The sequence below is a fragment of the Trichosurus vulpecula genome, chromosome 1 (assembly GCF_011100635.1).
Source record: "Trichosurus vulpecula isolate mTriVul1 chromosome 1, mTriVul1.pri, whole genome shotgun sequence".
NCBI lineage: Eukaryota > Metazoa > Chordata > Mammalia > Diprotodontia > Phalangeridae > Trichosurus > Trichosurus vulpecula.
This window is the reverse complement of record NC_050573.1, coordinates 6,327,306-6,382,224: the sequence shown is the minus strand read 5'-3', so window position 1 is coordinate 6,382,224 and position 54,919 is coordinate 6,327,306. Positions and strand designations below refer to the sequence as shown.

Here is a 54,919-nt window from a genome sequence, read left to right as displayed (position 1 = left end):
GCTGAAAAACTCAAGGGTCAAGTTAGTTGGTTGGGAATATGGCCAGGCAGCGAAAACACACCCAGATTCAGTCTCAGACTTTGGGATTCTTTCTTTGGTGACAAGGAAGACCAAAACATGCAGCCTAAAGAAGTCAACGAAGTGCAAGAGCCTGCACCAAAAACCTCCAAGAATAACATGAACTGGTCCCAGGCCATGGAAGAGCTCAAAAAGGATTTGGAAAAGCAAGTTAGAGACGTAGAGGAAAAATTGGGAACAGAAATGAGAAGGATGCCAGAAAACCATGAAAAACAAGTCAATGACTTGCTAAAAGAGACCCCCAAAAATACTGAAAAATACACTGAAGAAAACAACACCTTAAAAAATAGACTAACTCAAATGTCAAAAGAGCTGCAAAAAGCCAATGAGGAGAAGAATGCCTTGAAAGGCAGAATTAGCCAAATGGAAAAGGAGGTCCAAAAGACCACTGCAGAAAATAGTACTTTAAAAATCAGACTGGAGCAAGTGGAAGCTAGTGACCTAATGAGAAATCAAGATATTATAAAACAGAACCAAAGGAATGAAAAAATGGAAGACAATGTGAAATATCTCCTTGGAAAAACCACTGACCTGGAAGATAGATCCAGGGGAGGTAATTTAAAAATTATTGGACTACCTGAAAGCCATGATCAAAAAAAGAGCCTAGATATCATCTTTCGAGAAATTATCAAGGAGAACTGCCCTGATATTCTAGAGCCACAGGGCAAAATAGAAATTGAAAGAATCCATCGATCGCCTCCTCAAATAGATCCCAAAAAGAAATCTCCTAGGAATATTGTCGCTGAATTCCAGAGCTCCCAGATCAAGGAGAAAATACTGCAAGCAGCCAGAAAGAAACAATTTGAGTGTTGTGGAAACCCAATCAGAATAACCCAAGATCTGGCAGCTTCTACATTAAGAGATCGAAGGGCTTGGAATACGATATTCCGGAGGTCAATGGAGCTAGGATTAGAACCCAGAATCACCTACCCAGCAAAACTGAGTATCATGCTCCAAGGCAAAATATGGATTTTTAATAAAATAGACGACTTTCAAGCTTTCTCAGTGAAAAGACCAGAACTGAATAGAAAATTTGACTTTCAAACACAAGAATCAAGAGAAGCATGAAAAGGTAACCAAGAAAATAGAACAATAAAAACAAATTGCAAGGGACTTACTAAAGTTGAACTGTTTTGTTTACATTCCTACATGGAAAGATGATGTGTATGGTTCATGATACATCAGTATTAGGGCAGCTGAAGGGAATATGCATACATGTGTATATGTTTATGTATATATACATATATATGAATGTCTATGTATGTATATATCTATGTGTGTGTGTGTATATATATATATATGTACAGAGAGAGAGAGAGAGAGAGAGAGAGACAGAGGGAGAGAGAGGGAGAGAGAGGACACAGGGTGAGTTGAAGATGAAGGGAAGATATCTAAAAGAAATAAAATCGAATTAAGGGATGAGAGGGGAACATGTTGACAGAGGGAGATAGGATGAGACAGAATGGGGTGGATTATCTCGCATAAAGGTGGCAAGAAGAAGCAGTTCTTCGGGAGGAGGGGAGAGGGCAGGTGAGGGGGGAAATGAATGAATCTTGCTCTCATCAGATTGGGCCTGAGGAGAGAATACCATACATACCCAATTGGGTATCTTACCCCACAGGAAAGAAGAGGGAAGAAGATAAAAAAGGAGGGGATGATGGAGGGGAGGGCAGATGGGGATGGAGGTAATCAAAAACAAACCCTTTCAAAAGGGGACAGGGTCAAGGGAGAAAATTCAATAAAGGGGGATGGGTTGGGAAGGTGCAAATATAGTTAGTCTTTCACAACATGAGTATTGTGGAAGGGTTACACATAATGATACACACGTGGCCTATGTTGAATTGCTTGACTTCTTGGGGAGGGTGGGTGGGAAGGGAGGAGGGGGGGAGAATTTGGAACTCAACGTTTTGAAAAACAGACGTTCAAAAACCAAAAAAAAGAGGTTTTTGCATGCAACTAGAAAATAAGATACAGAGGCAATGGGGAGTAGAAATTTAGCTTACCCTACAAGAGGGGAAGGGCAAAGGGGATGGGAGGGGAGTGGGTTGACAGAAGGGAGGGCGGACTGAGGAGCAGGGCAACCAGAATATATGCCATCTTGGAGTGGGGGGGGGGGAGGGTAGAAATGGGGAGAAAATTTGTAATTCAAATTCTTGTGAAAACCAATGCTGAAAACTAAATATGGTAAATACATAAATTAAATTAAAAAAAAATCTTAAGCCCTAGAAGAAGGGCTGCTGTGAAGTGTGTCTCGCGATCGGTCCTTTTGTGGGATCCCTGTGTCAGGGAGGGCCAGTCGTGGTGTTGCCGGATGCCGGGGTACGCAGAGTTGGATAGGGCTTTGGGCAGAGTTCCATGCTTCTCTCCTGCACGTTTGGAGCAGTTGGGCAGTCGAGCGAGAGCCGGTGCGGCATTCTTTGTGGCCTCCGGGGCCCCGGATGCCTTTCTGGCTACTCCTTCAGCAGTCGTAGGTCTATGGAGCCTGGGGCAGTTCTCGAAGACATGCCTTGTGTCAGGTGGTGCAGCGGCTGTGGGTCGGCCCCCTGCTCTCCCTCCAGCAAGTGAGCAAACCACTTGTTGTACTTCTTCCTCTCGTTTCGGAACCAGTTTTGCACCTGGGTAGTGGTGAGGTCCAGCTGAGCCGCCAGGGCTTCCATGTCCTCGGCGTCGGGGCTTCTATTGGCCTTGAAACGGGCGGTCAAGGCCTGACGTTGGTAAGGCGAGAAGCGGACCCACGCCCTCCGCTTGTTCTTGGCAGGGCCAACGGCGTCGCATCTCCCTTGGTCGTGTTCAGCGTCTGCGCTCGGGGCAGCAGGCAACGCAGCTGGCGCCGCAGTGTCGCCGGCAGGCAGTGCCTCTGCACAAGTCTGCATCTCGGTGGGCGCCAAGCTTGGGACTTGCTCCAGTGGGGCGCAAGGGCCACTGGGGCACGGCTCGTCCTCTGCGGCTCGCTCCTCTCCCAAGCCTTCCAGCAGATCGTTGAGCAGTGAAAGATACTCTTCAGAAGTTAGAGGACAATGGCCTTGGCCCTCTGGGAGGCAAGAGTCAAAGGATGAGAAGCCATGGAGAGACCGCAAACTTTACCCATAGAAGAACTGTCCTCATTCAAATCTAGAGAGAGGCCCAAACAAGGGGAGGAGGTCCCTTTGGAGACTTTAGGGAGGAGATAAAGTCAAGAGTCACAGCCATAGAAGTCATAACAAAATTGAAATTGTTACCCCTGGAAGCAGTAGTCATATCCAGGAGGTCACTAAAGCATCAAATTATCAAAAAGATAACATGAACTTGGGTACACACTGAGAAAGGGCTAGGATGGAGGGAATCCATGACACGCTAGAAAGAGGATAGAACCACAGAACATCAGAGAGGAAACCATTCCTCTAATTATTGCTTTTTTCTTTAGTATTTTATTTTTGCCCAATTATGTGTAAAGACATTTTAACATTGGATTTCACAACTTTGAGTTCCAAATTCTCTCTCTTCCTCTCTCCGTACCATCCTCATTGAGAAGGTAAGCAGTGCAGTATAGGTTATAAGTGTGTGGTCATGCAAAACATATTTCTATATTCATCATGCTGTGAAAGAAAGTATATAGCAAAAAATTTGAGAAAAAAGAGAGTAGAAAAGCATGCTTCAATCTGTATTCAGAAATCATCAGGTTTTTCTCTTGGTATGGGTAGTATTTTTCATTATAAGTCCTTCCAAGTTGTCTTCTATCATTGTATTGCTGAGAATAGCTAAGTCATTCACAGCTGATCACCTTATAATATTGCTGTTACTTTGTAAACAGTGCATTGCACTTGGCAGCAGCTCATGTAAGACTTTCCAGGTTTTTGTAACAGGATCCTGCTCATCATTTCTTATAACATTATAGTATTCCATCATAATTGCATAGCACAATTTGTTCTGCCATTCCCTAGTTGATGGGATTCCCTTCCATGTCCAATTTTGGCCACCACAAAAAGAGCTTCAATAAATATTTTTTTTTATACATGTGAGTTGTTTTCCCATTTTTATGATCTCTTTGGGATACAGGCCTACACGTGTATTATTGGGTCATAAGGAATGAAGAGTTTTATAGCCTTTTGAGCATAGTTCCAAATTGCTCTCCAGAATGGTTGGATCAGTTCATTTATTGGAAAGAGAATCTTTAGAGAATGGTAATTAAATTGTCCCTCTGGGAAGATCGTTACCTGCCATGGTAGAAGCAAGACTGAAGGAAGTAGAAAGAGGATGAAGAGAACCTCTTTCCTGAGAGAACTCTTAATTCATCTTGTGAAGAAGCATTATAAAGGGAATTCTTGAGAGACTAGTTGCTGAGAGATGAATGGTGGAACTGCTTGTCCAGAACTGAGAACTCAACAGTCGCAGTGATGGCAAAGCAGACAATGGCACATTGGAGTCTCCAAAGATGGTGGCAGAAATTGGGAAAGGTTTCAGACATTGACAGGACACCACGACAGGTCACTTGTGACTCTTAGAACAAAACCCTGATGTGTGGTGGGAATGTAGGGTCAGAGTGCTTTTTAGTTCTCTGTGGTAGGAATTTGGTGTCAGGAGAACAGTGACTATGTCCATGTCTAAGGCATTCCTGGGGTGTTGCCAGACTTTGGCCTTCATGCTGGGGTCTTTCCCAATGGTTCATTTGAAGACCTTGACTTAGTTTAACTATGTGAGGAAGTCTCTGGATCAAAACAACCCAGACAGGCTCGGTAGTAGCTACAGCTCGGTGTGGACATAGGAGGTGGTTGGGGGGTCTAGCCAACTGAAGAATGAATGGCATTGTGAAACTGTTTTCTAGACTTGGGGTGGGGCAGGGAGGAATGCTGTTCATGAACAGTCTCAATGACTCAGCTGGGAGGGAAAGGTCTTTAGGTGGGAGCACATGGGTGAGAGGCAACGTACTACAGTGGATAGGCTTCTAGGCTTAGAGTCAGGATGAGCTGGATTCAAATACTGCCTAAAATGCTTATTACCTGTGTGACCCTTATCTGGGACAAGTTTGGACTCAGGAGCTTCAAAGACCCTTCCAGCTCTAGATCCATGATTCTGTGATCTAGCTGGGTAACCACAGGCAGATCTCTTAACTAAGATTCAGTTTTCTCATCTGTAAAATAGGGAAATAGTTGCACCTACCTTCCAGGGATGTAGAAAGGATCAAATAGGACAATGTAGGCAAAGTGATTTGCAAAACTTAAAATACTCTAAGAATGATAGCTATCATCACCATTATTATTCATTCATTTAATAAACATCTATTAAGCACCTACTATGTACCAGTTAAACAAATTAAATGAGACAGTTCATTGGAAGGTCAAATACTGAAGCCGAAGCTTGGCTACTTTGGCCACATACTGAGAAGATGGGGACTCACTGGAAAAAAACTCTGATGCTGGGAAAGTTTGAAGACAAAAGGAGAAGGGGACAGCAGAGGACAAGATGGATAGAGTCATGGAAGCAACCAACATGAGCTCTGATAGACTAGAGGACATAGTGGAGGATAGGGTGCTATGGTCCATCCTGGGCTCAAAGAGAATCGGACATCACTGAATGACTGGAAACAACATTAAAGATTATTCCAGGCATTGTCCTAAGCACTGCTATACAAAAAGAGGCAAAAGACAATCCTTACCCTCAAGGAGCTTACAGTCTAATGGGAAGATAACATGCAAACCAACATTCTATACGCAAAATAAGCTATCTACAGGATAAATAAGAAAGAATGAACAGGAGGAAGGCACTGGAATTATGGGGGGCTGGGGAGGGCTTCCTACAAAAGGTAGGATTTTAGTTGGGACTTAAAGGAAGCCAGAGAGGTTGGTAGTCAGAGCGCAGGAGGGAGAGCATTCCAGGAATGGGGGGAGAAAAATTGACAGAAAAAGCTTGGAGTAGAAAGATGGAAGGTCCTGGTGGAGCAGCCAGGAAGCAGGTGTCACTGTATCGAAGAGGAGTGTTGAAAAGTAAGGTGCAAGAAGACTGGAAAAGGAGGAGGGGAGTCAGGTTATGAAGGGCTTTGAATGTCAGCACAGGATTTTGTATTTGGTCCTGGAGGTGATAGGGAGCCACTGGAGTTTATTGAGTAGGCGGTGACATGTCAAACTTGAACTTTAGGAAACTCCCTTTGGTGATTGCAAGGAGGAACTGGAGTGGGGAGAGACTTGAGGCATCATCACTATTCCAGTGATTCTCACTGACATGGATTCAAAGCCCTTCACCTTCCCAGAAGGAAACATGACCCTCCAGCTGTGGGTTGAGAGAGACAATAACTTCCCTGGGCCTAGACTTCATGCCTTTCCTGATGCAGCCTGAGACAGAATCTCTTCTCTTGGCGGTCCTATCACACTGTTCATTTTCATCCTATCAGATTCAGTCCAAAGTCCTGGAGTGAGGTCTTCAACACACCTTCAGTCTATCACTGGGTTCCAGGCTTTCCAGCTTGGCAGAGCCTGCCCAGGCCTTTGAGAACTCAGGACCACCTCCAGCCTCATGGGTTGAAGCCCCGGGTGAGTGGGGTGTTTATTGGGAGACTTTTTTTTTCCAATTAGCAAGACAACTGCCCTTGGGAATCTAAGCCTCTCTGCATTCGCAAGCAAAAAGCCTGTGCTGGGTGGCACAGTGGATAGAGAATCTGTTCTGGAGTCAAAAGGACCTGAGTTCAAATCTGGATTCAGACACTGGGCAAAGCACTTTACCCTGTTTGCCTCAGTTTACTCACCTGTAAAATAAGCTAGAGAAAGACATGGCAAACCACTCCAGGGTTTTTGCCAAGAAAACCCCAAAATAGGGTCATAAAGACTTGGACACAACTGAAATGACAAAACAATAAGACTTCCATAAGGAAAAGGAAGAATTGGATGTTCAGTCAATTTCTCCCAGATCTCAGACTTAATCGCATCATCCTGGATGGCAAAGTGAGTCACCTATTTGGAGACGGTATTAGAAAGATCCTTCTGAAGGTGATAGAATGCATGTTATCTTAAGGGGAAGGTGCGGGCATGCAAGGATGATTGTAGCTTGTACGTACCAGAAAGTACGATGATGTATGGACATTCCTTTGTTTCTGACACAAAGGGAGAGCACTGTCCAGTAGTCGAGTATGAGGCCACTGAGGAAGGTGCCCTCTAAGCATAAAGGTGACACTGAAATGTGGTCTGTGATTATTTGTATAAAAAATCAGAGGCTTGAGGCACAAAAATTAGTTATTCAAGGTCATAGGACCAGGAAGTGGGGAAGCCAGGATCGCTGTTTTACAGATGAGGAAACTGTGATCTCCAATATCCTAGCTTTCTTCAAACATGGAAGAAGGATCTGGCTTGTTCTCTTTGTTGTCAGAAGGGCATGCTAGGAAGAAGAGGTGGGAGCTTCAAAGACACAGCTTTGGTAGCTTGAGATTGGGAAAGCCTCCTGGCAGTAACTGGAAGTGGAGTGGACATTCTCAGCAGGTTGTGAACTCCTTGTGGGAGGCCTTCAGTCAAAAGCTGGATGACCACTTGTGATGATGTTGTAGATCATAGGTTGGACCAGAGGGCCTCTAAGGTGGTCTTTGAATTCTGGACATTCTATGATGGTCTAAGGTCCATTTGGATTTCATCATCTAATGTGTTATTTCTACAGCTTTGTGGAATCTTAAATTTGATAAGCATGACATCTGTGCCTTTATCTAAGTAACTGATAAAACTGTTAAGCAGTACAGATTCCTGGAGCATTCCACTGGAGTCCTCCTTCCAAGCTGACATCAACCCATTAGCTGCTATTTTTTTGGGACTGGGCATTCAATCACTTACAAGTTTACTTAACTATGATCTAAACCACCTCTCTTGATTTTATCTAAAAGGACAAAATGGTAGACTGTCAAAAGCTCTGCCCAAATTTACACTTGATCTAGTCTTTAATAGGCTGAAAAGCAATCTTGGGTCATAGCTGTGCTCTAGTTTACTGAGACATGTTCCCTGTCCAATTAGGTCAGCCTGAAAAGACCAATTCTACTCTCTGCTGTTTCCCTCGTGGTTATTCATATTTGTTTAGTCATTCAGTCATGGCTCTTTGTGACCCTCTGGACCATAGCACACCAGGCATTTCTGTCCTCTACTATCTCCTGAAGTCTGTCCAAGCTCATCTTGGTTGTCTCCATGACACTGTCTGTCCATCTCATTCCCTGTAGCCTGTCAAAGGATTTGAGGTGGCCCACCAAAAATGTAGAAGTAAACATCCTCTACATTTTTACATGGGCCACCCAAAATCCCTTGGTGTGCTTCAAGTGGCCTGAAAGCCACAGGTTGTGCAGGCCTGCCTTATCCTTTTGCCTTCAAATTTTCCCAGCACCAGGGGCTTTTCCAATGAGTCCTGTCTTTTCATTATGTGGCCAAAATATTTAAGCTTCAGCTTTAGCATTTGGCCTTTCAGGGAATTTTTGTCGCTCAGTCATTTTCAGTGATGTATGACTTTCATGACCCCCTTTGGGATTTTCTTGGCAAGGATAATGAAGTGGTTTGCCATTTCCTTTTCCAGATTATTTTGCAGATGAGGAGCTGAGGCAAATAGGGTTAACGACTTGCCCAGGGTCACACAGCTAGTAAGTGTCTGAAGCTGGATTTAAACTCAGGAAGATGAGTCTTTCTGACTCTAGGCCCAGCACTCTATTCACTGCAACACCTAGCTGCCCATGCTTTCTTGTTAATAGGCTGAATTAATTTCTCTAAATATTGACTGATTTGATCTCCTTCTGTCCAAGGGACTCTCAAAACTCTTTTCCAGCACCACAGTTCCAAAGCATTGATTCTGCAGTGGTCAGCTTTCCTAATAGTCCAACTCTCATAGCCATATATTGCTATTGAAAAAACCCTAGCTTTGACTATATGGATCTTTGTTGGCCTGGTGATGTCTGCTTTTCAGTAATTTTGCCATAATATTTGCCATAGCTTTCCTTCCAAGGAGATAGCATCTTTTAATTTCATGGTTGCAGTCATTGTCTGCAGTGATCTTTGAGCCCAAGAATATAGAATCTGACACATCTTCCATTTCTCCTCCCTTTATTTGTCAAGAAGTGATGAGGCCAGTTGTGAAGATCTTAGGCTTTTTTTATGTTAAACTTCAAGCCAACTTTTGCAGTTTCCTCTTTTACTCTTTTCAAGAGGCTTCTTAATTCTTCTTCAGTTTTTGCCATCAGAGTGGTATCAACCGCATATCTGAGATTACTAATGTTTCTCCTGGAAACCTCAATTCCAGCTTTTGATTCATCCATCCTGGCATTTTGCATGATGTATTCTGCATAAAAGTTAAATAAATAAGATGACAATACACAGCCTTGATATACTCCTTTTCCAATCTTAAACCAATTAGTTGTTCCATGTTAGATTCTAACTGTTGCTTCTTGACCCTCATACAAGTTCCTTAGATGACAAGTCAGATGATTTGGTACTCCCATCTCTTTAAGGACTTGCCACATTTTGTTGTGATCCACACAGTCAAAGTTGCTTTAGTGTAGTCAGTGAAGCAAAAACAGATGTTTTTCCAGAGCTCCCTTGCTTTCTCCATAATTCAGTGAATGTTGGCAATTTGGTCTCTAGTTCCTCTGCCTCTTTGAAAATCAGTCTGCTCTTCTGGTAATTCTTGGTTCACATATTGCTGAAGCTGAACTTGTAGAATCTTAAGCATAATCTTGCTGGTGTGTGAAATGAGTGTAACTGTTTAGTAATTTGAACATTCCTTGGCCCTTCTTTAGGACTGGACCAAACTGATCTTTTCTAATCCAGTGGCCACTGTTGTGTTTTCCTAATTTACTGGCACATTGAGTGCAACACCTTACCAGCATCATCTTTTAGGATTTTAGCTCACCTGGAACTTTATCACCTCTGCTAGCCTTATTTTTAGCAAAGCTTCCTAAGGCCCACTTAACTTCATTCACCAGGACATCAGTTCTTTGACGCTACAGTGGTCCATGGCTCACAGTCACATGGCATCACTGAAATGTGAAATGACTCTGAATAAATTACACTTTTAATTGCCAATATATTAAACATGGTCATCTTATGGCAAACCAAATTCTGCTTGGTTCTTTTTATGCTTGTAACATGGTGTCTTTAATCAAGCCTTTCCCATCTGATCTTTCTCTCCCAGATTTGTTTTTAGTTCTTTTTAAGGACTCCTCTGCCTATCCCCACCAAATTTCAGCCTCTCAGAGCTGCAAGAGGTGCCGGTAGTCATTTACTTATACTCAAGACAAACTCTCCTCTATGACATAATAATGATAGCAGCTAACATTTACATAGCAATTACTATGTGTCAGGCACTGTGCTAAGCACTTTACAATTATTACTTCATTTGAGCCTCATGGCATCCTGGGGAAGTAGGTGCTATTATTACGCCCATTTTTACAGGTGAGGAAACTGAGGCAGAGAGAGGGTAAGTGACTTGCCCAGGATCACACAGCTAGGAAGTGTCTGTGGCTGGATTTAAAATCGAGTCTTCCTGACCCCAGGTCCAGGATTCTAACCACTGCACCACCTAGCTGCCCCATCAATATGCTTGACAGTTATTACTCATCAGTAAAGAGCCTTGGGTGTGGAGTTGGGAGACCTAGGTTCCTATCTCACCTCTGGTGCTTATTATCTGTGTGGCCTCAGGCAAGCCCCTTAACCAATCTGGAACTGGGTTTCCTCCTCTGTGCAATGAGGCCTCCAAGGGGCTTCTGTGGCAGCATCTTCTCCCTCCCGAAGCTCCAACTCTTGGCTGCTATTTTCCTTCCATCAACCCTGAGGCTTCTCCTCATTTGCTCTTAGTTCTGAACTCTGGGTCCAACTTGTCCCTGTGACTTCATAACATCTGGAAGTTTGATAACTCTAGGGAGGGGTGGGCTTCACAACAATGTCTCTTCCTATTCTGAGTGACTTTCCTGAGAAGCAGCTCCTACTTTGTCCTTGGCCTCAGATTTGCCCGCTGGCCACCCTGTTCCATGATGCCTTGCCTGAAGGCTCCCAGTGATTGCTGGGGATCTCTGGGGCACCTGCTAACCAGCTGAGCCTGGAAGATGCTTGGCGAGGCTTCCCTGCACGGAGCCTCTGCTGGGTCACCTCCAGCTTCTGGATTCCCAACCCCTCTCAGCAGGCATTTCTGGTCCCCCCCACCCCAGCCCTCTCTCATCACCTGCATCATCTCCACGGCAGCCATCAGATCGGCCACACAAATGATCGCCCCTGTTATAAATGGCTTATCCTTCAAGAAGTGGTCGCAAAACAACTGGATGTTGGTCTGTACTTGCTTCAGTATATCATCCATCCTCTCCTTTGGCACTTCCTGCCCCGTAATCATTGGGATCAGCAACTGCCAGCAGGAGGGTTAAGGGTCAGGAACAAGAGAAAGAAAAGGAGGAGCAGAGATAGGAGGAAGGGGTAGGGGAAGCCCCCCCCCCCAACATTCCTGCCCACCCACATCTGAAGGACTTCTCTAAGAATCACAAAGTGCCTTCCATCAGCACCGGCCTAGCCTATGGCCAGGGTCTCACCTGCCATCCTCTCCACATGACCCCAGAGCCATTCCTCCCTCTCTCCTCCTTCCCCCCCCTCCCTTCCTTCCTTCCCCCCCTCCCTTCCTTCCTTCTTTCATTCCTTCCTTCTTTCCTTCTTTCCTTCCTTCCTTCCTTCCTTCCTTCCTTCCTTCCTTCCTTCCTCCTTTCCTTCATTCCATCCTTCCTTCCATCTATCTCATGGCTATTGACTGGCTACAAGGAGCAACCCATGAGGGTCAGATTTTCCCATTCCTGCACTTTGGGGGGAGCAGGGAGAGGAACCTCCTTACCTTTGTCCATAGAATCTTTTCCATGATAATATGCATGCCTTCATGCTGCCAGGCCATGTATTCATCAATGGAGGCCCGAATATGCATATCAGGTGGGTACCAGTAGATGGAGGTGCTATATTTGCGGGTCAGGTATAACAGGATGGCCACACTGCAAGGGAAGGGCCAGGAGAGGGGGAGAGAGAGGCTGGATGTTGGAGGTGGGGTGGAATAGAAGGACAAGTAAGGATGCCCTCTTCTCCCACCCCAAACATGTATGAAGTGCCCACTGGAGGGGGTAACCCCCTCTCCCCAACTCATCACTTGGGCTACCATGCTAACCCCAAGAGCTGGCCTCGATGGGGCACTTTAGAGATTGCACAGTGCATATGTAGGTATTATCTTATTTGATTCTCACAGCAACCTTGGGAGGTAGGGGCTGTTGTTATCTTCATTTCATAGGTGAAGAAACTGAAGGTCACAGAGGATTATGATGTACTTGTCAGTGTCTAAGGTAGGATTTGAACTCTGCTCTTCTTCAGTCCAGGTCCAGCATTCTAGCCAGGGATTTGCCTGGGCAGCTAGGTAATGCGGTGGATAGAGTGCTGGGCCTGGAGTCAGGAAGAGGAGATCCAATCTGACCACAGACACTTACTGGCTGTGTGATTCTGGGCGGGTCACTCAACCCTGCTCGCCTCAGTTTCCTCATCTGTAGAATGAGCTGGAGAAAGAAAAGGCAAAAGTACTCCAGTATTTCTGCCAACAAAATGCCAAATGGGGTTGTGAAGAGTCTGACAAAACCAATCAAACAGTCGTCCTGCCCCGCCTCCCCCACCCCCACCCCCCTCCCTGCCCCACCGCCAAAAAAAGCTATTTGATTGGTGTATATAGTAAAACTTTCATTTCTGCTCAGGGCGGCACCTTTTCTGCAGCTTAGTTTGGGGAGCTGCCTGAAGCCCTCAGAGGTGACTTGTCCAGGGTCACACAGCCAGGCTGGGCAAAGAGCATTCTCATGTATCAGCTTCAGGCTGATTTTCTAACACCCAAGGTTGTTTTGAAGGGTTTGCCTGAGGTCCCAGGGGCTTCATGGATGGCTGCTGACGAGTGAGAGTTAATATGGGGCAGGGTTGGGGCGCAGGAGGAGGGCCTGAGAGCCCACCGCCCTTGTCTGCCCAGCAAGGTGGCCCTGGCCAAGGGCTCTGAGGCCCCCCAGCACTGGTGTGAGGGACCTTCAAGCCCCAGGCTCTGCACCACCCTCCAAGGCCCCCCAACACTGGTCTGGGGGACCTTCATGCCCCAGATTCTGCAGCCACTTTCTGGCATGGCCAGCATCACCTCTTGTTCAAGATGAAGCTTCCCTCTCGGAGCATAGGAACTTTCCTCAGGACACTGATAGCTTAAAATTCTTTACTGTGCTGTTGACCTGTGCCGGGGGAAGGTCCGACATTGAACACTGAGCAGGGCTCAGGGAAGCCACAGAGCCTTTCACCCCCAGGGCCCCGACTCCCCTCACAGAATCCCAGAAACTCTGTCAGCTTGGACCTTACGGACCATCTGCTCCCATCCCTTCAGGCCACAGATGAGGACCCCGGGGCCCAGAGAGAGGAGGGAGACTTGACCAAGGTCACAAAGAAAGTTAGCAGTAGCTCTAGGATTAGAACCCAGTCCTGCACAGTTCTAGCTGCTGGTCCATGCCATCTCCCAATCCGTGCTCCCACAGGAGCTAGGTGGCAGCTTGGTGGCCCAGTGGAGAGGGCCGGGCCGGGAGTCAGGAGGGCCCAAGTTCAAATCCTGCCTCAGACACTTACTAGCTCTGTGACCCAGGGCAAGCCATTTGCCCTCTTTGCCTCTATAAAATGGGGATGATAATAGCACCTACTTCCCAAAGCTGTCAGACAAGCTACCATATGGAGCTTAACGAATGCTAAAGCATTCTATAAATGCCAGCTGTTACTGGTGTCCCCCTCAGCATGTGTTTCTGTAAGTGTTCACCTGAGGTCAAACAGGATCACCAGATCTAGAGTTGGAAGGGGCTCCAAAGATGATCTAGTTCAACCCCCTCTTTTGACAGATGAGGAAACTGAGGCCAAGGGAAAGGATTTCCCCAAAGTCACCAAGGTGGTTCTTCCCTCCTGGGGAACTGGAGAGAGACCCTTCAAAAACATATACAGGCCCCTGAGGACCTGGAGTGGAGAAAGGCAGAACTGACCTGGCAGAAAAGAGTCAAAGAAGGAGAAGACTGGACTCTGGAGCAAGGCAGGAGATGGTGGGGGTGCTTACTCTGGGCCAGAAGTCATTCAGTGAGTGAATCAGCAGCCCCCACTCCCCCTACCTTTGGCTCCTGGGCCCTGCTGGCTCCTGCCTTCATCACTTAGCTCAGGCTAGCTTCTAGGACTGGGAGGGGCTGCTCCTCTGACCTCCTACTCCAGGCAACTGGGACTAAGACTGGGCCTGTGTCCCTTCCCCTGACATTTCTGACCCTCCTGGGGGATTCTTCTTAGGTCAGGGTGGGGTTCAGTAGCTTTGGGGGGCCCCAACTGCTTGGAGATTTTGTGATGCCCACAGCCATGGCTCAGCACCCTGGGGAGGGGGGCCCCTTCTTGACCTTGCAGCAGATCCACGGCAAAGTAGTTGAAGTGGATATTGTTCATCTTGGCAAAGATATAAATGGCCCTGCAAGGTGGAGAAATGAGGTCCAAGTACAGTTCCAGGCTCATGGTGACCGGAAGGGAATAGATGGAAAGCACCGGGGCCTCAAGCCACCTTTGAGACAAGATGTGCCCGCTGTCTGTCTGGAGCTAGGCTCTGGATCTACCGTCGGCTATGTGCCCGGGATCGCCACGGTCCTCGCATGGCCTTGGTTCTAGAACCTCTGCTTTCTGTGTACACTGTCATGGAGACAGCCAGGCACCTTCATTCACTTGTCATAGGGTTCTGTCCTTGAGAGGGAAGAGTCATGGAGTCACAGAATTTGAGATCTGCAAGGGAGCTTAGAGGTCCTGTGCTCCAATCAATCCAATCCAGTCACCCAACTCTTACCTATGGCTCCAAGAAGCTTCAGCATGTGCAGTGGCCACACCCTGGTGAACTGTTTTGGCAGATGGCTAAACCAGGTTGAGGGTAACCAAGAGACCTCAAATCTGTTGGTGAGTTGCTGAGGCTGCTCTCAGTATGTGAAGACTTCTCCTTGCAGAATGTGCGGATGAGAACAATTTGTTGCAATGCATGGAGGCAGCTGAAGCTGGCATCGTGGAGCACTTAGAACTTGGTCAGACATCAAAGACGCCAAGGTCATCCACCACTTCAAGTGCCATCACCGGTCATCTTCACTTTTGTCTTTCCACTAGATTTTGATGCCTCTGGAAGAGGGAGTGAGGCCGACAACTTCACACCACACTGCCTCACACCACCCATACCATTTCGCCATTTTTACCTACCTCAAAGTCCTCGGTTACACATAACTGATGAAGCAGCAGGTGTGGATACACTGGGAGCTGTAGTCACAATCCTGAACATGGGCAGTGGGGCTTGGCAGCCTCCCGGGTTTCTGAGCAGTCTTTTAAGGATCACATTGCTCACCTCCTGGTATGAGGAAGGGGCTAGAAAAGGTGCCCTAAAAATTGTCTGCTTCACTTAGCCTAACCCTGGCCTGCTTATCATGGCATGTAGGGATTCTACCTTGTGGTCAAAACATAAAAAATGAAAACTTTTGCAAAGATGATCCTACTCACCATCGGCACGTGAAATGTGTGCACAAAATCCAGTAGACTCGAAAGACGGACACCTCTTGTTGCAAGAGAATTCAGCAGGCATTGCATCCAAATGGCAACCCTGAAGGAAACAAGGCAGGCAAATGAAGGCGGATATACATTTTTCTGAAGGGGCCACAGCGAATTGGGGAGCACCATGAAGCTACCCTAGGTTTTCTAATCAAAACTAACCTAGTCAACAAGCCTGTATGCCTGCCAAAACTCATGACAATGCGATTGCCACTGGCAGGAAAATGTCATGCCACCATCACCAGTGCCTGTGTTCCCACCATGATGAGCCCTGAGGAGCTCAAAGAAAAGTGTTATGAAGACCTGGAGGCCCTCATCGTCAATGTGCCAAAAGAGGACACACTTGTAATCCTGGGTGACCTTAATGCCAAAGTAGGCTCAGACCACCAGACATGGCAGGGAATCCTTGAGAGGAATGGAGTCAGAAACAGCCATAGCGACAGTCACTTACTACTAAAGACTTGTACATCTCATGACCTCATCACCAACACTTCCATTTGCCTAAACCCATTTGTTTTCCTTCTTCATTCTCCAAGAGGACCGTGACATCAGGAAGGTGATGCCATAACTTGCAAGTGAATTGGATTGCAGTGAGGGAGGGATGTGCACTCACCAACCTCACTCTCTCCTCCAGAGCCATCTGGGTCCAGTGGCGAGATATAGATCTGGATGACTGGAGATGGCCTTGAATGCAGTGGGAGACCTTGGCCTTTGTAAGCGAAGGTCTTTCCCAGATCTATCTGTCTGAGGCAAGGCTCATTCAGTGATTCAGGCTAGGTAAGAAATGAGGCAAAGAATGACCTTTCTTAGCTAAATAAAAACAATAATCTGAGAGGGAAAGACCCTCAGGGTCTCTGTCCAAAACAAAAACAATTTCTATTTGCACTCACTCTAAGCCACCAAAATCCAAACAGTGACCAAGTGAGGCTGGGGCTGGGACCTAGTGCTGGCTCCCAATGAGCTCAGGCAGTACTGGCTGACCCTCTTCACTCCCAGCCTCATCTTCCCCTTCCCCAGTTTATATCTCTCTCAGTTAGCTCTAACGTATGCATTACCACTTCTCTCCTCAGGGCCCAGTAGACCAGTTCATATGCCTCTTCCCCATGGCATCATTCAAATGGCACCGCAGTCATGCCCACCCTGCTGCCAAGCCTTCTCTTTGCCAAGATTTGCAACCCCTGCTCTTCTGACCAACCACCCCAGGCCTGCTGCCCTCCTCTGGACTGTCTCCAGTTCATCCATATTCTTCTGCCACCCATCCCCTCAATTGTAGGACTCCCAACTGAACACACCTTAAAATAAACAAAACAGGGCCTGGTGAGGGGGAAAGATGGCCTGACTCTGAATCCAGAGAGTTAGATCCATTGTTCACTAGCTGTGTGGCCCTGGGCTAGTGTCTTCTCCTCTGAGTCTCTCTCTCCTCACCTGCAAAATGGGAATAAGTGTATGAGTGGGCTGCCGTGAGGCCCAAATGAAGGAAAAAGAGTGTTCCCTCAAATGCCCTACAAACAGACGCTAAAGCGCTGCCTTGGCACCAGTTACTGCTTCAGTTCACCACTTCTGACAGGCTCTTGTTGTGGGCAGGGCAATGTGCTAGGGACCCGGGCCACAAAGACCTAAATGCAACAGGTCTCAGCCCTCAGACATCTTCCGTCTTTGCTGGAGGCTAGAGTAGAGAAAAGCCAGGCCCATGCCTGGGCTGCACATTCTTTCACATCGGCCTCCAGAGCCAGCGCCACACTGAGGAGGAGTCGACCCTGGCCCAGGCTGTGTGGGAGGGAATGTGGAGCCCACAGCTCGGAGGCCTCAGATCACAGGGCTAGGCCATGCAGAGAGGAGGCTCAGGGCTTCAGAGCAGGCGGGGCTCACAGACCCTGCAGGAAATTCCCAAGAGGTCTGCTGGGAATTGAGAGGGCCCTGGGCTAGGGGTGGGCTCCAAGTCCAAGGTCGCTTTTCCTCCCTCCTCTGGAGAGTCCCTCCACTACTGCCATCTCTCTTCTAAAGTCAGGCCCTCCATCAGTCCCTGCTCCCTTGATCAGACAGCTGCCTGCTGCAATGGCTCCTCAGCCCCAAAGGAATGGAAGGGGAAAGGGGTGGAGCTGTGGGCAGAGGGGAGTGGAGAACTGGAGGAGAGTGCCAGAGAATGGAGTAGGGGCTGTAGGACCAGAGCTGGGGCCCAGGGCGGACACTCAGCCCACAGCAGCTCCCGGGGCTGCACCTCCAGGGACATGCCATGGCCTTGGTGACGATGTAGACGGCCTGGCAGTGCCTACCACACAGTGGGTGGAGGTGGAGCTCCTGGCCCACTCCTCACTGGGGGCTAGGAGCTGTTGACCCTCTACCCCAAACAGGGTCAGAGCACTCCGCTGGCCCGTGAGAAGAGTGGAAAGCCTGAGACGGGGTCAAATTTGAAAAGCACTTTAGTCCTTCACCCAGTTAAAAACAGTGCTTAATATAGGGTAAGAATAATGAGTTAAAATAGGAAGCTTCCAGACACCGACCAGGTGAGCTCCTGCCCACAAGACCCACCTGATTTCTCTTCCTTCCTCCTACCCTGGGTCTGGCCTGCCGAACCATTCCCGGTGTCCCCAAGGTGCAGTTTAGGACACTTTGCTGAAGTCTTCTTTTTTTTTAAAGTACCAAAAAGTACCTCCCAAGTACCAGCCCCCTCCCCCCAACCCTCGCCCATGAGAAAGCAAGAAAATCGTGGTCGAACAAAGCAACATCTCTGATCATGTTGAAAAAAAGAAACCTCAGTCTGCATTGAATCCACCAGGAGGTGGGTCCCAATTTTCAGCATGAGCTGTCTGGAATTCTGGCTGGTCATTGTGTTGATCAGGGTTCCTAAGACTGTCAAAATTGATTGTCTTTACTAGACTGTTATTGTATAAACTGTTTTCCTGGTTGAGTTCACTTCACCTTCCATCAGTTCATCTAAGTCTTCCCAGATTTTTCTGAAACCATCCTACTCATCATTTCTTATAGCACCAGAGAATTCCATCACATTCACATACCATAACCAGATTTTTTCTCGTGGGTGCCTTGTTTCCAATTCTTTGTTAGCACCGAAAGAGCTGCTATAAATATCATTGTACATATGGGTCCTTTTCCTCTTTATTTGATCTCTTTGGGGTATAGACCTATGATGAGTATTGCTAGGTCAAAGGTTATGCACAGGTCAGTAGCCCCATCTGAACCCCGTTCAGTCCGGTCTATCGCCAAGGCAAGTAACAAGATAAAGCTGCTCCTTCTGGTCTCTCACAGTCACACTCTTAATGGGATTCCCATGTCCTCCTATCTACCTCTTACCTGACAATCCTTCCCATGCCTTCTCTTTTCAGGTCGCTGCCCACAACAGCCACAAAGGGATGGAGAAGTTTTAAATAAGATGATTCATGCTCCGTGATCTGTTTGGATCAATAAGCAATTGCTGATTGGCTGACCAAAGGGGCTGCCTGCACATTTGGGGGCTTTAAATAGCAGGAGGAATTTCAGAAGTTAGTTCATCTGTCAAGCAGTTGAGCAGTAAGGGATTTCAGAACCAGGAAAGGTTTGCCTTGGAAAGGCACAAACTTTCGCCCATACTAGAGGGCAAAAATGGGGACAGATGAGCCCAGAGGGAGCATTACATCCCCTCTCTTATTAATCATAGTATTGGAAAGATTAGGTCAGTAGCTGATGACATATCCATAGGAAACACTGAGAACTAACACTGACACAGATGGATACAGAAAAATAGCCACCCAATGCAGGAAAAAAGTTCAACAACTGCAGTGTCCCCATACCAGAGAAGAATACTGGCTAGGGTCTTAAGTTTGTTCAATCATTTTTCAGTTGTGTCTTACTCTTGAGGACCCCATCTGGGGTTGGGTTTTTTTTTTTTTTTGGCAAAGACATTGGAGTGGTTCGCCATTTCCTTCTCCAGCTCATTTTACAGATGAGGAAAGTGAGGCAAACAGGGTTATATGACTTGCCCAGGGTCACACAGTTAGTATCTGAGGCCAGATCTGAACTCATGAAAATGAGTCTTCCTGACTCTAAGCCTCCTGCTCTATCCACTGCATCCCCTAGCTGCACCTTATGGTCTTAAGAGAAGCCTTTTAATAACCAGAAGCTATGACTTAGCCCTTTGCCCTGTCTGCTGGTCACTTGTACACTTCACCATCACTGTAAGCAACAGTTAGAGCCCACTATCCCAAGGAGGTTTACTCATGTTAGAGTGTGGTCCAGACTATTGGAGGGTCACAGGGTGGGGAGAATTTCAGTATTCTTAATATACCACCATAGTAAATCCTTTTCCAAAAGTTAATGGAAATCTGGCTGGTTTTCCACAGGAAGCACACTAGTGGGGGCTCATAAGCAACAGTATTAAAAACCAGCCCCTTGAAATTACCCCCAAAAACCATGAGGGGAGAAACAGTCAACTGCCTCCTGGGACCCAGCCCTACAACATACATTGGAGTTGGGGAAGTAGTCCAGAGGTGCTACCCTGAACGTAGCATGGTCCCGAGAACTTTCACCATTCTAGTGGCCAGGAGGAGTGGTGGGCAAGCTTCTACCTCTTCACTGTCACTTAGGGATCATTGCCTTTTTTCTCTAGAACTTGGGCACCCGTGTTGTTCTGTTTGGTGACCGCCTCACCTGGTTCACTACTGCAAGTAAGTCCTGTCCTACTCCTTGGCCAACAGCTGACTTTCTGCCAGACACTGCCCTCCCCCTGGCTCTGGAACTACCATCAAATCAACTCCGGCATTGTTCCTGGAAGGAGTGTATCTGTCTACTCTTCCAGAATCCAATCATTACCCCAGGAGCCAAAGTCTGGAATCAGGAAGACCTGAGTTCAAATCCAGCCTTAGACACTTACTTGCTGTGTGACCCTGGGTAAGTCACTTCACTTGTTTGCCTTGGGTTCCTACACCATAAAAAGGAGATAGTAAGAGGAACTACTTCACAGTGTGTTGTTGAGGACCAAATGAGATGATAATTATAATGTGCTCAGCACAGTGCCTGGCACTTAGTGAGCGCTCTATAGGTGTTAACTACTATTAGTTATCATTATCGATCCTTACAATGCCCTGGGAAGTAGGTGGTGTTACTGTTCAAGTCTTACAGATGAGTTACTAGGAAACCGTAAAAGCCTGTGACATGATGTTTATTTGAGTCTCAGAGGCTAGTTTGTTTGACATGGGCAGAGAATGGAAAAAGCTAATGCGGAAAGGGGTTTCTCTGGTTTGCTTCGAAAACCAGAATAGAGAATGAAAGCTGATTGATTAGTCCATGACATTGTGCGTTTCTGCAAATTACAGAGGGGAAAGAATGAGGGAACAGACGAATAAACAAATGAGTGAAAAAGCATTTATTCAGTTCTTACTCTGTATCAGGCACTATGCCAAATTCTTGGAATACAAAAATAAGCAAACAAGACTGTCCCAGTCATCACAGAGCTTACATCCCAATGGGGTGGGGGAGACAACAGAAAGGGGGGCTAGGCCATGAGGAAGGGGTGGAGGACATGGGCATATGGTTTGGAAAGAGTTGGGAAGTGGAATGGAGTGCTGGAGAGAGTTCATCTGTCAGAGTCCAGTGTCCCACAGGCAGAGTCCAGGATCTGGAGTGAGGAGGAGGAGGAGGAAGGCAGATGACCGGATTACAGACAGCATTGTTTGGAAATGTCTGGGAAAATATCAGAACACAGCCTTTGGCTGGATTATTGTGAAATTAGTCTGGTATATCCAGTTCCTCCATAGTGGGTACTAATAATGTTGGATTATTCTTCATTAATTGATCTTCAAATATTTCAGAGTCTGTCATGTGGAAGAGCAAATAAACATGTTCTCCTCAGCCTCAGAGGGCAGAGAAGAGCAATGGGGAGATGTTTCAAAGATTCATATTTGGCATCAACATAATGAAAAAGCACCTGGCTCTTGGAGCTATCTGAAACTTTGGATAGGCTGTGTCCAAAGGGAATGAGTTCCCCACCACTCACCATCCAGAATTTTAAACTGGATGAACATCCCTTTGGGATGGTAGAGAGAGTATTCCAGTTTGGCGCACATTAGACCAGGTGGGCTCTGGGGTCCTTTGGCCTCCAAAGGCAGCCCTCTCCCCACTCCTCCGGGTGTGTCTCTGTCACTGTTGAGCTCTTTGGAGCTCTTAGTTCATTTAAAGCCCTAGGATCTTTTGTCCTTGAATTGCCATCAAGACAAGCAATTTCCTATTCAGTTTTAGTGTTGGATTTTTAAAAAATATGATTTCACATTTTTGTAAAATCTATAAATTCCTGAGTATTCCAGACAACTGGGATCATTCTCCTCAAACACTGTTGGTTGGTTCATTGATCTCTCCCTATGTGTGGATATGAGCTTGTCAGTGTGTATAAGTGGGGAATTATTTGGGGTATCCAGATGTGTGCTGGTGTGCACATGCATGGAGGTTTGTGGATGGTGGTCATGAATTTAGGTAGAAGGAGGCAATATCTATGGATGCATCTATCTGCACTGAGCTTTTTATCACTGGGGCTCATTCCTTTGAGGATTCTGACCTAGGGAGAAATTCTAGAAGAGAAGCAGATTCTGCTTATCAGGACCTTATTTACTTTAGTCCTCACTGACTGGGGGAGGGCCTGGACCCTGGTTTTTCTTTCTGCCCATCAGCTTCTGGGAAGGTCTGAGGCTGTTGTATTGGCAACCAAAAATGGGCTCCTTAGCACTTAGTCAACAAGTGCCCTTGACTAGTTTGGCTTTTTCCTCTGAACTGAATGCTGTTTGTATGTTGGACTGGAGTAAGCTTGTCGGCCACTTCACCTTGCTTCCCTTGCTTAAGCTGATGGAAAGAACCTGTGCTTTCCCGGTCAACCCCTTCACCTTGCTTAAGCAGATTGAAAGAATCTGTGCTTTCCCCGGCGTACCTTACACCCCCGCAGAAGCTGGATGGTTAAAAGCAGCTCCCGTTGGAGCCAGAGGCTGCTACAGCCACAGTCACAGCCACAGCTGAAGCAGGAGCTGCCAGTAGCAGAGCTGACCTACGGGAGGAAGCTGAACAAAGACTTCAGGCCAGTGGGTAATCTTTTTACCATAGAGGGGGAAGCATGATTTTGCTTTATGCAATCATGCTTCTCTGTAGCCTCCTGATTACTCTTTCAAGGCGTACTTATTGGGCCTGGAAGCTTTTGATTAATATATCAAAATGGGGTTGCTGGTTCATGGGTTGGTTACTGTGGAGCCTAAATATATGTTTTGATTCTTCTGCCTTCTACTTTGAGAGTTTCTTATATCCGGCGGTTCCGAACCTTTCAGACATGTTTATGATCCTCTTTGAGATTATAAACTCTGCCCTCCTAATACAGCTGTCTAAGGAAGTAGGAGCTGTAGGCTCTGTCCCTGAAGGGTTCCCAGGTGCTACAGTCTGGGAACACCTGGGGAGTGGGGACTACAGAGGAGCTGGCTGGTCCTCAATGCACATGAGAATGGGATGTGAAGTTGAGGAGAAGCCAACCTCAGCTCCTGAACCAAGAAGCAATTATAGAAGATGGGTGTTCTGTGAACCCGGCTTGGGAGGCTGTTGCTGAAGATAGGAATTACATTTCTAGGGAAAAGAGACAAGGTGCCAGAAACTCTTCCTTCTTTTCCTCTTCTCTTCACATCCAGATGGCTTCCCCCTCACTTGGCCCTAATTTCCTCATCCCACAGCCCTCCATCTCACCTTGTATTAGGGGATCTTTGAAAGACGTAATCTCATCCAATCCAGAGTGGCAGAGGGGATATCCTTCAAGGACTTGGGCTCTGCGCAAAGTTTACGGATGGCTTCCCGGGTCTCTTGGCATAGCTTCTCTCCCAAGGTGGCTTCCACCCTCCCACGCCAAGCTGCCAGCTTGGGCCGTCCCTCGAAGACATCAAAACCAGCATAGAAGGTCTGCAGGAAAACACCTCCAACTCAGTATTTCCCAAACTCCCCACTAATTCTCCCTGGGGAAGGGCAGAGTGGTAACCACTGGGAAGCTGAAGAAAGACTTGATGGAGAAGGAGGTGCCTGAGCTCAGACTTGGAGCAGGGAAGCTGAGGATTCCAGGGGTGGGGATGTGGGCAGGGTGGAAAAGAAGGAAAGGATTCCAGGCATGGGAGAGTTTGTTTATGTATGGAGATTGGAAATCTCCTCACTAATCCTACCCCTTCCATCCAATCTTTCTGTTCCACCTTCCTTCCAATCACCTTGATTTGCAAACTTGGGGTTATCCTTGATATCTCCTCCATAACCATTTCTAGCCAATCAATTGCCATGCTTCATTCATTTCTTCATCTCCATTTTGTATGGCCATCACCCACTAGGGACTCATCATCTCCTGCTTGGAAAATATGTGCTTAATTCATCTCTTTCTAATCTATCTGTCTTATAGCTCCCCAAATCTTCTTCCTAAAATACAAGTTAACCCCCTACCCATAGCACTCTCTTGCTCAACATTCATCAAAGGTTCCCTATTGCCTTGCTCAAAGAACACAATGTGAATAGACTAGACTTGAACATCTGCTGTCTTGGTCTTCATAGTCTGATTTCACATTACTCCCTTCTATGGAGTCTGTGTCTCAGGAAACCTGGCCATTAAGCTTGTCTTTGAACTTGGCATCCCATTTTCAATCTTTGCTACACTTTAACACACCAACTCTCCCATGCCTGGATTCTTCTTTACCACTCTTCCCTCCCACCTGCCCCGCTAACCGCCCCACCTCTCCTGCTCCCCAACCCCCCCGGAATCCTCAGCTCACTCTCCAAGCTGAGCTCAGGCAACTCCTTCTCTATCAAGTCTTTCCTGAGCTCCCCAGTGGTTAGCACTCTGCCTTTCCTCAAGTGACCTTAAACTTTATTTCTTTATTTGTATCCACATTATATCTTCCAGTAAAACAATATGTCCTTGAGGGCAGAGGTAGGCTTTCTCTCCACCCCAATTTGTGCCCTCATCCTAGGGCACTTTAACCTACATATTCCTTCTCCCTCAAACACTCAGACTTCCCAGGTCCTCCATGTACTCATTTTCCATAACCTGTACCATTGCACCTCAGCTACACACAAAGATGGTCAAACCCTTGACCTCACCATCACCCACAAGTCTTCTACTTCCATAAACATGAGCTCAGAAATTCCTTTATCTGATCAAACTCTTCTATGGTTCCAGCTTTCCTTCTGCCTCACACTCCCTTAAGGTTTTCTTGGTCTTCACCATGATGTCCAATTCTTCTATTCTTTCTCAGGCCATCTCTGCTGCACTGACTATACTGTCCTCACCTCACCATCTCAGCCCTTGGGGAAGCATATCAACTCCACAGGACCATCTACACCCAAGCTCCTTGCCCTGTTGTCCTCTTAATCCTGAGGGCCTCTCTAAGCCCAACCCTGGATTGCACTCGCCATCCACTGCCTCTGCTCCTATGCTCGTGCTATTGAATGTAGCTGGAAGAAACCGCAAAACCAAGCTGACTGCGATCCACTACAGCCTTACCTTCCATACTCTCACCTGGGCCCTTGCTGAAACAAGGCTATCCTTGCACATTTTCCTAATGTACTCAGCAGAGCCACGAGTCCAAACCTATCCATCCCTCATCAGGCTTCTTATGGGAGACTGCCTTCCACATCCACACTTGAGAAAACCTTACCCCACAAAAACTTACATTATTTCAATAAAAAATGTGACCCTCACATTTGTCGCCATTGCCATTGCCAAATGCCACTTCTCCCCTCCTCCTCACCCACATCACTCAGACGTCTTTCTCCACTGTTTCCACTTTTGCTTGTTTCTCTTGTGATGAGGTGACCATTCTGCTTGCCAAGGCAACCCCTCTGCGTTCATATCATTCCATCCTGTTACACTTCACCTCTTCCAGGAGACTGTGCCCTCTATCATCCCCACACTCTCACTGAACTTCAGTCTCTCTCTACTTAACCTCATCTTTATCATCAACAAACATACCCACATCTCTCCCACTGTTAATCAATCCTCACTTCATCCAAGCCTCACTGCTGACTATCATCCTACATCTCTCCTCTTCTTTGTGGCTCAACTTCTTGAGAAAGAGATCTCCATCAGTGCATCCATTCCTTCTCCTCTCTTTCTGAAACCCTCTACAGCCCAGCTTCTGATCTCATTAGTCAACTGAAAGGGCTCTCTCCAAAGGTCCCCATGATCTATCTCATAGTTGGTAAATCAAATGGCTTTGCTCAGCCTTCATCTTTCCTGCACTCTCAGCCTTTCCTCCTCTTCTTTCTCCTTTCTAGGTTTCCAGGACACCATCTCTTCTGGGTTTCCTCCTACCTTCTCAGTCTTCTTTAGTGGATTTCACCCAGGTCATGCACACTGACCATCAGAGTGCCCCAAGTCTCTGGCCTGGGCCTTTTTCTCTTCTCTCTCAAGGCTAGTTCACTTGGTGATCCCATCACCTCCAATGGATCCAGCTATGAGCTCTATGCTAATTATTCTCAGATCTATTTATTCGGCATTAAATTCTTTCCTGACCTCCAGTCTGACTGCCTCTTGTACATCTTCAAGCATCTCAAACTCAACTTTTCCAAAACAGAACTCATTAGCTCTTCCCCCACTTCACATCCTTCCCCTTTCCTTACTTCCCTCTTCTGTGTGAGGTTAACATCATCCTTCCAGTTACCCAGTCTCACAGCCTCGATGTCACTCTCTACTCCTTATTCCTGTCATTTGATTGCTGTCTGCCTCAGTTTCCTCAACTGTTAATTAGGGATAATATCAGCATCTCCCTCCCAGGGCTGTGGGGAGGATCCAGTGAGATATTTATAAAGTCCTTTGCCAACCTTTAAGCACTATGTAGATGAAAGATATTAGCTGTTATTCTAGGTGCAGAAAGTGGATTCTCCATCCACAGGAGAGTGAGCCACAGGAATCTGGGAGCCAGAATCCCAGCCAAGTGTTTCAATTAGCCCAGCATCAATGCCCCAAGGATCAAGAAGCAATCCTCCAAGGGGCCCTGAAGGTCTCCAAATCTGAGGTAGTCTCAATGGATTGGAACATGAATTTGGTTAAACCAATGGTGTGTGGAAACTAAACAAAGTGAGCCTACACTCCAAGAGTCTGAGATTGCACAGGGGAGAGTATGTCCCAAAGGTAGTGGGGGGAAATGTTTGTGTGTTCATGCCTATCTTTGAATTGAAAATCCCTTGATGTTCTAGGGTTAAATGGAATTAGAGTGCTGGTCACTGACCCCTAATAATGTGGGGTAACACAGCCACTGAGAGCTTGAGCCAACTGCAAAGACCTAGCACCACTTATGGGGACCCTAGGACCCTAAGGGGAAGAAGAGCTTGGCGTGGGCATAGGGAGCCAGAGCATACCTCATGACACTCCCTTCTACTCCTATCCTTTGCTCCCCTCTGCAGACTCTGAGATCAGCATCTCAGCTTCTGGCTGTTCTCCCACACAACATTGCACTTGCCAACTCTGTGCCTTTCCCCTGGCTGCCCCTCATTCCTGGAATGCTGTACCTCCTCATCTCTCCTTTCTGGCTTTCTCTGATACTCAGCTCAAATCTTCCCCTCAGAAGAAGCCTGTCCTGGTGTTCTCCCTGCCTTCCCCCCCCCCCCGCCACCCCCAACTAGTGCCTTCCGCCTGGCACTGCCTCTCATCTACTCTGGAGAGGCTGTACATAGAATTTGTTATCTCTGTGCTGACTCCCCCATTCAATTTTTTATTTCCTAGAGAACAAGACTGTGGTTTTTGCCTTTTTTTCCCTTGGTTTTCCTTGTATTTGGCACAGGGCCTGGCACACAATAGCTGCTTAGTAAGTACTTGTTGGTGTTGATGACGACCACACATCCCTGGGTCCCAGTTCCCTCAGCTGTCTAATGGAGATATTAATTCTGTCCGCCCAGCTCCCAGTGTGACATGATCCCATGAAAAAATGCCAAAAATAATGCACAGGACAGCCAAAGGGCTGTGCTTGGGTCTCTCCCAGGCCCCAGGAAGGGAGTGACCAAGGAGCTGGGAGGCTAGGCTGAGGGGGCTCAGGGCAGGGACAAGCAGGGGTGGGTATCATCTGGGAAGATGTTCACTTCTGACTCTGGACAAGTCCCCTTAGCTTCCCACCTGTCCCTCATACCTGCATCAGCTCCTCCAGTGCCACCAGATCAGCCACAGAGATCTGCTCACCAGTGAGGAAGGGTTTGTCCTGCAGGAACTTCTGCTCCAGATGTTGTAGGGATTGCATCATGAAGGCTATGTTCCTGTCCACTTTCTCCTTGGGGATGTGGACATCAATGAGAGGGCCCAGCACCTGTCAGAGTGGGGGAAGAGGGTTCAGTCTCAGCTCTGCACGAAAGGTCACTTCCTCAAGTCCATCTGGGTTCATCTCTCCACCTGAAGGCTTTAGGGACTCTGATCAAGGCTAAAGTTCAGGGCAGGTTGTAAGGACTCCCTATCCCTCCCTATACCTCACCCGCAGCTCAGGCCCATTATCTTACCCGAATCCATAGCACTGAGCCAAATGTGCCTCGAATGGAGTCAGCATGCCAGTACAGATATTCTTCAAGCCGTGCCCGGGCCTGCAGGTCTGGAGGATACCAGTGAGCTGGGGTGTTGTATTTCTGACTCAGGTAGTGCAGGATGGCTACACTGAGTGGGGAGAAAGGACAGCCTTGGTCACCTCCCTCCCACTGGCCCTTCCCAGGATTCTCTCCCTTGTGCCTTCTCAGGACACATTTGGTTTATAGGGGCAGGATTGTCATGCATTTCCATAAATAGACTCCTTCCTTCAAAAGATTAAAGATTTCCTTTGGCCATCTCACCCTGCTATTCTTGTGTAATTCTTTCCAGGAAATTGTGCCTGTGGGCCCCCCCCACCCCATCTCTTCTCTCTCTCTCATCTCTCCTCTCTCTCTCTTCTCTGTCTGTCTCTGTCTCTCTTTTTCTGTGGCTAAGAGTGAGTTTGTTGAGGGGTGACTGTGGAGGACAGAAGACTGTGTGATCTCCCCCCAAGACCAGCATCCTGGCCCTTGATTTTCAGTCCTTGTCAGAGCCAAAAGAGCCTTCGAGACAAGCCATCCAAATGCCCTTGAATTACACCAGGAGGATAAAAGAAGGAAAAAACAAAGAAAAAAAAGAGGACACTTGGCCAACTTCTCATAGTAATTTAGAGACAAAGCCAGGACTAGAACCCAGGACCCAAATGTCCTCTCTTCTCCACCTCCAAGTTCTGTCCACTACACATTTCTCTCTCTTTCTCCTTGTGCCATGGACATTGTTCTGGTCTCCAAGAAAGCTGAGACTATGTAGCCAAGGTGAAATGCAACACAGTGTGTGTCTTTAGGCCTGATGTTGGCTGAATCATGACGGTTAACCCATTCAAAGGCAGAAGGCCCCATTATCTCTCCCTCCCTCTCTCTATCCTTCCTTTCCTTTCCCTCTCCCTCTCTGTCACTCCCTCTCTGTCTCCCTTTCACCCCTGTACTAACTTCACAACCTTAGCCAAACTTTACAAAAATAACAAGGGTTCATCTCACTCCAAAAGTCTTTCAAAGACAGATAGTGAAGGAAAATTTAGGAAGACAATGAGGGTGTGAGTGTGGGAGGGCACAAGGGCAGTAGGGGAGCTGGGCCCAGGGCCAGGAAAGGTACCTCTCTGCCAAGGTGAAATCTCCATCTTTCATGGCCGGCAGTCTCTTCAGGCTGTTCACTTTGGCAAAGTCATCAGTCATGTGCTGCCCTAAAGGGAGAGCAGATGTGCCAAAGGAGGCAAGAAGGCCCCTGTCCCCTCCCTCGAACCTGTAGCCCTCAGGGAGCTGGCCACTGCTTCTCGGTGCTTGGGCATCCATGAAGGGTGGTGACACACTGGTTGCCCAGGTTCTCATTCTGGGGCAGTTGGCCAGGATGTGTTGGTGAGCATATTAGGGCTGTCACTATTATCCTCACTCTTTGTGACTCCTCCTTCCTGGGGAAAGGGCTTGTCCAAGGAGGTAACCAAGGTCATGAAAATGGCCAGCTCAAGGTCTAGGTAGGGAGAACTGCACAGGACACAGCCCTGAAGGCCTCTTCCAGTCAGCCTAGTCCAAACCGTTTGTTCCAGAAGAGATCAAGCAGGTGAAAGGAGCAACTATAGGGTGTGCCTGATTCTGACCAAAAGGGAGAGAAACACCAGTTGCTAATGTGGAAATGATGGGACCCTTGGGGAGAGGTGGCCATTCCACCTGAGAGCTTGTGATTTTGTTGTTGTTCAGTCATTTTCAGTCTTGTCTGACTCTCAGTGACCCCATTTCAGGTTTTCTTGGCAAAGATACTGGAGGGGTTTGCCATTTCCTTCTCCAACCCATTTTATAGAAGAGGAAACTGAGGTAAACAGGGTAAAATGACTCGTTCAGGGTCACACAGCTAGTAAGTGTCTGAGGCCATATCTTAATTCAGAAAGATGAGTCTTCCTGACTCCAGGCCCAGTACTCTATCCACTGTGCCACATAGCTGCCCTAGGGTTTTCAATAAAACACTGTGAAGTGGGCGTGGTCTCCTGTGCACCCCGAATTTTTGAAGAACAGATCCCCAAGGGTTCAGGGAAAGTTTAGGTTCCATCTCATGGACCAACAGTCTGTAAGGAAAGTTACCCCAAACCAATGGGTGGCTCTCAGCAATGAAATTAATCTCTGAAGGTGCAAAGAAATGATTCCATGAGGTATGGAAACATTGGAGGTATCTAAAGAGATGGATGTGAGGCCACTCAGGCTTTTTGAACAATCAGGTCATCACACTGTAGATGGGATAATGTAGAAGCCCTAGTGCAGCAAGTAATTTGACAAAGCAAGTGACTCATTTTATCCATGTGTAAAAGATGGAGAGAGGTGGGCTATATGATAATACAGGTAGGTGGGATAGAAGCAAACATCATGGTAGATTCAGATCTGGCTGAATGATCAGACCCTTACAGCAGATATAAACTGTTTGAAGGGGGCTTGGAAAATGTTCTCTCATGAGGTGTCCTTGGCCAGTCAATATTTTTATCAGTGATTTAGATGAAGGCATCGATAGTGCAAAGTGCCATATTTCCAGGTGCTATGGAGAGTTAGTATGTTAGATGACTTAACCTCCCACCTGGCTGAAGTCTTTGGGACTTGGCCATCCTCTCCTAGAATCTCTTCCTCTTGCAAGATCCCATCAACTCTGACACGTACACCTCCTCAGAATGTTTACTCCTGGGACCTCTTCCTCCCTCTGCTTGGGTAGTGGAGATCCTCTATTTAAGGAGGGCACCCATCTCATCCTTTCCTGCCTAGCTACACCCTTCTCCATCAGGCCTTCAGGCCAGGTGCCGTTCTTCCCTTGGCAGTTTTTTTTTTAAATGTGCTGTCTTTTCCATGATATTGTGAGCTCCTCAAGGGTGGGGACTGTCTTTTCCCTTTTTGGTGTGTCTCTTAGCATTTGTATAGCACTTCAAATGTTTGGAAGGAGCTTTGAATGCATTAACTCATTTATCTTTACAACAACTTTGTAAGGTGGGCACTACCTTTATTCCCATTTTTCAGAGGAGGCTGTTAAAGGTTAAGTGGCTTACCCATGGTCACAAAACTAGTAACTAAGGAAGGAGTTGAACTCAGTTCTTCCATGTACTTCAAGGCCAATACTCTATCCACAGTACCACCTAGCTGCCCAGGATTGATTTAACTCCTGAGACACTGAGGGATTTAACAGAGAGAAATGTTTGGTACAATTGGAAAAGGTGGCTTTCTCCAGTTCATTTAATAAATACTGAATGAAGTGGGCTGAGGACCCTGAGATAAGTTGATTAAAATTATGTGTGTGCAAATTGTATTGATTAATGGGAAATATACAAACATGATCCCTGGATGTGGCTTGTCCTTCGTTCTCAAAGAGGACCATGACATCAGGAAGATGATGCCATGACTTGCAAGTGAATTGGAGTCCAGGGAGGGAGGGCTGTGCAAAGTCACCAGCCTCACTTCTCCTCCACAGCCATCTGAATCCAGTGGCCATATACAGATCAGGACAACTGGAGATGGCCCCACCCCTGGAAGACTCTGGAGTTTGAGGTATTAAGATGAAAGATGAGGCTGAGTCAAGTAGCTGGCTCTAGAGGCCAGCCAGTTTCCAGGGTAGCCCTCAGCTCAACCCATTCATTGGTCCTCTTTGAGAAAGAAGGAGGAACACCAAGGCAGCAGCACTTCCTCTTCCAATCCACTTTTCTCCCTCCAGTTTGTCAGTCAATCCCTTAGCTTCCTGTTCCTCCCCTCATTGTCTTTCCCCCCACTACTTTAGCCAGATTGGAGAGTTTTGATTTCCGAATATAATCCAATTATTTTTAGACTACCTAATTTTTTTTCAAAAGAGTAACCAGTTGGCCAGCAAAGGCAAGCCGTTTAATGTGTTCGTGGAATTTAAGAGTGCCAAAAAGAAATTAGGGTTGTTTCCCTTGCAAGGACGGGAGGTTATATTATTATGTAGAGAAGCTGGGAAGGAAAGAAAAAAGGAAGAGAAGGAGGAAGGAAGAGGGAGGGGGAGAAAAAGGAAGGAAAGAGGGAGACAGGAGCATAGAGAAGAGGAAGGGGAAGGTTGAGGGAGAAAAAGAGGGAGAGAAAGAAGACAGCGAGAGCAAAGGAGATGGAAACAGGGAGTCAGAGGAGGAAAGAGAGAAAGTTATTTTCCATAAGTTTTAAGCAAAAAAAAAAAAGTAGCATTACCAATAGAGATAGATGAGAAAAGCAACCTGGTAGAACTACTGGTCCCCTAAGTCTGTCTAGAGAAAAATCTGCAGGATGGGGGATGAGGAAGCACATGGTACCTTTGTCACTGGTTTGCGCTGGAGGGTTGCAGTTGATCTCAACACTAGTACTGGGAGCTAGTTGGCCTTATGGCTAGAGGACTTGGAGTCGGGAGGGTCTGGGTTCAAGGAATACCTCAGACACATACTGGCTGCATGGCCCTGTATAAGCTCCAGAAACTCTGCCCCTTCCCAGGCAACACTCCAAGACTGAGCATCAGAGGTAGTGGCAGGAATCTTTTTATGGGTGTTTACTAAGTCAAGTCAAGAAGCACCTATTAAGTGCCAGCCACTCCACTAAGGGGGGTGGGGTGGGGAGGATACAACATCAAAGAGTTCTGCTTTGTTTCCTGTCGTTTATTTATTTATTTTTAAAATCATGCCTCTGTACCCGGGGAGGGCTAATTTCCAAAGCACCCAAGAGGGTGCAGGTGGCCCAGGCTGCTCTCAGGACTGGGAGCCTTGGACTGTGGGCCACAGTATTCACAGCGTGACTGACTCAGACACAGCTGGGCCACCCCAAGATCTGAGGTCCAGCTTGGGCTTCCAGAAGAAAAAAAGGTATTTTTTTTTTCACAATAAAGGGAAAGAGGGAGGGAAAGAGAGTCAAGATGGGGACAAGAAAACTTCCCAGGGAGAGCACTAGGGAAAGGGAAGGAGAAAGTATGGTCTGTGACTGGGAAAAGTGAAGGTGGGGGGGGGGAGGGAGGAGGCAGGTGGTTTTCCCTTCCCCTCCTCCCCTCATAAAGCGGCACATTGCGTTCTTTATAGAGAAGAGGCTGCTTTACCAAGCTCACATCCCTCCTCAGCCACTACGCTTACCTCCCTGGCTTATCTTGGTCATTAGATAGCATCAAGCAGGGCATGCAGTGACTGGCGGGACACCCGTCTTTGCCTCCTTCAAACCCCAGCCAAAGGGTTCCCTAAATGTCAGGGAGCTGGAGGAGGAAGGTCCACGGCCATCTTGAGCTCCTCCCTCCGATCCCATTTTGGTTCCCCGCCCCACAATACCTACGATTATAGAGTCAGGGCGGGGGGAGCTGTCCTCTCTTCCCTGAGGAGCCCGGGGCCCATCCGCAGCATCCCCCATACCCCGATACGTCTCCCTCACCCCCACTTTCAGTCTGAAGGGGGAAGGGGGCTTGGCTGGGATGGAGGCGGGGGATGGAGTCCAGGACGTTTGGAATCCTCTGGACTCGAGCTGAGCTCAGGGTGAATGGGGGTAGGGTTTGTTCAAGGATGGAGCAGAGATTGTTTGGGATTGGGGGCAGCCTGGTCTGGGCGCTCAACCTGGAATATCTGCACGCTCTGCACCTCGAAGGGGATGCGATTAACCTTGGCGAAGAGGTAGACCGCACGGCAGGGCTGGGAGATAAAGTCCAGGTAGAGCTTCAAGGCCATGGCTGCAAAGAGCTGCGGGATCCGATCGGTGGGGATCTAAGGATCCAAGTGTCCCTGCCTAAATAGGGTCCGGGCAGTCCTCCGCCCTCCGAGAAGGCCAATGCAAAGGCCCGGGGGTGGGGGGTGGGTGGGAGAGGGCGTGACTAGTTCCTAGAGATGTAGTGAGACAATCCCTTTTGCTCCCCCCACGCCCCTCTGGGCGTCAGGCCAAAACGGGGCGGAGCGAAAAGAACTGGGCTCTGGGGACTGGCCTCCCCCCACCCCGCCTTCCTCTTCCCTTTCCCCTCCCCCTCCCAGCTCCTCCTTCTCTCCTTCCCCCTCCCCCGTCCCCCGTCCCCCCTCCCGCAGGCTCACTGCCAGGGATCTGACCTTGGGGGAGGCAAGTCTCCAAGTCTCTGGGCCGCCTTCCTCCTCTGTAAACCAGAGGTCGTTGCTGGGTCCTTTGCCCCGGCCGCCCTGCCCTGACTGTTGGAAAGCTAGCCTGGCTGGATATGTAGAGGGAGAAATGAACCCAGGGATGTAGAAATCCCAAACCAAAATTCCCAAGGCAAGGCCGCCTGGAATGAATTCGCCTACCCAAGCATTCTTTAAGTCAAGGAGGCAAAGATTTTGGTTCCCTGAAGGGTCCAAGCACAAGCACCCCATCAGATAAACTTTGGAAGGGCCATTGCCCCTGGAGTGAGTCCTATCTGGGGCAGAATGGGATGAACTAGGCCCCTTTCATGATCCCATTCTTGCCCATATGCTTCCCCAGGGGCCCAACCACTACCTGACCCCCTCCTCCCAACCAGCTGTGCTCCTCACCTCCTCCTCCTTCCTCCCCCCCCACGCCCCCCACCCTATCCCCGCCCCACCCCCAACCCTGCCACCCTTCCAGCAGGATACAAGGGGATGGAGGCACAGGCCTTTGTTTACGTCTCTGCCTTTCCATTTACTACCTGTGAGACCTGGGCTACTAGTTCTGGTGCCTCTCCGGGCCCCAGTTTCCTAATTTCTAAATCTATGATCCCAGGTTGGGGGTGGGGGAGGGAGAGAGAGAGACAGATAGAGGAGAGATAGAGACAGAGACACAGAGAGGGAGAGAAAAAGAGAGAGAGAGAGAGAGAGAGAGAGAGAGAGAGAGAGAGAGAGAGAGAGAGAGAGAGAGAGAGACTCGTTAACGGAAAATGAAATCAAATCTTTTTTTTTCCCAAGTTGTCATCCTTTGAGTGGTTTCTGGACATTAGAACCCTCTCCTCACTTCCCACCCCCTCCCCCTTTTTGGAGCTACAGAACCTAGAAAGATCCCTTCCTTGCTGGCTCTCATCTCTACCCACACACTTCTCTCAATACCTTCTTTTTAAAAAATAGTTCTATTGATGCCTTTTGTTTTTCTATCAAAGTAATTGCTGAATGTACACCATCCCCTTCTTCTTAGCCCTCCCTGGGAACAAAGACAAAGAGTTAAGCAAACAGCCTGGGTACAGTAACTGCCTCAGGCCCTGCTGGCCCCTTCTTTGTAGTCCTAGGGGTGCACCTACTGTGTGCTCTCAGGGAGTTCCTGGCCTTTTCCATTGGCTTTTGTTTAGCAATACTTTTATGCACATTTTGCATTATGTCATAGGTTCTGCTTATCTGACTCTCTACAAGCCCACAGGAATTTCTGTACCCGCTAAAATAGTCACAGTGGCCATTTTGTGGGAGCAAAGCATTGGAACCAAAGTGGGCTCTATGGGTGCCTTGGTATCTGCATGAATGGAGAATTCTTTCGCTCTAAGACATGAGAAGAATGAGAAATTCTTTTTTTTTAAATTTATTTAACATATTTAGTTTTCAGCATTGATTTTCACAAGAGTTTGAATTACAAATTTTCTCCCCATTTCTACCCTCCCCCCCACTCCAAGATAGCGTATATTCTGGTTACCCTGTTCCCCAGTCAGTGCTCCCCTCTGTCACCCCACTCCCCTCCCATCCCCTTTTCCCTTCCTTTCTTGTAGGGCAAGATAAATTTTTATGCCCCATTGTCTGTGTATCTTATTTTCTAGTTGCATGCAAAAATATTTTTGTTTGTTTTTGTACATCTGTTTTTAAAACTTTGAGTTCCAAATTCTCTCCCCTCTTCCCTTCCCACCCACCCTCCCTAAGAAGTCAAGCAATTCAACATAGGCCACATGTGTATCATTATGTATAACCCTTCCACAATAGTCATGTTGTGAAAGACTAACTATATTTTGCTCCTTCCCAACCCATCCCCCCTTATTGAATTTTCTCCCTTGACCCTGTCCTCTTTCAAAAGTGTTTGTTTTTGACAACCTCCACCCCCATCAGCCCTCCCCTCCATCATCCCCCCCCATTTTTTTTATCTTCTTCCCTCTTCTTTCCTGTGGGATAAGATTCCCAATTGGGTATGTATGGTATTCCCTCCTTAGGCCAACTCTGATAAGAGCAAGGTTCACTCATTCCCCCCCACCCGCCCTCTCCCCTCCTCCCACAGAACTGCTTCCTCTTGCCACCTTTATTCGAGATAATCCACCCCATTCTATCTCTCCTTATCTCCCTCTCTCGGTATGTTCTTCTCTCATCCCTTAATTTGATTTTATTTCTTTTAGATATCTTCCCTTCATCTTCAACTCATCCTGTGTCCGCTCTCTCTCTATCTCTCTCTCTCTCTCTCTCTCTCTCTAAATATATATATATATATATATATATATATATATATATATATATACACACACATAGATATATACATACATACACATTCACCCATATGTATACATAAACATATATGTATGCATATTCCCTTCAGCTACCCTAATACTGAGGTCTCATGAATCATACATGCCATCTTTCCGTGTAGGAATGTCAACAAAACAGTTCAACTTTAGTAAGTCCCTTGCAATTTCTTTTTCTTGTTCTTTTTCTTGATTACCTTTTCATGCTTCTCTTGATTCTTATGTTTCAAAGTCAAATTTTCCATTCAGTTGTGGTCTTTTCACTGAGAATGCTTGAAAGTCCTCTATTTTATTGAAAATCCATATTTTGCCTTGGAGCATGATACTCAGTTTTGCTGGGTACGTGATTCTAGGTTTTAATCCTACCTCCATTGACCTCTGGAATATTGTATTCCAAGCCCTTTGATCTCTTAATGTAGAAGCTGCCAGATCTGGGGTTATTCTGATTGTGTTTCCACAATACTCCAATTTTTTCTTTCTGGCTGCTTACAATATTTTCTCCTTGATCTGGGAGCTCTGGAATTTAGTGACAATATTCCTAGGAGATTTCTTTTGGGGATCTATTTGAGGAGGCGATCGATGGATTCTTTCAATTTCTATTTTGCCCTGTGGCTCTAGAATATCAGGGCACTTCTCCTTGATAATTCCTTGAAAGGTGATATCTAGGCTCTGTTGTTGATCATGGCTTTCAGGTAGTCCAATAATTTTTAAATTATCTCTCCTGGATCTATTTTCCAGGTCAGTGGTATTTCCAAGGAGATATTTCACATTGTCTTCCACTTTTTCATTCCTTTGCTTCTGTTTTATAATATCTTGATTTCTCATAAAGTCACTAGCTTCCACTTGCTCCAATCTAATTTTTAAAGTAGTATTTTCTTCACTGGTCTTTTGGACCTCCTTTTCCATTTGACTAATTCTGCCTTTCAAGGCATTCTTCTCCTCATTGGCTTTTTGGAGCTCTTTTGCCATTTGAGTTAGTCTATTTTTTAAGGTGTTGTTTTCTTCAGTGTACTTTTCAGTATTTTTTTGGGTCTCCTTTAGCAAGTCATTGACTTGTTTTTCATGGTTTTCTCCCATCCTTCTCGTTTCTCTTCCCAATTTTTCCTCTACTTCTCTAACTTGCTTTTCCAAATCCTTTTTGAGCTCTTCCATGGCCTGGGACCAGTTCATGTTTTTCTTGGAGGCTTTTGGTGTAGGCTCTTACACTTTATTGATTTCTTTAGGCTGTATGTTTTGGTCTTTTCTGTCAGCAAAGAAAGAATGCAAAGTCTGATACTGAATCTTGGTGCGTTTTCGCTGCCTGGCCATATTCCCAGCCAACTAACTTGACCTTTGAGTTTTTCAGTGGGGTATGACTGCTTGTAGACTAGAGAGTTCTATGTTCCACGTTTGGGGGGGAGGTGCCCGCTCTGCCACACCAGCACTGCTCCTTCCCCAAGAACCCCCAACCTGGACTGGGCTTAGATCTTCAGCAGGCTGTGCACTCCTGCTCTGATCCACCACTTAATTCCTCCCACCAGCTGGGCCTGGGGCCTGAAGCATCAACAGGTGTAGCTGCCCCACCTCCACTGCCCCTGGGGCTGGAAGCCGAACCTCGAACTCCTTCCACTCCCGCAGCTTTTCCCACTAACCTTCTCCGCAGTCTTTGGTGTTTGAGGGTTGAGAAGTCTGGTAACTGCCGAGGCTCACTGATTCAGGGTGCTAGGGGCCCCTCCGCCCGACTCCAAGTTTGATTGTTCCACACCGCTCAGGCTGGGCTCTGCTCCACTCCGTTCCCAGCTCCCAGCTCCCAGCTCCGTGTGGGATAGACCTCACCCAGAGACCATCCAGGCTGTCCTGGGCTGGAGCCCTGCTTCCCTCTGCTGTTCTGTGGGTTCTGCCGTTTTAGAATTGGTTCAGAGCCATTTTTTATAGGTTTTTGGAGGGACTCAGTATGGAACTCACGCTAGTCCCTGCTTACCAGCCGCCATGTTGGCTCTGCCCCTCAGAATGAGAAATTCTAAGAAACTATCACTCAGAGGTCCACACCACTTTAAAGTCTGCAAAGTTCATTGGATTCTTACAATAACCCTAGGATGCAAGTGCTATTACTTCCATTGTACAGACAAGAAAACTGAGGCAGAAATCAAACAACATGCTCATGGCTACCTGTCTGAGAAGGGTCTGAGGCAGTATTTGAACTCAGCTCCTATTAACTCCAGTTCCACCATTCTCTCCACTGCATCACCCAGCAATTTTTAAAAAGCTGAATATTAAAAATTGTCTTTACATGTAAATGGAAAAAGGAAAATAATATTTTAAAAAACCCAACCATATATGACGACTTGTTCAACTATACCGCAATTGATGGGCATGCCCTCAATTTCCAATTCTTTGCCACCACAAAAGCTGCCATAAATGTTTTTTTTTTATACATAAAGGTCCTTTTTCTTTTCTTTTTTAAAATCTGTTTGGCTTACGGACCTAGCAGTAGTGTCAAAGGGTGTGCACAGATTTATAGCCTTTTGGGATTACTTCCAAATCACTCTCCAGAATGGTTGGATCAGTTCACAACTCCACTAACAATGCATTAGTGTTCCATTTTTCATACCCTTGTCATCTTCTGTCACTTTCCTTTTCTGTCAGATAAGCCATTTTGGTAGCTGGAAAGTTGTACTTCAGAGCTGCCTTGATGTGCATTTCTCTAATCGATAGTGATTTAGGGAATTCTTTTGGCACACCTATAGTAAGCTTTGATTTCTCCCTCTGAGAACTGCCTGTTCATATCCTTTGACTATTTATCAACTGGGGAATGAGTTGTATTCTTACAAATTTGACTCCATTCTCCATACATTTGAGAAATGAGGCCTTTATCAAAGAAACTTTCTGTAAACACTTTTTTCATAGTTATGATTACTAACTCTGTATTTCCCTCCATCCTATGTTCCTCTTGTTTATCCTTCTCCCTCTCCTTTCACCCTGTCCCTCCTCAAAAGTGTTTTGTTTCTGCTCACCACCTTCCCCAATCTGCCGTCCCTTCTCTAATGCCTTTCCCCTCCTCCTTCCCTGTGTGGAAAGATAGATTTCTATATCCAACTGAGTGTGTATATTATTCCCTCTTTGAACCAATTGTGATGAGAGTAAGGTTCAAGCACTGCCTACCACCCCCAGATCCAATAAGCATCTCATCAGAGTCTCTCTTGCATCTGGCATTCAATCAGTCCACAAGCATTTATTATTATCTTTTCCCTTCTCTACCTTGATGCAGCCACCTTCATGGTACAGGCCCTCATCACCTCGCACTTACATTATTTTTTAAATATAAAAATTTATTTTTCCAATTGCATGTTAAATCAATTTAAAAAATTTTTTAAAGTTTTGAGTTCCGATTTCCATCCCTCCCTCTCTCCACTCCCCCCTCCCTGAGAAAATAAGCAATACCGAGTAGTTTATACACGTGCAATCATGTAAAATAGTTCCATATTAGTCATTTTGTACAAGAAAACTCAAATAAAAAAAGAATGAAAGGAAAGAAGAAAGGAAAGAAAGAGAAAAATAGAATGCTTTAGCCTATATTCAGACAGTATCAGTTATTTCCCTGGAGGAGAATAGCATGTTTCCTCATGAGTCCTTTGGGATTTTCTTGGGACACTATATTCCTGAGAACAGCTAAGTCATTCACAGTTGACTATTATACAATATTGCCATTACTGTGTACAGCGTTCTCCTGATTCTGCTCACTTCACTTTGCATCAATTCATATACATCTTTCCATGCTTTTCTGAAATCATCCTGCTTGTCATTTCTTTTAGTACAATAATATTCCATCACAATCATATACCACAGCTTGTTTATCCATTTCCCAATTGATGGGTATCCCTTCAATGTCCAATTCTTAACAACTCTGAAAAGAGCTGCTATAAATATTTTTGTCATGAAGCCTCAGCAGCAGAATGAAGTGTGCAGGTGGGAGGGGCTCAGGGCTCTCTAAGGTTTGGGCCAATTCTATTATTCTCTGATATCTGAGCTTAAAAGGGAGTGTGCCAAGCCAAGAGGGAAGGGGAAAGGGATAACCCAGGAGCCCCAGGGAACCTGGCCTTGATTAAGGGGCAGCCAAGTGGGGTAGTAGATAGAGTGTCTGGCCTAGAGTCAGGAAGACCTGAGTTCAAATATGGCCTTGGACACTTACAGCCATCTAACCCTAGGCTAGTCACTGGGCCTCTGATTGCCTCAGTCTCCCCTGCTGTAAAATGTGGATAATAATAGTACCTACCTCCTGTTGTGAGGATCAGATGAGATAATAATTGTAGAACACTTATCAGGGTGCCTGGCACACAGTGACTATTGTATCTGCATCCATTATTATTATTATTAAACGAGATAACAATTGTAAAGCACTTAGCGGGGCACCTGGCACACAGTGACTGCTGTATCTATGTTCGTTGTTATTATTATTAAACGAGATAACAATTGTAAAGCACTTAGCAGGGTGCCTGGCACACAGTGACTGCTGTATCTATGTTCGTTGTTATTATTATTAAATGAGATAACAATTGTAAAACACTTAGCAGGGCGCCTGGCACACAGTGACTGCTGTATCTATGTTCGTTGTTATTATTATTAAACGAGATCACAATTGTAAAGCACTTAGCAGGGCACCTGGCACACAGTGACTCCTGTATCTATGTTCAGTATTATTATTATTAAAAGTGATATTTGTAAAGTGCTTACACAGCATCTGGTGTAGTTCGCACTATATCCATGTTAGCTATATTATTTTTATCCTTATTATTCTAGCACCCAGGAGCAAGTCGGAGGAGGCTGGGCATTGCCTGCACACCTGAGTTTCCACAGATTTGGGATCTCACCAGGGTGGATGTTGATTCCAGCAGCTCACCACCTACAGGGGCCTCCTCATCCTGTGAACTTCTTTCTGTATGTCCACCCACAGGGCTGGAGAGGCCTTCCATTCAATCCAGCAAGCATTTATTAAATCCCTGCAAAAGGAGATAACCCTTGCCCTCTCGGAGTTTACATTCTGCTGAGTGAGATAGAATACGTGGGGTAATGGAGAGAGCACTGGGCCTGGAGTCAGGAAGACATATTTCTGAGTTTAAATCTGGGCTCACACACTTCCCAGTTGTGTGACCCTGTTTGCCTTAGTTCCTCATCTGGAAAAGAGCTGGAGAAGGAAATGACAAACCACTCCAGGATCTCTGCCAAGAAAACCCAAATGGAATCACAGAGAGTTGGATGTGGTTGAAAAAGGACTGAACAACAACAGCAACAAAATAAAAATTGAGGAAAATTGAAGTAGGAACGGAAAGCGAAGGGCACAAGCATTTGTTAAGCACCTACTATGTGCAAGGAACTGGGCTAAACACTTTACAAATATTGGCTTATTTGATCAGGAGATGGCAGGAACACTGCAGGGGAATCAGGTTGGTACCTGAACTAAGCTTCAGAGGCTCAAATGAAATAGCATGTGTATAAATATATACACACACATACACAGGGCTGGGATGGAAGAGGAGGCAGCAGGTACAGTGTATTGTCTCTGTGTCCTGCTGATTCTTGACATCTTCCTGGGTGACCAGGGTCACTTTTCTCTTACAAATTGGTTTGTGGGGATAAGGTCATTTGGAGGCAGACTCTGCTGCCCAGCTGGGGCAGCAGCTATCCCCCCAGGGGCTCTTAGAAAGCCCAGGCCTGATCCTCCTCACTCCAAGTGCTTGGTGTGGGGCACATCTGGTCCCATGGATTACTCAAAGCTAACATGATGGTTGACTAATCACACTCTGCAAAAGCCTGGGCAGAGGCCATTCCCGAAGTGGTTACAAAGGAGTTTGTTTTCAAACTAAAGGTGGAAATAAGCCCCTGGCAAGGAGGTTGCAAACAGTCAGGAGGAGGTTCCTGGGGGTCTCAGGGGCTCCCCACCAAAGTCCCAAAAACACTTCCATATTTTTCTCAGTCAAAGGGCCCACAGCTGAGGGCGGAGCCAAGATGGCTGCTGGTAAGCAGGGATTAGAGTGAGCTCTGTACCCGAGTCCCTCCAAAAACCTATAAAAAATGGCTCTGAACCAATTCTAGAACGGCAGAACCCACAGAACAGCAGAGGGAAGCAGGGCTCCAGCCCAGGACAGCCTGGATGGTCTCTGGGTGAGGTCTATCCCACATGGAGCTGGGAGCTGGGAGCTGGGAATGGAGTGGAGTGGAGCGGAGCCCAGCCTGAGCGGCGTGGACCATCCAGACCAGAGGCCGGGCGGAGGGGGCCCTAGCACCCTGAATATGTGAGCTGCAGCAGTTACCAGACCCCTCGACCCACAAACACCAAGGACTGCGGAGAAGGTTAGTGGGAAAAGCTGCGGGAGTGGAAGGAGTTCGCCATTCGGCTTCCAGCCCCGGGGGGCAGCAGAGGTGGGGCAGCTACAGCTGTTGTTACTTACGGCTCCAGGCCCAGCTGGTGGGAGGAATTAAGTGGTGGATCAGAGCAGGAGTGCACAGCCTGCTGAAGATCTAAGCCCAGTCTGGACTGCGGGTTCTTGGGGAAGGAGGAGTGCGGGTCTGACAGAGCTGGCACCTCCCCCCCAAACGTGGAACATAGAACTTGTTAGTCTACAAGCAGTCATACCCCACTGAAAAACTCAAGGGTCAAGTTAGTTGGTTGGGAATATGGCCAGGCAGCAAAAACGCGCCCAGATTCAGTCTCAGACTTTGGATTCTTTCTTTGGTGACAAAGAAGACCAAAACATACAGCCTAAAGAAGACAACAAAGTCATAGAGCCTACAACCAAAGCCTCCAAGAAAAACATGAACTGACCCCAGGCCATAGAAGAACTCAAAAAGGATTTGGAAAAGCAAGTTAGAGAAGTAGAGGAAAAATTGGGAAGAGAAATGAGAAGGATGCGAGAAAACCATGAAAAAGAAGTCAATGACTTGCTAAAGGAGACCCAAAAAAATACTGAAAAATACACTGAAGAAAACAACACCTTAAAAAACAGACTAACTCAAATGGCAAAAGAGCTCCAAAAAGCCAATGAGGAGAAGAATGCCTTGAAAGGCAGAATTAGCCAAATGGAAAAGGAGGTCCAAAAGACCACTGAAGAAAATACTACTTTAAAAATTAGATTGGAGCAAGTGGAAGCTAGTGACTTTATGAGAAATCAGGATATTATAAAACAGAACCAAAGGAATGAAAAAATGGAAGACAATGTGAAATATCTCCTTGGAAAAACCACTGACCTGGAAAATAGATCCAGGAGAGATAATTTAAAAATTATTGGACTACCTGAAAGCCATGATCAAAAAAAGAGCCTAGATACCATCTTTCAAGAAATTATCAAGGAGAACTGCCCTGATATTCTAGAGCCACAGGGCAAAATAGAAATTGAAAGAATCCATCGATCGCCTCCTCAAATAGATCCCACAAAGAAATCTCCTAGGAATATTGTTGCCAAATTCCAGAGCTCCCAGATCAAGGAGAAAATACTGCAAGCAGCCAGAAAGAAACAATTTGCGTATTGTGGAAACCCAATCAGAATAACCCCAGATCTGGCAGCTTCTACATTAAGAGATCGAAGGGCTTGGAATGCGATATTCCAAAGGTCAATGGAGCTAGGATAAAAACCTAGAATCACCTACCCAGCAAAACTGAGTATCATGCTCCAAGGCAAAATATGGATTTTTAATAAAATAGACGACTTTCAAGCTTTCTCAGTGAAAAGACCAGAACTGAATAGAAAATTTGACTTTCAAACACAAGAATCAAGACAAGCATGAAAAGGTATTCAAGAAAAGAACAGAAAGAATTGCAAGGGACTTACTAAAGTTGAACTGTTTTGTTTACATTCCTACATGGAAAGATGATGTGTATGATTCATGAGACCTCAGTATTAGGGTAGTTGAAGGGAATATGCATATATATATATATGTATATGTTTATGTATATATATAAGTGAATGTGTATGTATGTATATACCTATGTGTATATGTATGTATGTGTTTGTATGTGTATATATATATATATGTGTGTGTGTTTATATATGTATATATATATGTGTAAAAGAGAGAGAGCAGACACATGGTGAGTTGAAGATGAAGGGAAGATATCTAAAAGAAATAAAATGAAATTAAGGGATGAGAGAGCATCATACTGAGAGAGGGAGATAGGGAGAGATAGAATGGGGTTGATTATCTCACATAAAGGTGGCAAGAGGAAGCAGTTCTGTGGGAGGAGGGGAGAGGGCAGGTGAGGGGGGAATGAGTGAACCTTGCTCTCATCAGATTTGGCCTGAGGGGGAATACCATACATACTCAGTTAGGTATCTTACCCCACAGGAAAGAAGAGGGAGGAAGATAAAAAAAAAGGGGGGTATGATGGAGGGGAGGGCAGATGGGGGTGGAGGTAATCAAAACAAACACTTTGGAAAGGGGACAGGGTCAAGGGAGAAAATTCAATAAAGGGAGATGGGTTGGGAAGGAGCAAAATGTAGTTAGCCTTTCACAACATGAGTATTGTGGAAGGGTTATACATAATGATACATGTATAGCCTAGGTTGAATTGCTCGACTTCTTAGGGAGGGTGGGTGGGAAGGGAAGAGGGGAGAGAATTTGGAACTCAAAGTTTTAAAATCAGATGTTCAAAAACAAAAAAAGTTTTTGCATGCAACTAAAAAATAAGATACACAGGCAATGGGGCGTAGAAATTTATCTTGCCCTACAAGAAAGGAAGGGAAAAGGGGATGAGAAGGGAGGGGGATGCTAGAGGGGAGGGCTGACTGGGGAACAGGGCAACCAGAATATAAGCCATCTTGGAGTGGGGAGAGGGTAGAAATGGGGAGAAAATTTGTAATTCAAACTATTGTGAAAATCAATGCTGAAAACCAAATATGTTAAATAAATAAATTTAAATTAAAAAAAAGGGCCCACAGCTGAGTCTCTCTCCCATGGGACTGCCAAAGTTAGACCGAGCTGACTCAGACCTGAACTCTGCTTTCCTTCTCAACTGTCCCAGTCCATGTTGTGGGAATGTGGGAAATGAACCCCAGCCTCCCTGGTTCTACCAGCTGCCTGGCCCACAGTGTTGGGCCACTGCTCCTCTTTCCCCCATCACCAAACTGGCCTGGAATTCCAACTAGGCCCCTTTGCATAGTAAGCCCTTTAGCCTTCTGGATCCATCCCCTGGAATGTGAGAGGGTCAGGCTGGACAGCTCTCAAGTCACTCCAGCTGTCGATCTAGGTCTGGCTTATTCCTTCTCGTTCTGTGTCCCCTTACCCTGCCCCAATTACTGTATACATATGTTGGCCTGTATGTGGGTAGCAAGTACTCCAGCCTTATTTTCACCCCATGCCATGGCAATGGCCAGACCACCCTCCCAGGTTTTCCCTAGGCCTCCTAGCCCAGCACTCCTATTTCCAGTCTTTTTATCACAGCCATCATTATGGGGAAGCCACTCCTGGGAGGAAGGGGCCAGCCATCCCCACTAAATGTCACCAGCTACTCTCCACAGAGCTTCAAGCCAATTTGAGGGAAAGAGGGGAGGCAACATGTGCCAGGCAAGGCAAACCATAGTTACCACCTTGACCACTATCTCCCCTCATACTTGACTGGAGACAGCCAAGGACTCAGAGCACAAGAACTGTTAGAACAGCCAGGCTTCCAGGGGAGCAACCTCTGGGGACTTAGAGCCTGGGGACATCGAGCCTGGGCCTAGCTCAAGCAGGGACCAGGCCACAGCTCTTGAAGAAAGTCCTGGTCACTAAGGCCTTAGCCCTGTCCAGTGGTTCAGTATCAGAAACTAAAGTGCTTTTATCAGTGGAAATGGCAGGAAGGAAGAGGCCTTTCCATGAACTTTGGGGCTGTCCTCCTAGGACCATGGGGCCTTTCCCTCTGATTTTCAGCTGAGATCTTCCCTAGGTCTTGTCTCTCCAGCTAGAGAGGTTTTTGTGTTTGTCCTTCATTTTCAAAGAAGACCATGACATCAGGGAAATGATGACTTGACTTGCAGTTGTGTTTGATTTGAGTGAGGGAGGGCTGTGCAAGGTCACCAGCCTCACCTTCTCCTCCAGAGCCATCTGGATCCAGTGACCAGATATTCATCAGGATGACTGGAGATGATCCAGGATGCAATGGGAGACCCTGGTCCTTTAAGGCTAAGGCCTTTTCATATACTCACTTAGAGTGAGTTACACCCCATTCAATGAATAGACCTTTATAAGAAGTGAGTCAAGGGATGGTTCCTTTAGTTAGAAAAAAAAATTAAACTGGGAGGGAAAGACCCTCAGAGTTGCTGTTCCAAGGAGAAACAGGTACCATTGACATTCACTCTAAGCTAGGGGGGCCCAAAATACAACCATTAAGTAGAACTTGGGCAGGGACCTATTGTGGTCCAATCTATGAGCTTGTACGGCCTGTATTTTCTTTTTGTATTCCCAGCATTTGCACAGAGTAAGCACTGAATCAATGCTTTCTTCATTCTCTCCTCTCAGAGTAAGGCCAGCTACATTCACCTCACAGTGCTACCCTTAGAACCCTGAGGGGGAAAAGTAGTTGGCCTCATGCTGGGAAAGGGAGACTCTAGCAGGATGTATGTCCCATGGATAAATCTGCCTCTCCTCTGAATGTGTCCATTTGCCATTTGAAGCCATAATTAGGACCTTTCCAACTCTTCTGGTTAACAAAACATATTTAAAACCTCCTTTTTAGGAAAACTGGAAATATTTAGAAATCCTATTTCTCTGGCCTAAAACCCCTCTCCAGACATTCCCCTTTAGTAAAATGAGTAGAACCACAGTGATCACCTTTCTTAGGGATGTAGGTTAAGGGTCATGACCAAACTGAACCAGCCTAGAGGAGACCATTGCCTTTCCTGCCCCTGCTGGGAGCTGCCCACTCCAGGAGGGAAAGTGCCCTCCTCCTTGTGAAAGCAAGGTACCTTCTTCCCCTCTACTCAGGTGGAATCTGATTACACATCTTTGAGAGAACCCAGAGAAGCCCCACTCCCTGGATAGGAGTTGCCTGAGAGGGATGCCCTGGTGATTCGGTTATTCAGCCATTTGGGAATGTTCACCAAGAACAGCATTCTGACATCTTGTGACTTTCTTCTGTGGCATTTCCTATGTATGTAATATTATCTCAAGGCAGAAAGTCACGTCGGAGGGAGGTCATGAGGAACTCTGCCAGTGTGGACATCTCTTTCTGGAAACGACTTGGCTATACCTTAGTGTTAAATCCAATGTTTCTGGCAGACCTGAGCCTAAAAGGGCAGAGAACAGTACTAGGAGGAATCTTTTTCTTTGACAATTTGATGGTGCCTTCTACTTGAATGCTCACACCCAATAAAAGCAGCCTTGGGCCTAGACCTGCTCCTCTTCCAAAGAGTTTGCTAGGTGGTCCTGTGGATGGAGAGCTAATGTTAGAGTCAGGAGAACTCAAGATTTGTTGGGGTCCTCTCACCCCTGGTAGTCCTTGACCAGCAAGGACCTGTTTCGGTACACAATGATGAGGCGGGAGTCAAGATGGAAGGGACTCCGATTTATTGGGAGAAATCATCTATTTTTATAGGGTTTGCACTATGTGAGCATAACCAAGCGGCCAATGGGTATGAGGATGACAGCATGGGAAGGAACAGAAATGTTGCAGAGGGACAGGATAGAAATGTTGCAGTACGGGTATATTGTTGCACTTTGTTCCGGTATGGGTATCGGTATGGGCATGGGAAGGATCTGGATTGTTGCAATGTATGGTACCCTATGGTATCTACAAGGGTATAGGAAAGATCAGGGCTGTTGCAAGGCGGTGTCTGTAGGGGTATGCGAACGAGGGGGGATGTTGCCCTAAGGTATCTATGAAGGGATGGGAATGCTTGGGCATGTTGCAAGATGGTATCAGAGCTGTATGAGCTATGTGAGACATGAGGCAGGATGTCCCCGTAAAGTATCAAAGATGTTCCAGTAAGTAAAGTAACAAAGCATTGTGTCATGCATTGTGTTAGGCACTGGTTCAAGAGCATTAGGTAATGCCAGCTGGGTTCCTCCTTCTGGGCTTGTATGTTCCTCGTGGTCAGGTTCTGCCTGCATGTGTAGGATGACTATAGGGCTTCCCAAGGGCAGAGGCCCTTCCTCTGGGCACCTGCTGTTCCACTCCTACTAAGCCTGTCTGGTTTACCCAGGAAACAGGCCAAGTGCTAGTGGTCCCAACAGCCCCGGGGTCGGCACGAACCCCTTATAGAGATTGATCAAATCCTGTCACAAACACTGCTCTCTTCCTCATTTGCCTTATTGGTGAGATGTGGATAACAATAATTGTGTCTGCTGAGGACTGATGCTTTGTAAACTTTAGAGTCCTATGAAATGGGCAGCTTTGGAGATAGAGAGAAGCATATGGGATGGGTCTTTTTGTTTTGCTATTGTTCAGACTGATTCTCTCCAAATGTTTCTAATAGTGAATGTGTCCTTAGTATGGCATCTGCGCTATTAGGATGAAGTGAAGTTTACTCTCTTGCCAAAGCAGGTGCCAAAACTGTCACCAGGGATCAGCTTGAAGTCCATGGTGACCAGGTTCTTGCTAGCCACTGAATATCAGAATTCTCATGCAGAGTTCATGGGCTCCCCTATAAATGCACTTTGGCTCCGGTGGAGTGAGGGAGAGAAGAGCAGGGGGACTGTGGCTTCCAGAGAAGGGGACATACCACTCCTGAGCACAGAGACTGGCTCTCCTGGTGGTGTGCCCAGGACAAAAGACTCTTCAGTAGGATTGCTGGTGAATGCCTCTGTAGCAACAATCTTGCTAGCAGCTGTTGTGGGGTGTAAGACCCAACAAGATCAGCAACAGGAGCTGCCAGCACAGGTTTTTTGATCTGCTTTACTAAGGAAAGCAACATTAAGGGGTTAACAATCTTACTTTAATCCAAGATACAAATATCATTCACTTAGTTCAGGAGGAAAAGCTAGCAACCTGAACTTAGGAGCAAATGCAAACAAATTACAAACATACATTAGAAACAGACCAAATCACAATTCATAGTTACCAGGAAAGCATCAACATCTGGGTTCACAAGCTGGGGGGCTCTTAGAGTGGCTGTCCAGAGTCCTATGCCACTCTTCCAGTGGCTGAGAGCCCCAAAAGTCAAAGGCCAGCCTTGGATCTTATATACCCGTGTCAGGGCCCAAAGAATTCACCCCTAATCAGCAAAAGGGTGTGGGCCTAGGGTTTAGTACCCAGTAAGGCTCAATCAAAAACACTTAATTTAGCATTCTAAAACAGTAAAAAAAAGTCCCACCTTAATTACCAATACAGCCTCTCTGGAAAGAACTGTGAAAGGCTTAACTAGGAATATGAAACATATTGTGGTCCCAGCCAGCTGCCCCTACTGTTAGGTAGGTAGGTTCTCATTTCAGTGACCACAGATGCACTCCTCAAGAACTTGCTTGTGAAGTGTGCGTACTGGTCTACACAAAGCTAGATGAGTTAAATCAATGGAGTATGGTCAAGGAGGGATATGTAAGGATAGCTAGTGGGGATTTTTTGAGGATGTAGCAGACATGGGTATAGGTGTAGGCTGTAGGGGAACAGCCAGTAGCTTCCAGCCCCATCTCTTCCCCCACCATCACCCCCAGTCCCTAGATCTGTCCCCCTCTTCTGTACACATTCCCAGCTTCTTCTAGCTCACCTGATCGGGCTTCACTTTCCCCCACCCCCAAGTCCACCTTGCCAGGCTCCCCCATACTCTTCCTCCCCTTTTCCCTAGGCTTCCAGTCATGCTCCCCTCCCCTTCTCTCTGGGTTTATTCATCCTTAGTAGCTCTTGCTCAACCCCCCTCCTTGGCCAGATTGTGGCCCAGGAAGGTGTGGAGGGAGGTCTGGCCTAGACACCAGTGTAACCTGCTACTCACTTCCCCTGAGTCAGGCGAGCACCTGATGCCTGAATTCTGAGGGATGACAGTCTTGGGGAAAGTGCTCACCCTGAGAGATGGAGACTTCCATTCTCACTGAGAAGTAACTGGGTGGTCTCAGGGTAGCCTGGGCTTCTATTCCTCCTCTCCCCTCCCCTCCCCTCCATTCATTCAGTCGGATTCAGTTCCACTGAACTAGTGTTAAAAGTAGAGATTAAGGTCTTGGCCCCGGGAACATCAAGAAAAATAAAGCACAATCATCTCAGCTTGCAAGGAGCTTACAGTCTAGTGGGAAGGAGCAACATGGGCTGACCTGTGTACAATTAATAGCGGGAACAATTCTAGGGGCATGTTGTGATGGGTACAAAGCTCAAGAGGTGAAAGAAAGTGGAAGAAGGAAGAGACTGAATTTCCCTTGGCAAGGAGGATGAGGGTTAGGTAAAGGCTTCTTAGACCTGGGACACAGACATGGAAGGGAGGAAGGGGCAGAAAATCTGTGCATATAGAGCACTGACTATGTGCCCTGCACTGTGATAACCACATCTTATAAATAGGTGGCTTACTTACTAGCTGTGTGACCCTGGGCAGGTCACTTAATCTCTTGTTTTAGTGTCCTTTTATGCAAAATATGTAAAATATTTCTTGGGAATAGTGATAGGGCTGTTGTGAAGATCAAATGAGATTCTAATTGTAAGGTGCTTAGCACAGGGCCTGGACCATGCTGAATATAAATATTCTTTATTGTTGTTGAGCCTCACAACATTTTTTCGTAGAAGAAACTAAGGCAAACAACTAGTAAGTGTAGAAGGCTGGATTTGAACTCAGGTCTTCCAAAGTGCAGTCCTAGCACTCTATCCACATGCCTCTAGCTGAGGAGCCGGGATTTTATCCTTTCCCCCACCAGGAGGAGGCAGAATGAGTCTGGAGAATATCGGGGAGTCTTGTTTGGCTGGGACATGTATAAAGAACAGGTAGCCACACACCCAAGGATGGCTGGGGACTCAGGGAGTGGTTTGGCACCTTGGGAACAAAGGAGGCAGTGCCTGGCCCAGCTGCAGCTGCAGGGTCTCCTCCCCCAAAGTCAGAGGAGTCAGTGGGACAGTTTGGTGGCAGCCCTTTTTCTTGGCCAGGGCTGGCTGCTCTGAGGTGAATGAGCCAAGAGGCCATTAGGACAGAGCAGAAAAGCACTCCCTGGGAGGCTGCTGTCTTCTCACCCTTGCAGGCCAAGTGTCTCCTATTGGCTTGGATTAGGCTAATGACTGACAGAATCCCAGGCTCTCTGGCCATTCCCAAGTTCACTCTGGCAGGGACATGGCTTTAGCCTCCTGGGTAAAAGGCATGCCTCAGCTCAGCTTCTCGCTGAGGGGCATGCCTACTGCTTGTCTAGGGAAGGTGGCATGGTGCCTTTAACAGACATGGGAAACAGGGGAAAAGAGAGTAAATCAGGGATGGGAGGGGTTAGATGAGTTCGGCTTTATGCTTGTGGAGTTTCAGGTTCTAATTGGACATCTAAAGAAAACTAGCATTTATTAAGCACTTGTTTTGTGCCAGACACTCTGTGAAACCCCAAAGATACAAAGAAAGGCTAAAGAAAATTCCTTCTCTGAAGGAGCTCACAATGTTGGGGTGGGGGAGAGCAGGGAGAGTGGGGAGAGCATGCTGGGGAGACAACATACACACAACTCTGCACAGCACAATAGAGACAACATAACTGGGAGATAATCAAGAGGGAAAGTAATAGCATTAAGGGGATTTGGCCAGGCTTCTTGTAGAAAGTAGGATTTTATCTGGCACTGGAAAGAATTGAGGAAATGGAGATGAGAGAGAATTCCCAGCCTGAGAGTTGGCCAATGAGAATACATTGGAGAGGTAAAATACCTTGATTGAGGAATAGGAAGGAGGCCAATGTCACCAGATGGTAGAGAACATGGAGGTTGCCAAGGGGTAAGAAAATGGGAGAGGAAGGGAAGGGTCAAGTTATGAAGGGCTTTAAGAGGGGTACTATTCTATTTGATTCAGAAGGTCTTAGATGGGGGTGGGGAGGTGACATGGTCAGACCTTCACTTCAGGAAGGTCACTTTGAGGATGGACTGGAGTGAGGAGAGAATGACCAGCAGGCTACTGAAGAAGTACTAGTGTGAGGTGATGAGGAACTGCAGCAGAGAGGTGACTGTGTCAGGGGAGGGGAAGGGGTGAATAGGAGCCAGGTCTTGAAGCTAGAATCCGGAGCATTTAACACTGTTTGGTTGTTGGGGCTGAAGGAGACTGAAGAGTCTAAGATGACACCAAGGGTTCTAGCCTGAGTGTCTGGGAGGATGGTGGTGCCCTGAACAATAATAGGGAAGTTAGGAAGATGGGAAGGCTTGGGGGAAAGATAAGGAGTTCAGTTTTGGCTATGTAGAAATTTGGATATCTATGGCACATCCAATTTGAGATGTTCAATAGGCAGTTGGAGATGGGAGACTGGAGGTCAGGAGAGAGGTGAGGACTGGATAAATAGATCTGAGAATCATCAGCAGAGATGATAATTGGATCCAGAGGAGCTGATGAGATCCCCAAGCAAGGCAATGTAGCATAGAGGAAGAAGAGAGGAGGACCCATGTCAGGGCTTTGGGGAATACCTATCATTAGTCTGCGTGACTCAGATGAAGAGTCAGAGAAGAAGGCTGAGGGGTGGCCAGACAGGTAGCAGGAGAAACAGGACAGAACAGTGAAACATGAAAGCCTAGAATGTGGAAAGTATCAGAGTAGAGGGTGATCAGCAGTGTCACAAACTGGCTAGAGACTGAAAAAGCTACTTGGGGAAAGGGCATTAGGACTGGTGACTGAGAGATCTTTGGTAACTTTGGAAAGAGGAGTTTCAGTGCAATGATGAGACAGACTAGAGATTTAAGAAGACATAAGAGAAATGGAAGAAGAGACATCGATTATAAATAGCCTTCTCATGGAGTTTAATTATATGAGAGTGGATGTGAATGGGTGAAATGAGGATTTTTTTAAGGATGGAGGAGACATGGGCAAACTTGTAGGCAGTAGGGAAGCAGTCAGGAGGGTGGGAGAGACTGAAGATAAGTGCAAGAAGGGGGTTGATAGAGGGAGCAATCTACTGGAAAAGACAGGATGGCTTGGGATCACTTATGGATGCGAGGAGAAGGGCCATTTTATCATGTGAAAGTGGGATGAAGGAAGAGATGAGATGAAGAGAAGAGAAGTAGGGGTATATATTAGGAAGGCAGAATTTATGATTTCAAAGAGAATCTCATATGTGCCTAAAAGGTCCGGAACCACAGGATATAAGGAATTCTCTAGGCAGAAGGCAGGAGAACTAAAGCATGTATTTACACTCCACAGTAACAATCCCACAAACCAGCATCCCCATTTTGATATTTTCATCAAAAGCTTCCAGGCCCAATAAGTCCGCCTCACAAGGGTAACTAGGAGGCCACAGAGAAGCGAGATGGTATAAGGCAAAATCGTATACATGCTTCCCCTCTACGGTAAGAAGATTACCCACTAGCCTCTAGTCAGCTCTGCTACCGGCAGCTCAGCTTCGGCTGTAGGCGTCTCTGGCTCCAACCGGAAAAGGAAAGGAGGATCTTCAAGCTGTCCTCTCCCCTCTTATAGAGTTTTTGACATCATCAAGCGCCGCCTGAACGACCAGGGCCAATTGGTTCTTGACTTGGCCCCTCCCCCAGCGTAGACCACGTTAACACACCTCCCCTCAGCCAGCGCCACGACTCATCACACAGGAAGCTCTGGTCCTGCCCCGGAAGAGCAAGCCCCAGCGTCCAGGGAAGCTCAACGAGGCGAGCTGAGTCATTCAAAGAAAACAAAGTCCATTCTGGCTACAGGGTACTCAGTGAATGTTCTCATTTTGTATTAACAAAATATGAGGTTCTCTAGGTTGTCAGATGAGAGTGTGGGGGCGGGGAGAGCTGTGGAGGTTTGAGAAAGGATTTGAAGCTTTGGAGGAGCCACCATAGTGAGTGAGATAGTGATTGCCTTGCTGCAGTGAGTGTCCATTTGGAATTAGGTAATATAAATTTGATGTGATCCATTCAGTAAGGTTTGCTTCAGCTCCACTCAGCAGCAAGAGTGAAGGTAACAAATGATGGGAATAAACCAAGGCTGAGGCTTGGCAGGACAAGAGGGTAAGGGACTCAAGAGAAGAGGACAGTAAAGACTCAGTCAACTAGCATTTATTAAGCACCTACTCTATCCCAGGCAATATGCTTAGCCCTGGAGTTGAACTGGTTCCCCAAGGCATTAAGGTGGGGAAGGGAGGAGAGTGTAGCCAGTCCAGGAGTGATGGTTTGGGAAGGCACTGAGGGGTGGAGGGATTGGAAGTCACAGAGAAGTTAAAGAATAGAGTTACAAGGCAAAAAGAAAGGTAGAATGAGAAGAGATTGTGATCAGATTAAGGAATTTCAGAGTTCATAAACATGAAAATGGAACAATTGTGGGTGATAGGAAGGTCAAGGGTACAATTAAAAATAAAAATAAGAATTTATTGAGTGCCTACTATGTTCTAGGCACTG

At 46.7% G+C, this 54,919-nt stretch overlaps 1 protein-coding gene across 2 annotated transcripts; it reads right to left on the bottom strand.

Annotated features, from left to right (window-relative positions):
- Positions 1 to 20,977: 20,977 nt before the first annotated feature.
- On the bottom strand, positions 20,978 to 33,829 carry LOC118834618 (glutathione S-transferase theta-2-like). 2 transcript variants are annotated; one of them, XM_036742064.1, is made up of 6 exons: positions 33,688 to 33,829; positions 29,254 to 29,341; positions 28,101 to 28,251; positions 27,740 to 27,913; positions 23,331 to 23,540; positions 20,978 to 21,302 (listed from the first exon to the last, which is right to left on the bottom strand). In XM_036742064.1, the coding sequence occupies exons 1-5, from the start codon at positions 33,797 to 33,799 to the stop codon at positions 23,337 to 23,339; spliced, it is 729 nt and encodes a 242-aa protein (XP_036597959.1). In that variant the 5' UTR covers positions 33,800 to 33,829; the 3' UTR covers positions 20,978 to 21,302; positions 23,331 to 23,336. The 2 variants fall into 2 exon arrangements, with proteins under 2 accessions (XP_036597959.1, XP_036597960.1); XM_036742065.1 differs by lacking the exon at positions 33,688 to 33,829 and adding an exon at positions 33,221 to 33,257.
- Positions 33,830 to 54,919: the final 21,090 nt, after the last annotated feature.

Bases quoted from the DNA above. Each gene is read 5' to 3' on its own strand.
- LOC118834618 (XM_036742064.1), bottom strand. From the start codon at position 33,799: ATGGCCTTGAAGCTCTACCTGGACTTTATCTCCCAGCCCTGCCGTGCG. The intron at 29,342-33,687 runs TTGAGCGCCCAG...CTCTCCCTTTAG, and splicing joins GAGCGTGCAGATATTCCAGG to GGCAGCACATGACTGATGAC. The intron at 28,252-29,253 runs GTACCTTTCCTG...CTCCCCACTCAG, and splicing joins GATTTCACCTTGGCAGAGAG to TGTAGCCATCCTGCACTACC.